A 72089-nucleotide genomic window follows, 5' to 3' on the forward strand; every position below is an offset into this window, starting at 1 on the left:
ATGGGGTGGAGCCTACATAGCAAACTCCAATCTTTCCTAAATCTTTGTCTATTGATACTCAACAATGGGGTGTACATATCGAATCGTGTTCTAACCAAAGTTGTTTCTCAAACATATTTTGAGTTGTGATAAGGTTGAAAACCGACTTGATGACATGTACACATTTTATAAATACCCATATATAGTTAGAGTGCAATTGTCAAAGAAAAGATCTGGGCCCTAAACAATAAATGAGCACATTTCATTTGAAAAGCTATAAGGTTTAAGGGTTACATATTTTATTATCCATCACACAACACTAGAATTGTGGAATTAAGAATTGACTTGATCAGTGGGAGTGATCAATCTAGGAACCTAGTTTCCGAGAAAGATCATTCATATTTTCTCAAACTTCCACCTCAAGTGTTAGATTAATTATGATTCACAACAACCCTTAAGATTAATGGTTATTGAGAATTCATAACTAATCATTAATAATATACAAGTCATTGGTAAAATTCTAATAAGTTATGTTATTTAGTAATTGCTTACAATTTCTAAAATAACATGTTATTGAACCATTTGCTCTTTTAAGAGTTTGTTGGTCCATCCTTAAGATGACTTATTAGAACAGTAAGATCAATGTTTTCTAGTGATTACATTTTGTACAATAAGAGTTCAACTACAATATTAATTTGAGATATAAATTAAATTATAGAATGATAAAGAATTGAAGTTGTAGTACAATATGTCATGAATGAAGAAATGAATATCTTAAATAGCAATAAAGTTTATCTTTAGTAAAGTTACCTAATGGGGTGGAGAACATTAATTAAGCATAGGTTTTTTCACCAATAATATTCATTAGGCAACATTGAGAAACATAAAGATATAAAAGAATATTCATTGCTAAGAAGTTCATTTTGAACTAAGAATCAATAACAAAGGAGATTTACATTCTCAATTGTTTTTATAAAAGATTCTATTATAGACCTTGGCATTTGTTGCTTGTTTTAATTCATTAATCAATTCCAAATAGTGAACTAGAAGAGAAGGTATATAGACTGCCATTAAGATTTTCCTCTAATAGTGGTGAACATATGCAAGCTTAAAGTGTCTACCTATAGATTAAAACAAACATCTCACAAATTGGTATTATATCATCTTTTCTTTAGGTTTGAAAAGAGAATTATGGAAATAATTATATACCAGAAAGTTAGTGGGAGTAATATTTGTTTTATACGTCGACAATATGTTACTTGCAAATGATGATAAAAGTTTTCTATATAAGTTGAAATCATTCATATCTTAAATTATTATTTTGAGATAAGGAATATAAATAATATATATAATTTTAATTAATTAGAGAGTAGCCACAGCATCTCTGATTAAATAAAATTATGTATTATTCATCAGATATAACTTTTATCTTTAAGTGTGATAAATTCAACTCGAACCAGCATCTGAAAAATGATCTGGAGTGAGAATAAATTAAGAACATTCATTTGCTTCTATTTTAGAAGCCTAATGTATGCCTAAGAGTCTGAATAAGACTTTGCATTACATTTGTTTCAGGATCGTTAAGTAGTATCAGAATAACTAAAGTTAAGACCACTTTATTTTTCATACAAAGTGATGAGGTATCTTTAAGATACTAAAAATTATATTCATACATATTTTAAGATGAATTGACCATCTGGAAATATAGTTAACCAATTAGATTCTAACATACTTCACTGGTTGTATTGATTCACGTAAATCAATATTTTATTACGTCCTTAAGATTACCAGTAAGTTATATTGTGGAGAATCTTGATTGTTATTTCCACTATAGAAGTCAGATTCATTTATTGTTTTGAGGATACATCTCGTATGATGTATTATAGAGTTTCATAGTAGGCCTAGAGTTCGAATTACGGTTCATTAGGCCATTAAGAAAATTTTGCGATAAATTCAGCTACAATATTTATGGCTAATAACTCTAAGAGTACTGGTCGAAGCTAGCATATCGACATTAAGTATTTAGCCATAAAAAGGCGTGATAAGTGGTCATTAATCACGCAAACTGAATTGGGTGATCGCATAGATCCTTGACTAAAGGCATGCCGCAACACAAATTCAAGGATCATAAAGTAAATATGGGATTCAGTTAACCCATATGCAGTTTTTTTTATTTGTACAACCAAAAATTATTTAATGAAACTCTAATTTCGATATTTTCTCATATTTATGTGCACCTTAATTTCATCTGAGAAAATTATCGTAAGAGGACCTGAATAAACATAAGGGTTAGGGTTTATTCACTTAAGTACATTGCCACATAAAGTACATTGTTATATAATAAATATATCGTAATACATGGAAGATAATACTCGACTTATAATGAGGACATGTCGCTATGATTCGTATGTTTATTATATAATGAGGAACGTTTGGGTTTGAATGTTTTAGTTTAAATGCTGACCAAGTGGGAGAATATTAGAATATTTCTAATTAAGGAAATAAAATAATATTATTGATTCTGATAAATGAATATTTTATATTCATTGAATCTGGACAGAATCAATTACGTAATATTCTATATATGGTCAGATTTCTATATTCATTACCTGATTTGATTTTCTGAATTAATTGTCAAAATATTCTGACAATTAATGTGGCACAGATACTGATGGAGTATCTCACCTATAAATATAGGGTCTCGGTCCCCGAGCTCCTCACTCATTCTGTTCATAACAGCAAATTCCATCTAAAGAGAGTTGAGAGAGCGAGGAAGCCCGATTACCCACATCGATCAGTTTTCTTCGCAGATCAAAGCTTGTGTGGGATTGAAGCTCAAAATCAATGGCTGGAGGTATTTCGATCATTATATTCATATAGTGTATATGTTTATTTATTCCGCATGTTATATACACATACATATATTTCAGTTTATACATATAAATGTCTAACATGTTTTACCAATGTTTCTTAATACAAATTTCCAATCTCAACTCACTATTTCTTAGATATCTCTCACTTTCTCTCTCTCCTTCTCAACTTGAGTCTTCCATTGTCTTGAAAGGAAAATTTAACTTTATATCCATTTATTAGGTCAAAATTTATCCTCTAAATATTAGTGTATCAACATTGCTAGATTAGGTTAATTTTTTATTAAACCCAAAATTACCCCGCCCATTTTTTCAACTCACTCTTGTCTCTCTTTTCCTCCATTCTCGCTCGTTCTCTTCAAGAGAAATGAACCGCCACGACCATTGCCACCATCCAAGACCACCGTCGCCATCCAAGACTACTGCCACCATCCAACATCACTGCCACCATCCAAGACCACTCGACCCACTAAAAAACAAATCGGACTGACCCTTTCAACTCCATTTAATCCTTCCGAGCCTACGCCAATCTCCTTCCTTAACCACAAAAGGAGAGACCACTACCATGAACATAGACCACAAACAAAAAACCACGAACAGATACCACAAACACAGACCACGAGCCAACACCAATATGACATTCTTTGTAATTTTTCTATTTTTTCTGAGTCGGTCCAATGATGTCCGATATAGGCCCAATATGTTCAATAGTAGGTTCCAAAATTAAGTTTTTAAGGTTGATGGAGAAGGTCCGATAGTGGTCTGATGTAGGTTCGATGCTTAATATCAGATTGGTAGGCTTTTCGTGTCTGATGGGGGTCCGATATAGGGTTGATGGTTGTCAATGCTTGGTAACAGATTGGCAACATTGTCCGATGGGATCCGAACGTACTGAGTCCAGTCCAATATCGGACTCAGTACGTCTTGACCCCATCAGACCACCATCGGACACGAAATACATCCACCAATCAGTTAGTAAGCATCAAACCATCATCGAATCTATATTGGACCACTATTGGACCTTCACCATCAACCTCAAAAAACTTAAATTTCAGAACCTCCTGTCGAACTTATATCGGACACTATCGAACCGACTCCAAAAAACAAAAAAAAATCACAATTACAAAGAATGTCTTCATTCGCATTCTCTCCGTTCGTGGTCTGCATTTTTGGTCTCTATTAGTGGCGGCGATCTCTTCGTTTGCGGTTGAGGAAAAGATTGGCGAGATTTCGGTCAAATTGAAATGTAGCCCTCTCAGTCGGTCGAATTGGCGTGGTTTCGATCAAATGGTGGCGATGGTCGTGGTCTTGGATCTTTTAGTGGGGTTTTGATGTGTATTTCAGTAAGAGGGAAAGAGAGAGAGAAAACGAGCAAGAGGGAAATAAAGAGAAGTTAGAAAGTTTTGAAATGATGGGGTATTTTGGGGTACACATAAAAGTTGGGCTATTTCACAAATATTGGGTAGTTTAAGTTTTAGTTATTAGTTTTAATTAGGGCTGTACATAAAATTTTATAAACCGCCCAACCCGAACAACCCGCCCAAATCAAACTGAGATAACCCGACGAAAAAAGTAAACTGAAAAACCCAACAAAAATATAACCCATTCAATCTTTATATTGGGTAGGTTAAAAATAATATCAACTCGCCCAATCAACTTGAACTAATCTGACCAACCCTATTAAAATGGTTTTTTTTTTTTTTTTTTTTTTTTTATATATATGTTTTTAATGTATATAATCTCTATATTATATAATTTATATACATATTTATAAAAAATAGAAAGTTTAAACTACTATATTTCTTTTATGGTGGTTGATTTGAACTTTGAATTCAATCTATATATTTGTCTCATTATCACAATTAATTAAAATATAACAATTGAATGTGAAAAAAAAATATTAGTGCTCTGTTTGGGCGGGTTAACCTGACCAAACCGACCAATTTTTATTGGACGGGTTAAAATTTTTTTGTTAATTAAGCGGGTTGCACTTAGAATTTTGTAATCCGATCTTTACATTGGGTTGAATAAATTGTAACGTAAACTGACCAAATCAACCGACGTACACCCCTAGTTTTAACCTACAATATCCATATAAAGTCAAATTTCCCATATGAAATGAGAAGAATATGTCTCTTTGGCCAATGAACATAACATGCTTGCTATTAGTTTTGACTGATTAACAAATCGAATCTTGATTAGGGATTTAAAGAATAATACAATTTCTTAAAAATATTGAAGAAAATCTATATAGTACACCTCTTAAAGTGAGTATTTTAGTACTCTCTATTTGTTCTGTCATTCAAGAAAACTTTTTAGTATATTTGTTCTTATGATCGTGTACGTTGTACTTACTTAAGACTACTTGTAAATTTTAGAAAAAATAGAATAATTTACAGTGCTAAAAATAAAGTTTAAATATTTTATTGCATGCGTAACTATTTTTCTTTATACATTTGAACTTTATTTTAAACACTATAAACTATCTGCAATTTTATAAAATTTTACAGATGGTCCAAAATAACAATAACATACATGATTGTAAAAAAATATGAAAAAAATTAAACTAAAAAGCCCTTCGTAGATGCTAAAACATATATCAATGTCTAGAAATTCATATAGCAACTAGCAAAACAACCTAAATCACAATCCAAATTCACATAATAACTCAAAAAAAACTAACATAGCAACCTAAACTGTAAAAAAGAAAATTAAAAAATAGTATATAAAATTAATTTCCTTTTATTTTTTTAAAAAGAAGTAAATACTATTTTGGACACCGTATTTTGTACAAATTACTAATTGGATGATGAACTAAGTTTTTGTCAAAATAAAATTTAATAATAATCTGATCTAAAAGTGTTATGACAAAACTGTTTATATTTTCTGTATTTGTTCGTTTGAGGAATCATTTTCAAGTTGGTCATATTAAAAAAAGTTGTCAAAAATTAAGTTCATGTCTTATTTTTATCATTTTAGAAAATATAATGTCAATTTTATCAATTAACAAAATAAAGATTCTAATTGATAACTTTTGTAAAACACAATATTTATTTATCCTTTAAAAAATGTTATAAATTATCTATTAAAATGGATATTTAGGAGGCCAATCCGGCGATTGGGCCAGAATTTAAGCAATCTGTGAAGATTGAGCTAAGTCGACGACGGTACTAATGACAGCTCACTTTGTCAAATATCTTTAATTATTAATTATTTAAATAAAAATAAAAACCAATAAATTTTGGTCCACCATATAAATACTCCAACTTGAATCATACCACTTCTATTTTTCCGCCTTTAACAACAAAATTCCCTCGCATTTTCTGTTTGGGAAGATAGAAAGAAAATGTCGGAAACTCAAAGAAACGATGAGAAAATGTCCAAACACAAGCGAGATAGAAACTTACTCGCTTTCACTGGAGGAGCTGCTCTCCTTGCTCTAGCAGTGAATCTCGGTATTGCCGCTTTCAACTCTCATAAGCAAAGGAAAAAGAAGAAAGGTTTGTCTTCTTCTCCCTGAACTATTTTTCTTTTTTAGTCTGAGAAAAATGCTCTTATGTACATCTCTTTCTTCAATTTCAGATCTTCCTGGCTCCAGTTTTCGTGTTAATTTATCGGCGTCTGAGATTCTCAAATTGGCGGATCGAATCATTGCTAAGTCAAAGGAGGTTCACGATTTCGTGGCCTCGGTTGCTCTTGAGAAGGTATTGATTTGACTTTATGTGAAGATCAGTGATTATAATGTGTATAAAGTAATGTTCTTACAGCCATGGTTTTGAATGATTTATGTTTCTTTTTATGTCTTAACTGTTCGGTTTGTTATTTTAAGATAATGTATATAAAAGTGTACAAAATGGTCTATTTTATAATATGCAAAACTTACTATAGCTCATTATAAAGTAACTATAATGACGATATAATTAAGTGGTAAAAGAAAAAAAATGGTTTAGATTAAGTTGTTCCATTTTTGCAGGTCACATATACGAATGTGATATCGCCTCTTGCAGAATTAGAAGCGCAACAGTTTCCGTTGGTCCAATCTTGTGTTCTTCCCAAGCTATTATCTTTGTCCGATGATATTTGCAAAGCTAGTGCTGAAGCAGAGCGGAGAATAGATGCCCATGTCCTCACGTGCAGGTTTCATTATTTACTATTTCTTGTTTTTGTGAATCTATGATTTTGTTGCTCTTTATTCCATCTTTTTACATGTGAAATGCTGGTGGGGTGAGTGATAATTTTGAAGAGCATTGCTAGTATGAGGTACTTAGGATGCCCAACAATATTAGGACATGGCATATCCTCAATTTAGTAGCGGCTTCCATGTATATTAAATGTAAATTTAAATATGCGGGACCGAATAATTCAACTGACTGCACCGATAGGTGAATAGGATGTTGAGCACCCTAGGGTGCTCTTTAGCATTTCTCAATTTTGAATGGTACGTAGGCAAAATGTGTTGGAGTGCGTGACCTGAAGAAGAAAAAGTTTCTTTGTTGGTAAAAACCTGGGTGGTGATAGAATCACAGAGGTTGAGCATATACCATATACATTATTTATCTTCCAGTCAGATAGTTTGTTATAGTAGAATTAGATTTTCTTAAATGTGCAATGTTCAATCTTCTGTTGCTTTTAATGTAATTCATTTGACTTTTGAGTTTACGCTTTTCACATGGATGATAAGCGAAGTGACTTGAAATTTTGCAATTACTTAGTTAAGCACTAAATAATGTGCTATTTTGTTCAATATGGTCAGAAAACGTGAAGATGTATATCGTGTAGTCAGAGCTTTTGTGTCCAAGGGAGAATGGATAAATGCTGAAGCAAAGCGCTATACCCTTTGCCTGGTAAGAAAATTCTTATCATACTTGTTTCCACTAGTATGCTTTTTTTTTTCCTGGTTAAATGATTTGGGTTGCTTAATAAATGGTACTTGTTTTTTCTTTTTAAAAAATATTACTTGTTTTCTGGGAGCCTTGAAGCTAGCTAACTACCCATGTATGATTGTTGTGATCCCACCCTTTATTAAAATAGTTAACTTCATGCTTATGAAATTTCCATTGTTTGATTATGTCTTCTTACAGTCTTCATTGTTAGGAAGATAAGAAAAACCGATGTTGATTATTTTCTAATCAGTGACAGGTGAAAGACTTTGAACGTAATGGGTTGAATCTTACTTCAACCAAAAGAGAGGAAATGCAGCGGTTGAGGACACAAATCGATGATCTTAGCTTCCAATATATTCAAAATCTGAATGATGACAATTCCTTTCTTTCCTTTAGTGAGACCGAGCTTGCTGGTTTACCACCAGAATTTCTTAAGGTACATTTATGTCTCCTTATCATTATCAACATTCCTTTCGTGTGAGTATGAAACTCTTCCAAAATTTGGAGCAAAAACTGTCTTTACTTTCCCTCTATTGCTGCGTGATTGGATTAAACATGTAGGTGTCTTTTGTCTCTTGTTTCTGATGGATATTTTCAGTCATGTTAATGTTATATATTTCATACTCTCGTTGTATATTATGAATGGATGTTTGATAGGTTGATGACAAGTTGTTACCTACTTGACTTAGGCTACATATAATTAAGCTCTAAATATTGCAACCAAAAAAAAAACTGAAGAAGAAGATTTCTGTAACTTCGGAAATTCTGCATATCCATCTTAATGGAAAGTGTGCCCAATGTCATCACCAATGTAGACCAGTTTCAAAATTTAAACGATATTGCTTGAAGCCTTATATTTAATTTTTTCAGAGGGGCTTTACAGCCTTTACCTGTACTGATGAAATTTTACTGTACAGACCTTAAACAAAGCTGGAAATGGTAAATTCAAGGTATCTCTGAGAAATCATCATGTTGCAGCTGTATTGGAACTTTGTAAGGTATTATACTCTAAATCTGTTACCTACTACCATTTTGTGTTGGGAAATTGGAAATTCCACCTATGGTTTCTTTGTACTTGGCTTCGCTGAATGTTATCTTACTGTCAACTACATTGTTTAATAAGTAAAGCAGTTATTAATGTACTTCACAATGTTTATTTCGAGTGTTTTTAAGGTGGGAAAAACAAGAAATATGATAGCAGTGGCATATGGAAAGAGGTGCGGGGACGTCAATCTTCCTGTCTTAGAAGATCTGGTAAGCCTTCTGCCTTTTCTTATTTTCCCAGAAAAGTATTCAATTAGGTTAAGTTTGAGTTCAGTATATATTTGCAGTTCTTTCTTTTATAGTATTTCACTTTTCAAATGGTTATACAAGATGTCAGTGTTTCTCAACTTCAAACAAATGAATAAGTTTAGGTTGCGAATGAATTAGTGTTCAGCATTCCAAAGATAGAAGTGTAACCAACTACTTGGAATTTGGGATTTTATAGCAGAGTTGATGTTCCTTACTTTCTGTCAAGTTTGAAATTTAAAAAGTTGTTTTGAGAAAATTGCAATATTCTAATTGGTAGGATCAGTGCTACTTTTTTTCCGAGTAAAATGGCTTCCAGGTCAATTCTATCCCTGACATATCTATGGAAAAGTTTATCGACAAGTATCATTATTTACTTTTCAATTTGACTTCATTTCCACTTTCATTTCTGGTTAATTTTAAAAATCAATAAGAATTAATTATTTCTGTCCAGGTTCAACTACGCCATAAGTTTGCTCGAATACTTGGTTATTCGAACTTTGCTGACTATGCTGTTGATCTTCGAATGGCAAAGACACCATCAAAGGTTTGTTTTGTTATGTCAAGTAGAATGGTATTCTCATAAAGTGAGATAATTCTAGAGGAAAGTCCCTCTGCTTCCTACTGTTCTCAGCCTTCTTTAGTGTCTGGGGCGAGAGGTGTATGGGTGGTTCATTGCACTGCTGATAGATTTTGTGATGTGTTTTCCTTCAGGTATTTGAATTCTTAGAGGACATTTCAAGTAGTTTGACAGATTTGGCCTCTAAAGAACTTCAGATGTTGAAGGACTTAAAGGTTCGTTTGGTTTATTTTTATGCTTTCCATATTTGATTCTGTTTTTTCTGCCATTCATTTGGATCTTATGTGACATCAGAGGAAAGAGGAAGGAGATCTTCCATTTGGGATTGAGGATTTACTTTACTATGTCAAGAAGGTCCAACAGGAAGAATTTGATTTGGATTTTGGGGCTCTTAAGCAATACTTTCCTGTTACTTTGGTTTTGCCTGGGATTTTCAAAATAGTCCAAGACCTATTTGGTAAGTTTATTTGTCTTACTCTATGATACTTGGTCGATTTTTATTGTTTTTAATGTAGCTGAAAATATGATTTCTATCTTAATATCATGCAGGTTTAAGGTTTGAGGAAATTGAAGATTCTGAAATTTGGCATCCTGATGTTCGTGTATTTTCAGTTTTTGATTCAAGCTCAAGTGAACTTATGGGTTATTTCTACCTTGATATGTACAAAAGGTTCAAGAGTATTCCTTTTGTTGTTATATGTGTGTTTTAATCAAAATTTTGGGGAGATGAGCTGATGTTGCTTATTTAAACAGGGAAGGAAAATACAATCACACTTGTGTTGTGGGTCTTCAAAATGGTGCATTATCATCCAGCAGTATACGCCAGGTTGTGTTTTCATTATGAAAAGATGATGTGTATAAGTTATAACTTTTTTACTTTATGGTTACAAAACATTTCGAGTTCGATAATAGTTTATGAACTTATGACCAGCGACCTCATCTCCCCTTATTTGTCTTTAACAACCTTTTCTGTTCATGGTCTTATTTAGTCTGTCATAGAGTTTCCTTTGCAATATCTTGTATCTTTATTTTAATTTTTGCTTTAGTCTTAGGTGATCAGTTGACATACTATGTATCATGAATTGAAGGGTACTTTATATATTTAGAGTTCTAATAAATGGATTTTATATCTAATTTGTCTATCCTGCTTCTGTAATTAGATCCCGGTGGTGTTACTAATATCTCAATTTCCAAAGGAAGTGGATGGACACCCTGGGTTGTTACGATTCTCTGAAGTGGTTAATTTTTTCCATGAGTTTGGCCATGTGGTAAGCTTTATTCTTTTCTTAGTACTGGAACTGGTTCTTTCACTGATTTTACTTAAGCACTGCAAATTGTATTCAATGATTTACCAATAAATTGAAACTATGGCATGTTCTAATGTCTTTGGTGAAATGGTTTGTAACATTGAGCATCATTTTTTATTCTTATGAATTAGGTTCAATATGTATGCAATCGTGCATCTTTTGCAAGATTTTCTGGACTGGGTTATGATCCAGACTTTGTCGAGGTGCCTGCTCAGGTTCTAGAGAACTGGTAATTGTTCCTCATGTTCTCTGTTTACTAGTTGGAATAAAATCAAATTCACCATTTAATTACTTCATGCAAAATTTAGGTGTTATGAGAGTTCTTCCCTTAAGTTGATATCTGGCTTTTATCAGGTAAGAAATGACTCTTCCCCCCTACCCCACATGAGATGGTCTAAATAAATGTCTTACATTAGCTGTATGTTTTTTCTGATTTCTGTGATTAGGACATAACAAGACCTATTGAGGATGAAATTTGTAAGACGCTTAAAAGATGGCGCTATTCATTTTCTGCGCTCAAATTAAAGCAAGAAATTCTTTATTGTAAGTTCTCTGGCCATTTATGCTCTGCAATGAAAACTTTGCTTCACCTTTGTTGGTTTTGAATGATTTTGGGGATAATCATTCATGTAATCTAGACCAGCTAGAAAATTTTAGTTTAGTCATTGTTAGTATTAATATTTTATGGAAACAAAATTAATTGTTTGGAATGATGCCTGGTTTTTTACAATTAGGTGAGTAATCAAAATTAGTGAAAATGATTGCGCATGCTTTTCCTTCTATCTGCTAAATAAATATTGTGGAACAAAAAACTGCATATGGCCATGATCTGTTTGACTGGTTCTTTAAATATTTGAAAAAGGAGATAATCAGAAGAAATGACAAGAAACAACATGACAGCAGATCGAGATGTTCTTGCGGTGTGTTTTTTACATGTTAGCTTCACATCTAAGGCACCATAAGTTGAATCAATCTGTTTCTCCATTGCCATAGTTGTTGTGTTAGCTTCATATTTAAGGCACACCAAAGGTTTGTTGGGAAAAAATCTCTTTACATAGTTTAGTCATTCTTCTTGCTGGGCGTGATCAATTTTTTCCTTTCTTTTCTTTTCTCTACTGTACAAATGAGTCATGACTCATAGTTATCTTAAATTTAGGTCTTTTTGATCAAATTATACATTCTGCGGACAATGTTGACATTGTTGAGTTATTTAAGCATCTTCATCCAAAGGTATAAGTAACTTTCTCTCTTCAGAAGTTTTGTGTGTAGATTACAACTTTATCTCTCATTTTTTTATTATATTTTCCCACTTTCTGTGTCTATTCAGATTTTGTTAGGTTTGCCAGTTTTGGAAGGGACAAATCCAGCCTCTCGTTTCCCTTGTAGTGTTATTGGTTATGAATCTGCTTGTTACAGTCATATATGGAGTGAGGTTTGACTCTTCCTCAACTAACTCAAATATTATTTTCATATACATACTTTGGACCCAACATTATCCTCTATTATCATGAACAATATAATTTCTTCCTAATAATAATGTTTATCACATTACAATCAATTGTACAGGTGTTTGCTGCTGATATCTTTTCATCAAAGTTTCACAATAATATTTCGAACCAGTACGTTGGCATGCAGTTCAGGAACAAGGTAAACATTTTGCTCTATTAAAATCAAAACCATAAAGTAATGAGCTCAACTCACTTAATTAAGAGGGGTTTGCTCCCAGAGTCTATGAGTGTTGCTATGTTGTTATGGTTTCCTAATATTATAGTTTTTGGGGTCAGTTATGCTCAAGTCACTTGAGTAACCCACAAACAATCTTTTTCCATTAAGATTAATTCTAAATTTTATTTGTGATTTTATCATTAACTTGGAAGGCACTGGCTCCTGGAGGAGCTAAGGAACCCATTGAAGTTCTGTCAGATTTTCTTGGAAGAGAACCATCAATCCGAGCTTTTGTCGACGCCAAAGCTGATTATAGTTTGTGATCACAGAGGTAGCATCGTTGGTTGTCTTCTTCCTCGGCTTCCCTAATCAGGATTCTGCAATTTTGGTTACCAACTCGAGTACATCCCCTTATTGTATAATCTCCATTCATAGTTTTTTCTATTTGAATCGATCGTTTCAGTGTCTAATTTGTCTTAATTTATTGCATATGGAGGTTTGTATTATCTTTGTAAGTTGGCTGTTTTAAGGCATTTTTCTTTTGATTGTTGAGAAAATTTACCATGGCTTTTATTTATGTATTTATTAGTTTCAAAACAACTTATTTTCTCCACTCTTTTTAGGGAATATTATCATTTGGTATGTTGTATTTATCAAATGCATCGGTGGTAATTTGTGTTTTCAATAATGTTTGTATGGTACTTAGTATTTTAAAGATGTATATATTTGTAGCTTGAATTTAAATTTTATCAATAACTTATAAATTGGAGATATTTTAATTATATTGATAAAGTCTTATTCAAAGAAGAAGATAAAGTCTTATTGATTAAATTTGAATATTTTTCATTTTCATTAGGTCCAAATTGGTCTACAACCAACCTTAATTCTAAGAAGAGTGGTCGTGTTTCATAATTCATACCAAAGAAAAGTTTAACACATTAACTTTTGTTCATTTATTTTGGTATTACGTTATTATTAATGATGGTAAATAGATAGATTTCAATACTTGATAAAGAGAAAAAAACATCAATTACAGCAAAAGGGTAAAATCTAAATTTAGTGTTCAACACCAACACTAAAAGGGTATAATAATGCTCTATTTTTATTTCCATATTCTAATTATAATATGAAAATGGAATAATGGATATACGTATTAATTGAAAACACAAATTACTAATTATGCATATAACTATTATTGAAAACCTAAATTTTTATTGTAATCCACAATAAGGAAATAGTGTAAAATCACACTATTAATGACATTTTAGTGTCCGGTTAGAGTTATCTTAATAAATATATGTCAATTAATAACAATATACATATTGATGCATCTATAAATTATATTAAATATAACTGTACCTCGTAATATTTATCTATACAAAAGTGCTTCTACAATATTATTTCTTATATAGAATTAACATTTGAATTATTGTTACATTTAGGAGACCAAAAAGTATGACTTTATCAAATTTGTCCTCACTTTGGGTGTACTTAAAGTTAGACACAATTCAATGAACTTGTAAATGAAACCAAAAAGAGGAAAAGAAAGGATAAGGTAAAAGTAAACATAAAACAGCTTCGGATTCGAATGCATATTAGAAATTAATCATATTATAATAATAATTATTCTTATTTATTAATGTTTCTTTTTTCTTTTCTTTTCATCTTACTATAACTACTTAAGTATATATTTAGACTATGTAGTGTGAAGTATTTGTCCTAACAAACTACAACAAATATTACACACGTATCTGTATAATAATCTTTTAATATAGTTTTTTTTTCATAACAATATTTTAATATAATTTATGAGTAAACATATTTTATTTAAAACTCAATTTACTAGTTGATTTATAATATGTTATCCCAACAATCATCAGCTTCGTTAAAAAGATTTGTTATTTAACCAGAAATTCTAGAAATAGAAAACGACAACTGAAATGTCATCGCTATTAGTTAAGTGACTTGTTTCAATTTTGACTTTCTACTTTGTAGTTTGCATTAAAAAATATTTTTTTTTTTTTTACGAATAATTACCAAGAATAGAGAAGGACGAAGAAAGAAATAAACAAAGCATTCTCTAAATAAATCAATAAATAAAGAAAATTGCTAAAAAGTAATATTGGTGGTATTTTGTAGGTGTTATGGTGTAATAGAATATTGTTATTTTTTTTTTGAAAGGAGAATATTGTTATTAAGTATTAGTGGAGTTCAATATTTTTTATTGGTACTTCTTCGTGATTGTTTAGTAATATTTTTTTTTTTTTTTAAAATATGCGATACTTAATTATACTAATAAAAGTATAACACTGAGTATAGTGCTAGACACCAATATCAAAAAGATAAATAAACAAAGCAACCAAAGTTTTAAGAGTCAACAAAAAAACAACAAGAAGCAGGATTGGAACAAAACAAACACTTTCCTCTGTAAGTCATATTCATTCATTACTACAATACCCATCAATAGTTTTGGCTCATTCTTCACACCCATTACTGTATTTTCTTTTTGGGGAGTTTTGATACCTTTAATTTTTATTTTTTTCGATCGAGAAGAAAGAAAGTAATAATTGATTGATTGATCTTCTTCTTTATTATTATTATTATTATTATTATTATTATTATCTTTTTCTAGTGGAGGAACTGATTGGAAGAGGGTCTTCCTTTCTCTGATTCTTCATAAGATTTCTGCTTTTTTTTTGGTTAAGATTGATCCTTTTTAGTTGGAGTTTTTCAATTCAACTCAAATGTTCAAAATTTTAATCTGGGTATAGGGTGAAAGAAGCTGAGAGTTTGAGAAGTGAATAAAAAAAGGTTCTTGGAGTATGAGATTGAACAAAGCACACGGTTTGGTCTGAGTTTCAGCTGTAAAAAAGGTTGGGCTTGATTTTAGTTTCCAGATGAGAAGTGGGGTTTTTGTGTACCCTTTAATTGGCTTATTCAAATATTAGGTTTAGGAAAAAAAAAATTAATAATAAAAATTCTTGTTTTTCTTTAGCTCTTCAGTATTTATTCATTCAAATATTGGGGTTTAAGCATTTGAGCTTTTTATGCCTTTGATTTGGTCTTGATGGAGTTTTTAGTGGCTTTATATGCGGTCTATTGTTGATAGTTTAGTGAAATTTTAGAAGGTGGAAACTTTTGTTTTGTTTATATTTTTAGTATGTTAAAACAGATTCTGAGTAAGCTTCCCCGGAAGTCTTCTAAGAGCAATGAAAGACATGAAAATGGTGGAAACTATGCTACTTATTTTAATAATGCTTCTTCTACTAATTCAAGAAGTAGTGAGTTAGAAGAGAGTAACAAGTCTAGAACTTCAGTTATTTCTTTACCTACTGGTACCAATTATGCTTCAGAAGTGGAGCAAAATCATCATGGTAACAAAAATGGTGGATTTGCGAATTCGAAGCAGAATGGTATTGCAGTGTCTTCTTCTTATGAAGCATTGCCTGCATTTAGGGATGTTCCAAGTTCTGAGAAGCAAAGCTTAATGATAAAGAAGTTGAATTTGTGTTGTGTTGTGTTTGATTTCACTGATCCAACAAAGCACCTTAAAGAGAAAGAGATCAAACAGTTGACATTGTTGGAGTTAGTGGATTACTTGACTTCTGCAAATGATAAGTTTTCTGAAACTGTTATGCAAGAGGGTATTAAAATGGTGTCCATAAACTTATTTAGAACCTTCAATCCACAACCGCGCGAGAACAAAGTTGGAGAAGGGTTTGATTTGGATGAGGAGGAACCTTCCATGGATCCAGCATGGTCTCACTTACAAATTGTGTATGAGTTTTTTGTAAGATTTGTTGCATCATCTTATATCGATGCGAAACTAGCTAAAAGATATGTTGATCACTCTTTTATTCTTCAGTTGCTTGAGCTTTTTGACTCTGAAGATTTTAGAGAAAGGGAGTATCTGAAAACCATTTTGCACCGAATTTATGGGAAGTTTATGGTTCATCGTCCATTCATTAGGAAGGCGATTAACAACATTTTTTATCGTTTTATCTTTGAGACAGAGAAGCATAATGGTATCACTGAACTTCTAGAAATTTTGGGCAGCATTGTAAATGGATTTGCTATACCATTGAAAGAAGAACACAAGTTGTTTCTTGTCCGGGCACTTATTCCTCTGCACAAACCGAAATCCTTGGTAATGTACCACCAACAACTATCTTACTGCATCACACAATTTGTGGAAAAGGATTGTAAGCTTGCTGATATAGTCATAAGAGGCTTATTGAAGTACTGGCCAATAACCAATACTTCCAAGGAAGTGATGTTCTTAGCTGAATTAGAGGAAGTTTTAGAAGCAACTCATCCGCCAGAGTTCCAGCGATGTATGGTGCCTTTGTTTCGCCAGATTGCTCGTTGTTTAAACAGTTCTCACTTTCAGGTAGTGACACACTCTTCATTTTGTGTATAAAGCTTTTTAAGACAGGGAAATTATGTATGTGGAATGTTAAACTAGTGCTCCTGTGAATCTTTAAGACACTCAATTGTTTATAATGTTTATAGCTCTGCATTCACAATGTTTCTAATGGCCGAGTTAAGTGAATTTTATTAAACTGATTCTTCGTAGTTATGTTGGTTGGAAGTTAGTTAAAGTTGATATTGTGTTCCTTCAACTACTTGTTACTGTTAAATACTATTATTTTAGTTAGTCTATGAGCTTAGCTTGTTGGAAGTCAGGGGACATTTCAAACAATTTTCTAATAATTTTGACCAAATTTAAAAACCCAAAAGCCAATTCAAGGAACCTTCTTGCCAGTTTTCTTAAACATGATGCATTTTCTTAACATTGTAGCTTGGTGACATGCCAACCTCCCAAACTGCATATATTGATTCGAACAGATCTGGTTAAGATATGTTCTCAGATAGTGCTCGTTGTTATTGTTTTTTCAGGTCGCGGAGAGAGCATTGTTTTTGTGGAACAACGATCACATTGAGAACTTGATCAAACAAAATATCAATGTCATTCTACCAATAATCTTCCCTGCCTTGGAAAATAATGCTAGAAATCATTGGAACCAAGCTGTTCATAGCTTGACCTTAAATGTTCGTAAGATTTTCCACGATCTTGATCCCGAGCTGTTTGAAGAGTGCTTACACAAGTTTAATGAAGACGAGTCAAAAAAAGAAGAGATTAAAGCAAGGCGAGAAGCCACGTGGAAACGCTTAGAAGAGCTCGCCGTGAAGAACTTCACAAGTAACGAGCTAGTGCTCGTTTCACGGGAAGCTCCTCATCATGCTACAACCTAGTTTAGCAGAAAATGGACAATTTGAATGGCCTACAATTCTTTTTTCAGTTGAGATGAGATTGGTAAAGAAAAACTGGTGAGTAGTGAATGGTTTGAATAGTTGAATGTTTTGTTCATTTATCTATTCTCACATGCTTCAAAGAAAAGTTATCTATTCTATTGGGAAGCACTTTGATTTGTTTAGCCTTTTTTTCTTCCTTCAGAAATAAGTTAAATCATTATTTTTTCGACCGAAGAAGTTTGTTATAATGGGGTGCAAAACAGCACCTGAAGAAAGAAAACCATATATTCAATTATTATCTGCATGTTAGCCAGTTTGTTATAATTGAATTAGACTATAGTTAAGAATTTTGCAATCTTATCAATGCAGACTCATTTGTTAAACAGTAGTTATTAGCATATCTATACAATCATAATCTCAAAGTATTATGATGCAGTAGCATGATGGAAGTGATTTTAGAAGGAATGTAGCTTTTGTCTTATGTTGCATTTATCAAAGACAACTAATATGATGGTTTTTCTTTCTAGAATAATGGTTGAGATTTTCTCAAGTCTGCAGTTTTCAACTTTCCATTTACTTTTGGAGTTTTATGCTGTTCATATGAAATATTGTTGGATATGATTAGAACATGATGATATATATATATATATATATATATATCATGTAGTCAGATGTTTTGTGTCAATGGGGCAATGGATTATTGCTGAAGCAAATCTCTGACTCTATACCCTTTGCATGGTTAACTATTATGCTTTTTTCTTCTGGTTAAATGAGTAGGGGCCTATTATTAGTTACTTGTTTTTTCTTTTCTTAAAAGAATGTTACTTGTGCATATTCTTACCTATATGAGCAGGGATGGCAAGTGGAATTCCTATGAGCCCGGTGCCTGAGAAGCGAACTGCAGAAACTCGGGATCCTCTTCAAATCAAGCCATGTCTTTTTCCTCTAAGTTGATCCATGCCTCGACTCCATCCCCACTACTGTTGCTCATCAATATTATAACATCTTTAATAGTTATGTTAGTAATACATGTCTGGATCGGTTTTCCTCAGCCTAGATCGGTTTCATAGAGTGGGAACCCAAAGCCAACTGCTGAATCTGTAGAATGGTACCACTCCTTCAGACACCAATTTACTTGCTTCCATTAGAGAATCATAATCTTTTCTTCAGTTCTGATTTTGGCCACATAATCTTTTGTTTATTTTCCTTATTACTTTCTTCATCTGAACCACCAAATCATGCAACTCAAGCTTATTGCTTTCTTCTTCTCCTTATTCCATGATGATCGCGACCGCTCAGTAGTCTCTTGCAATGGTAGATCCATTCTTCCCCTCAAATTCACCACATGGGATATCACCATGGAAGGCCTAGAGATCTTCTCATTGGATGATATTTTGTCACAACTTCTATCCTAGTAGGGTAAAATCATCACTATGGGTATCCATTACTTTGGAATTGAGTTTTGCTAAACTTGGAACAGAAATTTCTTTGTCGCAACCCTCCCTGACTCAAAGGATGTTACGCCATTGTATGTTCCTTGTTGACCGTCAACAAACTCGCTGAAAAACAAAATGGACTAAGACAAAGCAAGTACAACTATGTTAGTCATACAACGATGGTATTAGGATCGGGAGCTACTAGGGGGATGAACCTGCATCTCTCTATTAGGAAAAACCACAAGCCGAGTCGAAAGAGGGTGTGATTCTCTTGTCATTGCCATTGCCATGGGAGGGAGATGAAGCACTAACACTTGCAACCCACACAACAAGGAATGTGGAAAATGTGGTTCCATGGACAACTTTGTGTGAGATGCAAATGCCAATCCCAATGCCACCACAGTAAAAAACGCTTAACTGAACCACCAAGACCGGAATACCATACCACCCTCATCTTCATAATCCTTTTTTTACATTGTAAGGATTAATTGAAATGAGTTGTTGTGTTGAACCCATCTTTGGATTTTCAAGTATCTCAGAAAGTTTAACATTAGCTAGCTTTAGCTTTCATGTAACTGATACTCTGTCGCCTTTGAGTAGTTCCACCGATACCACATTTCGAATCCTTCCAGGAAAAGGAGAGAATTCACATAAACAATGTTTCAGCCTATTAACACTGTGGCTAGTTTCATTGTTGTATAAAGAAAAGAAGAACAGGGACATAAAAATGAGGACTAGGTGATGGAGAAAGGTAAAAAAAAAAAAATTGAATGAAAATATTTTTTTTGTTCTATAGATTTGGCAAACCACAATAGAGTCAGTGAACACCCATTAAGAACTAAAAGATAGTAAGAATAAAGAACTAAACATAAATTTGGGATATTTGCGGCGAAACTCTCTTAATATTTATAATTGTTACACATATGATCTCAATAAAAACAAAAACAGTGGCAAAATTTCCATTTGTTACGATTTTGTTGCACCTAATCTTTTTTCGCGGTTAAATGTCACCTACATCCGTTAAGTGCCAACTAAGAGACACATGTTGATATTTTATTGGGTCACATGTCAAATAAATAATTGATTTTTAAAAAAAAGTAATTTTAAAAATTTTAATTAATTAAATTTTTATACTATTCCTTTTCGCTTTTGAAGAAAATTTCTAAACTCTATCCTAAAGAGCAAAAGCTCTCAAAAAAGAGGAAGAGGGGGATGTCATTAAAGATTCATGGCATCAGCCATGAGAAATTGTTGAATACAATTTGGATAATCTGACAACTAAACTTTATTAGTAGCCACAGACAAAGCATACTTAGCAAGGTTGTGGGTAACAACGTTAACTGTCCTAGAACAATGAGAAAGATTCACATTATGAAAGAGAGCCAAAATACAATGAATGTCTCGGAGAACTAAGCCTAGAGACGAGTCTAGAGAAATATTGTTGTTAATCTTAATAACTACATTCAGACAATCAAATTCAAATTGGATATTATCCAGACCAAAAAGATGACTTAGATTCCTGCATGACGAAAAGCAAGAGCTTTAGCTACTTCAACTTGAAAAAAAACCAATCACGTGCCAAACAACCGAGGCATAAACAACTCCATGAACGTCACAGATAACCATGTCCATGCCACAGAAACTACCTTCCAAGTCTAAAGACGCATCAATATTGATCTTTAAACAACTCGTAAAAGGAGGTGCCCAACAATGCTCAATAGGAGGAGAGGAAATAGGCATGACATCCCAAGAGATCTCTGACAACTAATCTCATTGGAACCCAAAAAAGGTTTTTGGTAATCACTCAGGAAAGCACGAGCCCAATTAACCACCAACTCAGGAGACATCAAATAGTTATTATGTACCATTTTATTTCTCTTATACCAGAATCTTCACATGATAACAAGGGCTAACTCCACTTGAGAATTAGGCATAGGATCCAAAAATAGATAAATAAAACTAATAAAATTAGTACAAGTGACAAAAGAATCTCCAAGGTTAAACTCACAAAGTTTCCAACATTGAGAAAGAGAAGAACATCCCCACAAAGTATGATGAGTAGTCTCCTCCTAGGAGTCACATAAAAGACAAAGGCCATCAGTAAGCATACCATGCATATTCAAATTAAACTTGGATGGAATCCAATTATTTGAAATCTACCAAACGAACATTTTTACTTTGGGGCCACTAAATTTACTTTGAAATCTGCCATGCTATTTCATATTTTTTTAACTAATTAAATATATTTTAAAATAGTTTTTGAATACTTCAGTAATTAAATAACATGCAGCCCATTAAAATATAGTCATGTGTCTCTTAGTTGGTACTTAACGAACCTAAGTGACATTTAACAGCGAAAAGGAATTGGGTGCAATGAAATCATCACGGATGGGAGTTTTGCCGCCACTTTTTCTGATTGGGGTCATTGTTGGTTTTATGGTACTAAATTAGGTACACAACGGAAGAATTTTGTATTACTGATTATCATTGTATCATAACCCAATAGATCTCCAAATGTGTGTACATTAAATCAAAACATAAAAATACAAGTTTAGAACATATACCTCTTGAAGACTATCAGAGTATCCTTGAAACTTCTCGTATGTTGTATCCTTAATCCAAATGATGGGGATGATGCAATTGAACTCACACTAGTGTCTTCCAAATCGGTTGACCACACACAAGAACTAGTGTGGGCTATTTGGATAAAGTATATAATGTTGTTCTTGTTGAGTTCTCAACACATGGGCAAGAACAATTGAGAGAAAAACAATTTTCTCTCTCTCTCTCTCTCTCTCTCTCTCTCTCTCAAAAATAGGCATGTCAAAGTGTGTATCTAATTTATCAAATCAGGCTTCTATTTATAGTAGTTAAAACACTTTAATTAAATTATATTTAATTATTTAAATAAATAAATATCTATAGCTGAATTCGATTACTGATATTTATGAGAGAATCTCTCAAAAAATGGGTGTAAGTTCGTGCGTGCTGTGCTGGCCCGATCCGTATTTATCCGTACTTTTCAAAAAAATGGGTCGTTCCATGCCACAGAAAAATGTAGGTTGTGTCGTGTCCAGTCCTGGTCGTGTCGTGCCATCATTTTTAAAGGGTAGGCCCGGTATTTTCGTGTCGTGCTTGGACGTGCCGTGCCTTACTTGTGCCGACCCGTATTTCTTAAATAGGCCAACCCATTTTCATATCCAGGCTTAAATTCGTGCTTTACTTTTTTATATTTTTTTACCAGTACTAAATTATATGTATATTTCAAAGTTGTAGTTATATTTATATAACTTTTGAATAATATTTTACAGATAATCATATAAAAAATTATTAACATCATTAGAATTTGAATATTTACCTATAAATACTCAAATTTTTATATCACACCCTATAAATAAATTAGTATATAATATTAGTTTTTCATGTTTTAATAATTTTAATTATAGAATTATAATATTCAGTATTATATTTAAGTTTTTTTTTTATTATTTTAACTTATCTATAATTGATAAATTCATATCTTATTATTATTATTATTATTATTAATAAATTATAAGATTTTATAATATGTCGTGTCGTGTTTTTTGGGCTTGTCGTGTGTCGGGCTTTTCGGGCTAGTGTATTCATGCTTAAGTGTCGTGCCTTTTGTGCTTCTCGTGCTTAAGGACATATTTTTTGTATCGTGTCGTACCGATTTGTAGCATCGTGCCGTGTCATGCCCAAGCTCGTATTCTCCGTGCCTAGTTATGCTCGTGCCAATTTCGTGTCGTGTACAAAAGTCTGACCTGTATTTACAGCACTACCGACCGACGACAAGCCCCAACCTAGTACCCGAAAATCCAGAGAACCCCGAGACCTTGGAGCGACGAAGCCCCAACCTAGAACCTCAAAACCTTAAATTCGAGATCCCCAACCCTTGAAACCACCAAAATTACATTGTTGATGCCTTCTTTTGATTGTTTTGACAGGGAAGATGTAGATGGTTCTTCAATTGGGGCTCACTGGTTTTCACTTTCTCTCGCCATCACCGCCTTCTTTCGATTTCCCTTTCGCTTTCTCTCGCCATCTCTCCAAAGTCATTTGGACTTTCAAATATTTTTTTTTGTTTTGGACGAAAAGAATGTGTGTTTGCTCTAATTTGTTTTACTTGTTTGTTTAATTTAGGGGAAATGGCAGTAGTGGTGGTTATGGTGTGACGGTGGTGGTGATAATGGTGGGAGTTGTGCTGTGACGGTGATGGTGATAATGGCAGTGATTGTGGTGTGACAGTGGTAGTGCTAAAGGTGGTCGGTTGTGGTGCGAATAATAACAATGGTGTGGTGTGGTGGTTATAGTATGATAGTGGTGGTGATAATGGAGATGGTGTGGTGGTTATGGTGATAATAGTGGTGGGTATGATAATGGTGGTGGTTGTGGAGTGAGAGTGGTGATTGGTATGGCCATCAAAGGAAGAAGAAGAAAAAATAAGAAGAAAAGAAAATAACTTTATTTTTATATGTTTGGCTTCTAAATAATTTTAATTTAATTTTTGTTATATTACCCTACATACTAATTACTATATTTATTAATAATAGGGATAGAAACTCACGTAACAACGAATGTAGCAACATAAATTACAACTAAAATTTGTATAACAACCCACATAGAAATCATATCACATTAGCAACTAGTAGAAGAACCCAAACTATAAATTTTTAAAAAAAAAAATTAAAAAATGATACATGAGGGTAATAATATTTTGTAAATTTAAAATAATTTAAATTATAAAAAATAATTGTAAAATAATTTATTCTACACACACATAAAATAAAACAAATTTATATTAAATTTTATTGGAAAATTCTACAATGCACCCCTTAAAATGGATGCACTGATGCATCCCTAACTGTTTTGGTATTCAAATAGTGTATTCCATGCGTGACTATTTTATTTTATACACATGTGAAATAGATTGTTTGGTATTTGAAATAATTCAACAATGCACCTCCTTAAAATAGATGCACCGATGCATTCCTAACTGTTTTGGTATTCAAAATAATTTATTTTTCACACTTCAAATTATTTAAAAATTTTCAATATATTTATAATACACACCATCCGATACAAAATTAAAAGTAAATTATTTAGATACCAAAAAATATAAAAAGCTTGTATTACAAGGGAAATTTGATTTTCTATACTTAAAAGTTTTAAATTTTTTTTTTTTAAACCAATACATTTTACACTATAAAAAATATGACACTTTTTTCAAAACTCCAAAAATACCCCCTCTATCAACTTTTTCTCTCTCTCGGACCGAAAAAAAAAAATGCACATGGTCCGATGGTCGGACCACATGGTCCGATGGGGTCCGACCAATCGGACCCATCGGACCATGGGTCCGACCATTGGACCGATGTGCCTCTCTCTCTCTTCGTTTTCCTCAAATTGAAACAAAAAAAAAAAAAAAAAAAAAAAAAAACATTAATGGAAAATCCTGGCACACCTGTAGAGTACTTGATTAAAAATCCTGGCACACCCTTGTGCAGTGGAATTCAGAGGCTTCTGCACCTAGCAGTAGTAGGAAAATTAATGGAAAAAAAAAAAGAAATTGTTGTTTTTGGGTTGAAGATGTGGGAAATAGAGAAAACATGACACAGTCCATAGATGGACTCTTTCCAAAGCCTTTTCTTTTATTTTCTTTTCTGAACAAGATAAAGAAACGAGAGAGAAAAAAAAAAAAAAAATCCCCACAATCCTCTATCTCCATTGAGGGACAAAACTGCCACCGCCAATAATGCTTGGGTCCTTGTAAACCAAACAAATCTAGTTTTGCTTTGCTCTCTTTCTTCTATATCTCTCTCTATTTCTTTCTCACCAACCTCAGCCTATAAGGAGAACAACCCAGATAATCCGAGAACGAACGGAAAAAAAAAAAAAAAAAAAAAAAAAAGCATAAGGTCCGATGGTCGGACCACATGGTCCGATGGGTCGGACCCCATCGGACTATGTGGTCCGACCATCGGACCTTATGCATTTTTTTTTTTTTTTTTTTTAGGAAAACGAAGAGAGAGATACATTGGTCGATGGTCGGACCCATGGTCCGATGGGTCCGATTGGTCGGACCCCATCGGACCATGTGGTCCGACCATCGGACCATGTGTATTTTTTTTTTTTCGGTCCGAGAGAGAGACAAAGTAGATAGAGAGGGTATTTTTGGGGTTTTGAAAAAAGTGTCATATTTTTTATAGTGTAAAATGTAATAGTCTAAAAAACAAATTTTTAAAACTTTTAAGTATAGAAAATCAAATTTCCCTATTACAAACTCCAAAAAAGAAAAAAGGAGCAAGAATAAAACAGAGGCACCTTGATGTTGATGGCTATGGCAATGGTGAAGATCATTTTCGCCAGCTGTTTTCATCACTTCTTCACTCTCAATTTTCTATTACTATATTTCTACTATTTTATTTATTTTACTATACCACAGTCCACGCAACCAATCTTCACACACTCTCTCTCTCTACCACTTTCACTCCCCCTTTTCCCGTCATTTCTTTTCAATCCCAACAACGTCATGTAAATGCTAAACCAGGTGAATTTTTCATTTTTCTTATGTTTTCTTCTGGATTTTGTCGTTTCTGTTGGATCCCATGATTCTTATTTCGTTTTTATGATCTGGGTTTGTCTTGATTCGTAGAATATGTTAAAAAGATTTTAACTTTATGTTTCTTTCAATCTTATCTTGTTTCAGAAACATTGATAGAGATATTGGGTTTGAAATTTGAATCTGGGTCAGTTTGAATTCTTTGGTTGGCCATGGAGAATCGTAGTGATCCGGAATCTAGTCAGTTTTTGAGGTTAGTTAATTTAAATTATATGTTTTTGCTTCTTAACTCAATTAAGTTTCGTTTATCAATACTAATGAATTATTTACTTTGTGATTTTTCATAGTTTGTTTGCTGCTTTGTCATATGGGGTTGCTTCCATGGCCATGGTCTTTATCAACAAAGCCATTCTTATGCAATATTCATATTCAATGACACTTCTCACTGTGCAGGTACTTACTTATGAAACAGACAGTAATCTTTCAATTTTGAAAAACTGTACTTATTTATTGAAAATTCAAAGTTTAAGAGTCATTAATTTCTGTCTTTCTCTCTATTTTTTTGGGGTAGCAATTGGCCACTGCGGCTCTTATATACTCTGGTCGAAGATCAGGGTATACAAAAGCTAAAGGATTAGAGATGTCAACTGCCAAGAAGCTTCTTCCAGTGTCATTATTCTATAATGCTAATGTGGCATTTGCCTTGGCAAGCTTGAAGGGAGTTAATATTCCTATGTACATTGCTATAAAGAGACTCACACCACTCGCGGTTTTGATTGCCGGGTTCTTCTCAGGAAAGGGAAGACCTACAACACAAGTATGTTATGATGCTTGGACCCTTATCAAGTTGTAGTGTATTTTCAATTCTGTTTAGGTTGTTTGTACAGGTGTATCTAAGAAAATTTATATTCTCACTTTGTGTAAATATGGAATGTTGTCAATTGTGAAATATGTCATGGGATTACAATGACTAGATTGGAGAAAGTAGGACTAAGGAGTTACTCATATCATATGTGGAAGGTGGTGATTGTTCGAAACATTAAAAGGAAGAAAAGGAGTGTGCCTCTTTTCTCCTGTAAATGCAATTTCAAACCTCTTAAGGCTTTTTGTATATTTATTATTTACTGTTCCTTTAGTTTGTAAGCAGCATAAACCCAATGTTTATTTTTAGCGGCATAAGTGCCCAATGTTTGTAAAACTGTAATTTTCTTCAAATTTTGTATGTATAGACTTTGTTTTAAATTTATTAGAAGAACATTTGGAAGTAACTGTGATACTACATATTTCTATCTAGACCCAATAATCAAGAATTTAGGCCTTATATGTATCATGTTTAAGACAATAACAGAGTGTGTATTGAAAAAATTAGAAAAAAATTACAGTTTTACAAACATTGAGTACTTATGACGCTAAAAATAAACATTGGGTTTATGCCGCTTACAAACATAAAACTTTGGGTACTTATGCCACTATTTACCCTTTGTTTTAATATAAAAGATATACATTAATGTCAGGATGGATTGACACAACTCTTTTTCTTTTAGATATAATTTGCTTCTCAATCAAATTTTCTTGTAAAGTCTTGGGTTAGTAAATGATAAATCAGATGATTTTAACATGTACCCATACAAATTCTGCTCAGGCATGAAAATGCTTGCAGGATTTAATTAGTTTTGTCATGGGAAATGGGCCAATTATATGAGAGCCTATGCAAATGGCTTCCCTTTAATTTTAATTTTAGCATCACCAATTTTTATTGTTGACAGTATAGATGTTCTCAGAATACAATAGGCATAATCCTGACATGTTTGGCAAGTTGCAATGTAATTAAAGCTTTTGGCTGTGTTCAAATTCAGGTCATCCTTTCAGTACTTCTTACTGCGGCTGGGGTTGTCATAGCTGCATTGGGAGACTTTTCCTTTGACCTTTTCGGATATAGCATGGCCTTTATATCTGTGTTTTTTCAGGTTTGGTCTCGATCTCTCGTGTTTTTTTTTTCCTGACCGTGAATTTATACGATATTTTCGTACACCTAAATTGTGCACCTAGAACCAATACTGAATTTATTTTTAACTGCAGACTATGTACCTTGTGTTGGTGGAGAAGTCTGGTGCAGAAGATGGGCTATCATCAGTTGAGATCATGTTTTATAACAGCTTTTTGTCTATTCCATTCTTGTTGTTCCTCATCATAGCTACAGGAGAATTCCCGAATTCTATATCGATACTACTTGCAAAGGTCAGAATCATTACTGATTTTGTTTATTATTTACATTTCCTTACTCACTGTGTGGGAAGTGAATACTGCTTGAGCCTAGAGCACAACGGATTAAGGAACTCAATTTGCACTCGATTTTCTAGTTGATAAATCACAATAGGCTTCTGGGTTTTCTATTTTGTTTATTATAATTTAATATATATGATTAGAAACTCGCTCAAAGCCGAACTGTGGTAGTTAGAAACGATACGTTTATGTATAAGATTTTGAATATTGCTTGCAATTCCTTAAACATAGAGAGCATAATTTGTGAACAAAGTTGGATAATGTAAGTGAATTCTTGGAGAAAATGGATGTTTCCATCTTTTATGTCATTAGAATTTTAATAAATTAACCTTCTGTAACATTTATACATGAAGCTGATAATACTTCTTTCTTTTTCTTTTTGGCAGAGTAATTCATTTTATTTTTTGGTGATACTTATTCTTTCATTGGTGATGGGCATTGCTCTCAACTTCACCATGTTTCTATGTACCATAGTCAACTCAGCTCTAACGACAACCATTGTAGGAGTCCTCAAAGGGGTCGGGTCCACGGTATGTACTCTTGACTATGCTACTTCAATAATGTTGTGGTTTCAATTTCAAACATTTAAATAAAAGAAGAATTAAACACCACTTGAAGACCAGATCCTTGTGACCATTAAAGTTCTTGCTTGCTTTTATATTTCAGGGAACATATCATGTGATTGTGTTTAGTTCATATAAAATATTTATGACCACAATTAAATTTAATTCATGCTTTCATGTTCTTTGTAGACCCTTGGCTTTGTCCTACTTGGAGGGGTTCAAGTGCATGGCTTGAATGTGACTGGTTTAGTCATCAACACCGCTGGCGGGGTATGGTATTCATATGCCAAATATCAGCAAAAGAAGAACAAACCACCGAAGCCGCTGTCAGATCTCGAGGCTCATCGCAAATAAGTGATACTGAAATGATCCCTATTGTCCTCTCTATTGTTACTTATACAGATTTTCTTTTTTGTCAGTCATATTTATGCCGTTGAAAATGAAAATTCTGTTATGATTCAGCCTAATCTACAACATTTTTGAAACATTTTGTAGTGGCAATGTAAGTTTTGACAATGATTCAGTCATACATTGTTATCTCTCACCAAAACTTTGTCACAAAAGATTCAAAGATTGTTGAAAGAACTGTTTATTGTATCAGTTATATGCAGATAATGGAAGACATGGAAGAAGTGCCGCCATTTCGTAGAATACTCGTTCGATACAGTTCCAACCTTAATATTATTTACCTTGTATGTTTCATGTTTCTAACCTTTCATCTTTCTTTGCTTGAGCAGACATCATGAATCTTCTAAATGTCTTAGCTGAGCAATCCAACCAACCCAGAAGGCGCTCGAAGAGGAAGAACACATTCAACCCGACGAGGGTAAAGTCGAGCGATACAGCTCGTACAACGAGCATTCTTACTCAAAGCTCTTGAAGAACATATGTCCACTTATTGTTGCTCTATCTAAGCTCATTTATCACATTCACATCTTCAAACACAAAACTCAAAGCTATCAAAATTAAAATGAGAATTGGGATAATTATCGAAATGAAAATGTTACTCCACTGCACTTAGAAATTAGAATCAATTTATTATAATTTTACCTTTTAAACAAAATAGTTTAGTTTTAGGTTGGGTTTCTCCTTCCAAATTGTAATATGCATGAAGTAAATCAATTGGAGGGTGCCTATGTGGAGTAGCTGAGATCGAATCCCATATCGTACAATTAAAAATTTAAACAAAAGAAGTGAATATTAAATTATAACTCATAAAAATTGAAAATAATTAATTTTTTTCGAAAATTGAAAATACATATAACTTTTTTAAAATATTGTAATAATAAAGAGAAATTATACTGCATTAATAATAACGAATGAACCAAACTCCAAACAACAAAAGATTGAAATGGAAATGTTTACTTTGACTTTGGTTGTTGTGGTTTAGTGTGGAAAATAGAAGGATGAAATTTAGGGCAATGAGGTGGAAGTTGAGACTGATTATAAAGCTCTCTTACTTTGTAAAATAGAATTTTGTTAAGTTGAACTTGATTTGGTGCTTCATCATATTTTATCCTTGGTTAAGTTTATGTTTTGTGATCGTTCTTCGAATCATATTGCTCATAATTTTGCTAAACTTGCATTATCACATGATGAGATAAGAGTTTAATTGTTGGGGTTAACGAACTTTATGTAAATCTTTAGATTTTTGATTGACATTCTAACGTTAATAAAATATTCATGAATATTTTATTAAAAAAAATAGGATTAATTGTGGTAAAACCTTTAATTCTTTTACTTTTCTAGCAATTAACTTTCAAAATTCATTTTTTGGCGATAAAACCCACAAAACTCGTGCTCTGTTAGTAATTGAGCTTTTCCATCCAATTTCATCCGTTAAGTGACATGTTAGATTGTCCACGTGTACATAATTTACACGTAATTTTATTGGTCTATATAATTATTTATTAAAAAATATAAAAATAAATTAATTTAAAACTAAAAATAAATCATTCAAAAAAAATAAAAAAAACCAAAAAATTAATTAATAAAAATAAAATAATATCAACATAAAAAAAACCTAATTTCCTAAACCATCTTTCACTCTCATTCCCCCCAACCTTTACAACTTCTCTTCCCCTTTGTCGGCAACCTCTCTCTCTCTCTCTCTCGTCTCTTCTCACGCCGGTAACACACACTAGCGGACTTAGATGACACCTCCACCCTCACAAGCCCTACCTAACACGAGATGCTAAGGAGGAGATCTGCCCAGTCAAAATCGCGGTTGTGAAATCCTTCAATCAATTTTTCAACATTATTGTGGCACTATTTTTAACGGTAAGCAATATGGTTGAGCTCAGGAGCTCTTGGAGAACAAAACCCCTCTAAAGGTCGAGCTTGAAGATCATTAAAATCGAATTTTGATGTTCACCGAAATCCATGGAGTCCGAGATATTCGACTCTGATTTAGTGGCTTCTCAACCTCCTCTTGATAAATAGGGTTTAGATGCGTGTCCTCCTTGGAATGGGCTTCTTGATCCCACGGTTCACTATTCATTTTATCACTGTCAAACCTAGGCAGCACCGCGCATGGTGGTTCGACAGTGGTTCTCCGACGATGGCCTCGGCGTTGAGTAAAATCTCTCTTTCTCACCTTCCATATCTCTAGATTTTCTCTTCTTTTTTTTCTTTGGATTTGAGATTTTTTATTATGGATTTGATTTGGGTTTGTTTGTTTTGGTGAAATTTAGATCTTAGATTGTGACAAGTATTTAGTGTTTGGGTTTCTTTGATTGTGTTTGGATTTGAAAAAAAATGTTGAGGTGGTGGTGGTGGGCAGTTGTGGTTTTGTTGAGGTTGGTGGTGGTGGTGCTAGTGGTGGTAATATGTTTGAAGAATGAAGGAAACAAAATTTGGAAAAAGAAATATGAAGACAAGATAGTGGAAGAAAAGAAAAAAAAATGTTTTTGTGTTTTGTGATTTTTTTAATTTTAAATTAATATATTTTTTAATAATTAATTATATGGACCAATAAAATTATGTTACGTGTAAATTGTGTACACGTGGATAATCCAGCATCTCAGCAGACAAAATTGGATGGAATAACTCAATTGCTAACTGACCACGAGTTTTGGAGATTTTGCCGCCAAAAATAAATTTTGGAGTTTAATTGCTAGAAAAATAAAAGTATTAAGGGTTTTAACACAATTAACCCCAAAAAATAATAATAATTGTAATTTATAATAACTATTAGATTTTGTATATTTATTTTGCAAAATAATTACACAAAATTGTAAAAGTAATTAAGATTTACTAATTACACCCTCAAATATTTAGTGCAATTAACCTTAACCACCAAGCATACATATTTTATAAATATCCAAAAAATAATAAAATTTTTACAAAAACATCTACAATTTTCTTAATATTTGTTCGAATTTAAACTTTTTATTTTTATTTTTTTATATAAAAATATAATTGGTGCTATGTTCTTGCAATAAAAAGATTAACATTGTTTTGTAAAAATCTAACTAAAAAACAAAAATAGTAGACATGTATAAAAACAAAAAATTATATATATTTGACAAATACTAAAAATATATCATATTACTATTGATGCGGCGCTATTCTTATATAATTTAATTTAGAGAAAGGTTGTTTTGTAAAGATCTAAAGAATGCAAAGGGAGAAAAACGAAAGCAGAGAAAGAAATGAATTCTGTGTATTGCTTTGAGAAGCTAAAGACTTCTGGTTTATATACACGAGTTCACTAAAGGAAAACAAATCAAGAGTAATAACAGAAAGTTTGTTACAGCAATATAACAGAACATAACCACAAGTTAGTTTAGACAGCTAACTAACTCTTCTTCCCTTGACAGCCCCCCTCAAACGAAGTGTCCTCTGATGAAGAGACACTGAGTTTGCTCCTTAAGTAAGGAAACCTATTGCTTGATATAGGCTTTGTAAGACAGTCGACAATTTGATGCTCAGTAGGTACATGTTGGACTTGAATTTCTTTGTTAAGGACTTTGTCACGAACAAAATATAGATCAATTTCTATGTGTTTTGTTCGTGCATGAAAAATGGGATTGGCAGCTAACATGACCGAACTAATATTATCACACCAAATCATAGGAGGAACATGAAGTTCAGATAGTAAGGATCGTAACCAAGAGATTTCTGATACCACAGCAGCAAGACTCCTAAACTCTGCTTCTGTGGAGGACCTGGAAATCGTAGGCTGCTTTTTGGACTGCCAAGAGATCAAATTTTCACCAAAGAAAACACAAAAACCTGTTGTGGATTGTCTATCATCAGGATCAGCTGCCCAGTCAGCATCACAATAGGCTTCTAGGTGAAAATTGGAAACTTTGTGCAAATGGAGACCATAGTCAAGAGTTCCTGCTAAGTACCTGAGAATCCTTTTAACAGCAACCCAATGAGATTGAAGAGGATTATGCATGAACTGACATACCTTGTTGACACTAAAGGCAATGTCAGGTCTTGTAATAGTTGCATATTGTAAGGCTCCCACTGTAGACCTGTATTGAGTAGGATCAAGCACAGGATCACTGCCAAAGTTAGACAGTTTTAATCCACTATTCATGGGTGTGCTATGCGTTTTGGCTCCTTGCATCTCAGCTTTACACAAGAGATCTTGAATATACTTCTTTTGAGACAGAATGAGACCGGTCTCTGTTGACAAAGCCTTGATACCAAGGAAGTAATTTAGTGTGCCAAGATCCTTAAGTGCAAAGGATTGATGTAACCTGGTTATCAAGGAGGAAACTTTGGTGGGATTCGAACCTGTGATCAAGATATCATCAATATACACAAGCACATACAAGCAACAAGAAGAATCAAACTTGACAAAAAGGGAATGATCAGTTTTTGCAGAAGCAAATCCGAGAGCAAGTAAAACAGAGGACAATTTTTCAAACCATGCTCTTGGTGCTTGCTTCAATCCATAGAGAGCTTTTTGGAGTTTGCACACTTTGTGAGGAGCAGTAGGATCAACAAAACCAGGTGGCTGCACCATATAAATTTCTTCATGCAAGTCACCATTTAGAAAATCATTATTGACATCTAGCTGCCTAACTGTCCAACCTTTGGTGAGAGCAATAGTTAACACAATTCTAATGGTGACTGGCTTAATAACAGGACTGAAAGTTTCATTAAAATCATACCCTTCTTGTTGATGATAACCTTTGGCCACAAGTCTTGCTTTGTATTGAACAACATTGCCTTCTTCATCCTCTTTAATTCTATAGACCCACTTGCAACCTATAGGTTCTCTACCTTCAGGAAGATTAACAAGAATCCAAGTTCTATTTTTGATTAATGCAACTCGTTCCACATTCATGGCTTGAAGCCATTTCTCATTTTGCATAGCTTCAGTAATAGTCTTGGGATATAATGAAGCCATTAATACTCTTGGTTTTCGAATCCCAGACTTACTCCTAGTGCACATAGGATGCTGATTGTTGGTAATAGGAGTGGGGCTTGGTCCAGACAAAGTGTCTGATGTTAAACCAGTAGGTACAGTAGGCTGTGCTGTAGTTGGCTGAGTGTTGTCAGCAGTAACGGGTGGAGGAATGGCTTGCTGAAGTGATACAGTAATGTCAGGCTGTAAAGTATGTTGTGGAGCAGATGCAACAGTTGGTACACAAGAAAGAGGATTAACACTGATATGAGATGACTGAACATGAGAAGTGGGACACGGGTTAGGTGTAGCTTGTACTGTAGGTGGTCCATGAGAAGTATTTTGAGGAAAAGGTGTTATGCCAGTAGGTAAAGTAGAAGAGTGAGAAGGTGTTTTAGTGGAAAAGACAGTATGTGCAAATGGGAAGATGTGCTCATCAAAAAGTACATCACGTGAAACATAGAGTCTACCCTCCTTAGACAAACATTTGTACCCTTTATGAGATAAGCTATACCCAAGAAAAACACATGGAGTTGACCTATAATTGAGTTTAACCCTATTATAAGGCTTAAGATTAGGATAGCACAAGCATCCAAAGACCCTTGACATATTGTAATCGGGTTTAACTTGAAAAAGTGTTTCCAAAGGTGTACTAAGATTTAATTTGGGTGTAGGCATTTTATTAATAAGAAAAATAGCAGAACGATAAGCCTCATCCCAATATTTGAGAGGTAAGGATGCTTGAGCTAACAAGGTTAAACCACTTTCCACTATGTGCCTATGTTTAAGTTCAACTACACCATTTTGCTCATGTGTGTGAGGACATGACAGCTTGTGAATAATCCCATGTTCATTTAAAAGTTTAGTAAAAGCTTGATACTCCCCACCCCAATCAGATTGAAGTTTTTTTATTTTGTATCCAAGTTGTAACTCAACTTGGGCTTTAAAAGTGATAAAGGTTGGTAAAGCCTCACATTTTGTTCTTAACATGTGTATCCACGTGTGTCTAGAGTAGGCATCAATAAAACTAATGTAATATTTATAGCCACTAGATGAGACAATAGGGGCAGGACCCCACAGATCTGAATGCAATAGCTGTAAAGGTTCATTATATTCAGTGGTGGAATTTGGAAAAGGAGATTTGTGGTGTTTCCCTAGACAGCAAGCAGCACAAAGATCAGAAAAGTTTGCATCAGTTTTATTACTTAATATGATATTACAAGAAGACAATGCACTTTGTACAATTTTGGCACTAGGATGTCCTAGTCTATTGTGCCATAGAGAAAATAGAGAGTTTCTTGGGGGTATTGTAATACTGTTACATTGATCTTTGTGACTTTGAACAGATTGTAGTGAGGACTCAGATTGGGACATGGTGCTCCTTTTGGTATGTGCAAGACTTTGGAGTTGGACAGAATCAAATTTGTAGAGACCTTAATCAAGCTTCCCAACCAACAAGGTCTTCAGAGTGACCTGATCTTTGACACAGCAGTGAGAAGGATGAAACTCAAAATAGACTTTGTTGTCTTTGGAAAATTGAGACACACTAAGAAGGTTTTTGGTTATATGAGGAACATGTAAAAGATTACTCAAGACAAGTTGTTGAGAATGGAAAGGAGAAAGAATAAAGGTCTTACCAATGCTTTGGATATTAAGGCCAGAGCCATCACCCATGTGAATTTGTTGATCTCCAGTATATTCAGTTGAGTAGATCAGATTTTGGGCATTAGGTGTGAGATGATGGGTAGCACCTGAGTCAGGATACCAACTGTTGTCTTGAACCACTTCAGGAGAGGCATATAGGTGAGAACATTCAGCAAGATTGGCACTGCCATTGAAGCTTTGAAAAGTCTCGGGGCCCGTAAATGACTTATCGAACCTATAGAAGCATTTTTGAGCAGTGTGACCCCGCTTGTGACACAATTGGCACTGAATCTTTTGTCCCCAAGCTGAGTACTGGCCACGACCCTGCACACTACCACCTCTATTCTGTTGCATTTGTCCACGGCCAAGAGGAGGTCCTCTAGTCTGAACATGGTGTTGATGAGTTCCAAAGCCAGGGGGAGGGTGATTGGTAGAATAAAAACCAGGAGAACCCCTGAACATGGAAGATTGAGATGGAGTGTTATAAGATGGATAATAGTGAGTAGAGAATGTACCTCTGCCACCTGAGAAGGGTTTAGTAAGAGCCAAATTTGCTTCTGGTTTGGCAATATCAAGATCCTCCGAATCTTTATCCAATCTGACTTCTTGAGCCATGAGAAGTGCTTCAATTTCTGCAACTGTGTATTCGTCCAGACGAGTGTTGACTGATGTAACAAATACATTGTATTCACTGGAAAGGCCATTGAAAATAGCCTCTATGTGATCTTGAGCTGACATAGAATGCCCAATGGAGGCAAGAAGATCCACTAGAGTTTTGATTTTCAGCAAGAAATCATTGAGAGAGCCCTTCATCTTTGAATTTCTGAGTTGATTTTGTACTTGCCAACATTGGCTCGGTTTAGTGCAGTGTAGTAGGTGCGCAATGTGTCCCAGATTTGAGCAGCCGATTCACACCCAACCATTCTTGTGAGGATTTTCTCAGACATAGAAGAGAGTAACCAAGAAACTAGAATGCTGTCCTGTTGATCCCAAGTTTCATATTCAGGTGAAGGACGATTTTGCTGGCGATCTTCATTAAAGCGAAATTGGGGAGGAGTTCTGGTGGAATCAAGATGATGCTGAAGTCGACTTCCTTTAATTGCAGCAAACACCTGATGCCGCCAGGGGAGGTAGTTATGTTCATCAAGTCGAACCGAGAGAGAATGTGAGAAAGTGACAGGTGAAGATCGAGGAAGAGTAGAGCCATTGTTTTGAGACGAACCTCCATTGACAGCCATGAACGAAAGCTCAAGAAAGCAGAAAATAAACGAAGAAACAGAGAGAAGAAAGAAACAGCTCTGATACCATGTAAAGATCTAAAGAATGCAAAGGGAGAAAAACGAAAGCAGAGAAAGAAATGAATTCTGTGTATTGCTTTGAGAAGCCAAAGACTTCTGGTTTATATACATGAGTTCAGTAAAGGAAAACAAATCAAGAGTAATAACAGAAAGTTTGTTACAGCAATATAACAGAACATAACCACAAGTTAGTTTAGACAGCTAACTAACTCTTCTTCCGTTGACATGTTTAAGATTTTAATGGTTACTGAATTATTGATGGTGTTGTAAAATGAATTTTTTGTGCAGGTGACAAATGAAATAATAACGTGATTGTTTAAATAATTGTCATATTAGCAACACCATGTGAATAATTTAAAATTAAAAAAAAATAAATAAAATTTAGAGTTTCAAAATATTGTTAAATTAAAATAATTAATGATTAAAAAAATTATGTAAAACTAAATTAAAAATAATATCTCATTGTATTCTTATTAGTTGAATTAAATATCAAGTTATGAACTAGGTGAAAAATTATCCTAAATACATTGATTAGTTAAGTAAATGTTTATTTTTAAAAAAAATTAGCAGGTCAAATTTAATAAATTAATTAATTAAAATTATGAAAATACATTTATTACACATCATTTTTTAAAAATATATAATAATAAAATTAAATTATATAAATTTACTAATATTAAATATTAATATTTTAACTACAACGAATAAATATATTATATTATTAAATATATACAACAGTTGTTGATATATAGAAGCAATAAAAATCAATATATCATATTAATAAAATTATATACCACAAATAAATTATAATAAAGCTAAAATTAGTATGTTAATACTCAAAAAAATATATATAATATTAGTGTTGTAAATACAAGTTAGGTTTTTTGACACGATACAAAATTGGCACGAGTCTGGAAGGCACGAGCACGACTAAGCACGAATAAATACGGGTTTGGACACGACACGTCACGATACTACAAATTGGCACGACACGACACAAGAAGTACAAAAGGCACAACACGAGCACAAATAGACTAGTCCAAAAAACACGACACACAATAAGCCCAAAAAATACGACACGATATATTAAAAAAATCTTATAATTTATTAATAATAATAATATATGAATTTATTAATTATAAATAAATTAAAATAATAATAAAACTTAAATATAATACTGAATATTATAATTGTATAATTAAAATTATTAAAAACATACAAAAATTAGATTATATTAATTTATTTATAGAGTGTGATATAAAAATTTGAATATTTATAACTCATTTTAATGATTTTAATTTTTTTTTATATGATTATCTGTAAAATATAGTTCAAAAGATATATAAATATAGCTAAAACTTTGAAATATACATACAATTTAGTAATTGTAAAAAGAATGAAAAAGAAAAGCATGAATTTTAGCCTGGATATGAAAACAGGCTGGCTTGTTTAAGAAATACGGGCCAACACGAGCAAAGCACAGCACGAATCCGAGCACGACACGAAAATACCAGGCCTACAGGCCTTGTCGGGCCTACCCTTTAAAAATATTGGCACAACCTATATTATATGTGGCACAGCACGACACAACCCATTTTTTGAAAAGTACGGATAAATAAGGGTCGAGCCAGCACAACACGCACGAAATTACATCACTGTATAATGCTAATAAAATTATATATACCACTATTAAAATATATATACCATGCCAAAAAAAATTATATATAATAAAATAGAAACTAAATATCATCTTAAATAAATGATATATATACAATAAAATATATATCATACAACAAAATATATATATCTACAATAAAAAAATATATATCTACAATAATTAAAAATAAAATAAAATAATAGTATTAAAAAGTATATACCATACTAACAAAATTAGAGTAATTTGCGGCATAAATACTTAAGTTTAACTTCTAATTGTAAATAAATACCTAAATTTAATTTTTGGCGGTAATAATACTTAAGTTATATTTTCAGAACTCTGTAGGTACATGACCGTTACATTTCAAGCCATTATTCACGTTGGTATATTTAAATTAGTTTTTTTGAAAAAAAATGAAAATTTGTGACCTGGACCAATTAGGAATTATCACATGGCAATTTACTTAACATTTAACAACTTTGTACCTACAGAGTTCTACAAATATAATTTAAGTATTATTGCTGCCAAAAATTAAATTTAGATATTTACTTGCAATCAAGAGTTAAACTTAAGTATTTATGCCGCAAATTACTCAACAAAATTATATACAACCATTAAAATAATTATACCATAAATATAAAATTATATACCACATTTATGTATAATAAAATAAAAACTAAACTTGATCTAAAATAAAATAATATACTAAACAATAAAACCTATACACCATACAATAAAAAATATATACATCAATAAAAATATATATATAATAACGACAAATAAAAATAAAAAATATGTATAGCATGCTAATAAAATTATATGTTATGCTAACAAAAATATAATAAAAAATAGAATCTAATATCATTTTAAGAAGATGATATATCGTACAACAAAAAATACATGTACCATTTACCAAAATATATATACCAATAATAATAAATAAATCATATTACTAACAAATATCTATACCGTGCTAACTAAATTATATACTATAATTAAAATATATATACCATACAATTTACAATAAAATTATATACTACTTGTATATAATAAAATAAAAACAAATTAAATATTATTTAAAAGATAAATAATAGTCATACAATTAAAATATATAAAAACAATAATTAAATATATGTAACATGTCAATAAAATTATATATATTTATATTAAAATGTATGTATAATAAAATTATATACCACTATTATATATAGTAAAATAAAAAATAAATATCATCTAAGAATAATAATATATCGGAGAATAAAAAAGAAATATACTGCATAATAAAACTTATATACTAACAACCTAGAACAACCCATAAAAAATTTAAAAAATTGACATAACTTTAAAATAAAAAATATTTTAACAAAACTAATATAGATATACAAACAACCCACAACAACCCATGAAATATTTAAAAAATTGACATAACTAATATTTTAAGTGATATGTTTCTAATTCTAAAAAAAATTAAAAAAATATATATAATTTTTGTATGTAGCAAAAGACAATTAAATAATAAATAGTGTAAAAAATTATACCAGGATTTGGTTTTGCATATATTGAATGCAATATTACAAATACCTTTTCTCTCCGTACATACTGGCTTCGTACTATGCAGGTGTGGGTGCGTAGGTCATGTACGGTGGGTCGATGGCCATGGGTAGTGGCCTGCTACCCACATGCACTGTACTAGGTGTCTTAGGGTATTATATCCCTTTTGTCCTTGATTGGAAGGAAAAATTCCCTTGTTTAGGTCTTGATATATGGATTTCGTATTCTCAAGCTTTTTTCTATTTTCGTAAGATTTTGTTATTCTCAAATTCCATGTCTTTTTGTCTTCTGTGTGGCCCGTCTGCTGGGGGTGGTGGGTATGGAGTCAGTGCATAACAACGTGGTGGCGGAGATGATAGCTAAAACAGAGAACTGTTGTTTGGAGGACTTTTCTATTCAGGTGGCGCCGGACTTGGTGACGCCCCAAGAGACTATCGCAAAGATGGTGGTGGGTTAATTCTTCTCAAAAAAAGAAGTGACTCATGGTACTCTGAGGAAAGTTTTGACAAGAATGTGGAAGCTCCGTCCGGGTTGGAGATTACAAGCTCTGGAGCCTAAAATCTTTGTTTTTGGCCTGAACCACCTGTGCAAAGTGAAATACGTCCTCAAAAATGGCCCTTGGAATCCTTGCAGTGGGTTTTTGTTAGTCTCAAAATTCTCTGAGGATGGCCATTGGGAGTCGGCAGATCTCTCGAAACTGGATATTTGGCTAAGGCAAAAGGTCTCCTGATGCCTTATCTCACTGATGAGTGTCTCACCCAGATGGCCAAAAGAATGGGTACCCTCCTAAATGCAAATAAGGTGAGGAAAAATGGGGTTATAGCGAACGACTTTCTTCGCTTCCAAGTTAGGTTGAACCTAAATATGCCTTTACTCGTGGGAGTCTCCCTCCCGATTTTGGGTAACAAGAAATCTGGAGCCATTTTAAGTATGAACGATTACCGACTTTTTGCTATAAGTGTGTGATTATAAAGAATAATAAAGAAGATTATTCTACCTTGAAGCGAATGGTGTCCGTGCATGATGGTCGTTCAGTACCATTGTTCGGACCATGGCTTAAGGATGGTTCTCGACTTGATAATGGTTTTGCCTTGTTGGAAGTTGAGGATCTTCAGGATATCAAAAGGATGGACAAGGAAGATAAAACTACTGAGAGGGTGAACAATGTTGCGGCGGACACGACAGGCCAATTAGGATGTCGGGTGGGTTCGACCTCTGATTAGAACCAAGTTGGCCATGGTGGCCCAAGCAGTTGTGAGGTGGCAGCGAGTCCAGCTGGCCAAACTAGAGCAGAACATGTGCGAATGGAAGGGGTAGTCTCACAACAGAGGGATAATGCCTATGATGTTGCATACAAGGATTATGTGGACACGTCACATTTCCCCTCTAAGCACGTGGTCCATGTGGCCAATTTAATTTGGAGCTTCGCATGAGGATGTGGGCTCTGGTGGATCCAACTTTGGCCCAATACAAAAATTAAAGAAGCCTAAACTTGATGAACCGAGAGGTGTTCCCAAACCTTCCATTTTTTGGGAGAAAATCTACCACTGGCGGCCCAAAATCTAGTGCTAAAAGGAAAAATATTTTTGGTAATTCAAACAAGCACAACTCCTTCGTGGCGGAGAGTGATGGCCTGAGCTGCTTGGTTGGGGTTGATAAAACGAAAATCAAGGATGTCTTTGTTGATGAAAGCGGAGTGAATATTTTGGAGACCTCAAAGAGCGATGATGAACTGCTGGATCCTAGTAAAAAATATCGATTGCTTATTAATTCTCTGAGGTCAGTTGAGAGTTCTTTTGGATCTAAAAATGAGGAAGTGAATGTCAATGGAGGAGGGGATGAGTTTCCTGGAGTTATTGCTACTAACCCCATCTCTGTTAGGCTAAAATTAGTCTAAGTTTCGGGTCGTATTTTCAGTTAGTTTTCACTCTTTGTTTCTAGTTTTAGGGCTATTTTACGCTTGATTCTTTTGTTTCAGGTCCTTGGGTGTTTAAAGAAAGTATGTACAAGAATTGAGGAAAAGTGGTGAAAGAATCGAGAAGAAAAACCAAAGTTTGTGTCGCTGCCTGTTCCAGTCGCGGCGGGAACATGCCGCCGCGGATCGGGAACATGCCGCCGCGACGGGAACTGGCAGAGAGGATCTCGAAGTTTCAAAGTTTAACCCCGTCGCGACGGGGGCTTTGCCAGTCGCGACGGGGACCCCAGTGACGGGATTTTTGGGCAGTTTCGTAATTTCACGAATTTTAAAGATGAGAATTGGTTTAAATAGTGAGGGTTCGTGAAAATTAGGGATGATTCAGAATTGGAACCCTAGAAACAAAGGAGGAGGCTAGAAGAGCGGCTTGTGGCGACTCGGATCGATTGCTTCAACTAGTTCTTTCTCTTCTCTTTAATTTTTCTATGTTCTTTTCTATTTCAATGTTAATTATGGATTTGATTATGGATGTTTTGAACTAAACTCCTATTTAGGGAGAATGATGAATGTTGTTTAAGTTTTTCCTAGTTAATGATTAATTGTCATTCCTCCATCTTGATTGTGAATACTATTCATATTTGTGTTTAATTTCCATGTGCAAGATTGATCACCTTTTACATGTTTTATGATCTCAATTCGAAATCTGAAAAGTGAGAATTGAGAATGCTAAAATTGGATAGTCTAGGTTTTGATGTGAAACGAAAGTATTTACATAGCCTTTGTGACATATAGATTATTGCTTAATGCTGATTTCATGTTAGTTTAATTAAGAGATTAATTAGAGAGCATGAGATTTAGAACCTAGAAGATCTGAAAAGAGCTAGGTTAATTCATAATCTGTCATTCACTTCAAGAGAAGGATAGCATTTAAATTAACATTGGTAACTTAACAACAGGATTCGTCTCCCTATTTTCTTATCTTGATTAATCTTCCTTTTGTTGGTTTTAATTTTCTGCATTGTTTTATTTAATTCATAAAAAGTATTCTTTTACCAGATAGAATTAATAGTATAATTTAGTAGTAATTAGTCCAATTCCCTGTGGTTCGACCTCACCTGTGTGAGTTTACTACTTGATTGCGTATACTTGCGTAGTGATTATAATTAACGTAACAATCTCCGGACCTGATGGCGGAGATATCGTGAGCGAGGGAAGGAACTCCTCTATTTTGTCAGATGTTAGAATTGCAGGTAAGATGGGTATTACGATTGATACAATACGTGATGGGGCTCATGATTTTTATGGCCGAGGAGGCGGGCCGATACATGCCCCCCAAGGACCCATGAAAGTGCTTTCGTGGAATTTCCACAAACTCGGTAGTTCATCAGCAAAGAAAGCTCTCAGAGCCTTGGTTTTGAGAGAAGATCCTAATGTGATGTTCTTAATGAAAACGAAGCTGAATAGTAGAGGTATGAATGGTATTTGGCGGAGTTTGGATTTTGGCAGTGCTTCAATAGTGGATGCCTCAGGTAGCGCAAGTGGGCTATGCCTTTGTTGGAAATTGGGCGTGGACGCCCAAGTCACTTCGGCAAAGGTGGGAGTGATTACATCAGTTTGGACGGGTATCTTTGTCTATGGCTCTCCGGTTAGAAGTGAAAGGAATTTGTTTAGGGAAGCTAGGTCTTTGGAAATATTGACCATAGCTCACCCTTGGGTTCTTGTTGGTGACCTTAATATTGTTCTTTGTCAGGATGAAAAGTTTGGGGGTAGATTTGTGGATGAGGGTGATGGTCAAAATCTCAGTGAGCTGTTGAATATCACTGGAGGTGTGGATCTGGGGTGTACTGGCAATTTTTTCACCTGGTCAAACGGTCGGTGTCTCGCCGAGCTGATCAAGGAGAGGTTGGATCGTGCCATCTGTGACCCTGATTAGCTTGTTAATTACCCTAAGGCCCATGTCTGTGTTGGGATTTTATGCCCTAAATAAAATCCATTTCAATCTAATCTGATTTGTTATCAATAAAAGATTAGAAGTCATTTATGTTTACATATAGTTTTCATGTTTATGGTTTACTATATACAAAATCTGTTAAGTTCAGAACATATAGTCATTTACAATTACAGTGATGTCAACACAGTGGAATGTGATTGTGATTATATGCTTCAAAAGACAAAGTCCCTGTTTCATCGGTGCATTGGATTTACACTAATGTGATAATCAGCGATGAAGTGTACTTACACTTTGAATAAGTGTTATGTTCTTTCCAGAACATTGGCAAAGTATGATAGTTTCGAATGTATGGAGTATACATTGGAATGGGACCGATATTGATCTTGGTTAAGATATTATAATCTTACCGTTGTATCTTTCTAAGTCAATATCACTGGTTAATCTTAGATCAAAAGATCTTAATCCTGATATGCTTAGGTTCAATCTCAGGGGTACTATTCACGTTCTTTGATTTGTTAGTTAAGCCTACTTTCTGGTCAGGGTGATACGTACATTTTGGGAACATGGTAGTGTGATTGAGTGGGAGCGCTAAACATAGATATGGAATCTATAGCTTCTTTCAGGACATAGAAGTGAAGTGATGATTTCCTTTGAGCTTGGCTTAATAGAGGTAAATGGAAGAGCTCTTATTTCAGCGATTATATTTCACTGAAATATCATTTACAGAAAGCTAAGTGTTTAAAGGATAAAATAAATTGAGGAGTGAAACGGTAAATTTATTCCTACTCAGTATAAATCATCTATAGAGGATCTTTGATTATTGAGATTAGAACAATGGTCAAATGTTGATAGCATATCTATATCGTGGAACATATAGAGCGTTCAATATGACTGAGAGTGCAATTCCAAGTTCTATGAGTGGATGCAACAAGGAATTAATAAGTTAAGGAATTTACTTGGTAAATTCTAGTTCGGCTTATTGGAAGCTCGGTTGTATAGGCCCATGGTCCCCATACTAGTTGAGACCATACTGCTTGTAAGACTCAGATAATTGATTTTAATTAATCAATTATAATTCTAAAATTAGACTATGTCTAGTTTATGAATTTTCACTAAGCAAGAGCTAAATTGTGAAGAAAAGAGATTCTAGGTTTTATTTATTAATTGAAAGACTTTATTAAGTCTAATTAATAAATATATTAAATAGCAATTTTATTTGATAATTAATTTTAATTATTAAATAATTAGTTTTGGCATTTAAATGGTTAGAATTGGAAAAGTGGCATTTTTGAAAAAATAAGGGAAAATTGTCAAAATTGGAAAAATACCCAAGTGAGGCACACTAACCATGGCCAACCACTTAAAGGGATTTTCCACTTAATATTTTCATTATTTTAATGCCTAATAATTCCTAACCTAAACTTAGTGGTTACCTATAAATAGATAGTGATGGCTCACACTTAAAAGATGATGAAATTTCTTGCCTTCAGGAAAAATTGAGCCATCTTTTCTACACCTATAGCCGAACCACATTTCCTCTCTTTTCTTCTTATAATTTTCATTCCCTTGAGTGATAGAGTGAGTGCCCACACACATCAAGTGGAATCTCAATCATAGTGTGGAAGACTGTGAAGAATCCAGAATCAAGAGAAGGACATTCGGGCTCAGATCTTGGTGATACTCTGCGACAGACAGAATACAAGGGTTAGAGATCTGAGCGGAAGGAGATATAATATTCCGCTGCACCCAATGTAAAGTTTTCTGAAACTTTATATGTGTTTAATTTCATTGTTTTAGAAATTCATATTAGGATGTTAATGAAACATACTTGTTAGTAAATCTAGATCTTAGTAAAACATAATCCAACAGTCTGTTCCCTGGCTATTAAAGATTCGGACCATGCCCCGATTATCCTTGATCTTTGGTTGAGAAGGAGAGGTTCAGAACCCCATTCCGGCACTTAGACGCTTGGTCAAGGGATGAGGGCTGCAAGGCTGTTATCAAGGAAGCTTGGGCTATTGGTGTTCACAGTATCAAGAGCTTCTAGCAGGTGACTAGATTGAAGAATACCTGAAGATGTCTGATTAAGTGGAATAAGACACACTTTGGGATGTGTAAGAAAAAACTACAGGTGCTTAACCGTCCTCTTATTGAAGTCCAGAGACGCACCCCTTCGGAAGAAACTCTCAAGCTTGAGGCGGATATCATGTTAGAAATTGAGGAAGTGGAAATTCGTCAGGCTGAGATTTAGAAACAGAAATCCCGCAAACTATGGTATAAGGATGGGGATAGAAGCAATAGATTCTTTCACACTGTGACGATGATTAAGAGAAAATGTAGTTTTATCAATTCGAACCTGGCAGATGGTGTGGAGTGGATCGAAGGCAGACAGTTGGTTGGTGAGTATGTTCGCTCTAACTTTATCTCTTTGCTTTCATCCTCCTCCCCACCCAGAGCCCCCTTGACAATATGATTCATCTTATAATCTCGAGTGAGATTAATGTGGAGCTTGCCTACATCCCCACAACTGCAGAAATTAAGGAAGTTGTGTGGTCCATGCCCCCTCTCAAAGCCCCGAGTCCAGATGGTATGCCGAGAAATTTTTTTAAAGACCACTGGGAGATTGTTGGTAATGATGTTGTTTCTACGGTTGTCAAGTTCTTTGAAACGGGTGAGATGGTTAAGGAGCTGAATCAAACGTTTGTGGTGCCAAGAAGATGGGAGCTAACTGTTTTGATGATTACAGGCCTATAAGTCTATGCAATTTCACCTATAAAATTATTTCTAAGCTACTGGCAAATAGATTAAAGCCCCTGCTGTCTGATTTAATCTCTCCAACACAATCGGCATTTGTCCCTGGTAGATGGATTGTAAAAAATTCCATCATGACCCACGAAATTCTAGATTCTTTTGAGAAGCGTAAAGGTCAGGAGAGTTTTGTGGGTCTAAAGCTGGATATGTCCAAGGCCTACGACCGTTTGGAATGGGCCTTCTTGGAGCAAACTCTGCGTGCCTATGGCTGTGGGTCACACTTTATACGATTGGTCTTAACCTGTGTTAGGACTATTTCTTTTTCGATCCTTCTAAATGGTGGCCCCCTCAGACAGTTCTCTTCTATGAGAGGAATCTGACAAGGTGATCCTATCTCGTCGTATCTGTTCATTCTATGTAACGAGGTCCTTTTAAGGCTCTTAATGCAGAAGAAGCTCAGGGCTGGATTACGGGTTTTAAGGTACACCGACTTAGCCCCTCCATCTCCCATTTGATGTATGTTGATGACACATTTATATTTTGTAAGGCGAACAAGGAGGAAATTGCAGCAGTCCAAGAGTGCATTGATACTTACTGTTTGTGGTCTGGACAGAGGCTAAATGTCAGGAAGTCGGCCTATGTTTTCTCCAATAATGCTTGCCATCAGAAGAAGGTCGAGATTGTGAATATCCTTGGCTTTCACAGCATGAATAGTGAGGATAAATTCCTGGGAAACCCGATCCTGTAGTCAAAGAGCAAGGTGATGGATTTTACGTTTATCAAGGATCGTCTTTGTGCTAAAATTGAGGGTTGGTGTTGTAAGCTTCTCTTCCAAGCTGGTTGTGTTGGAATTATTTTACCAGGATCTAGATTTACTACTAAGTATGTTTGATTAACATCCTAATATGAATTCTAAAACAATAAAAATAAACACATATAAAGTTAAAGAAAACCTTACATTGGGTGCAGCAAAATAATACGACTCCTTCCATTCAGATGTCTAGCCCTTGATTCCAATCTGTAGCAGAGCATTATCAAGATCTGAATCTGGATCTTTTTCTCTCCTTCTTGTTGGTTGATTTTCCATAGTCTTACATACTATGATTGAGATACCACTTGATGTGTGTGGGCACTACTCATTCACTCAAGTGTTTCGGAATTTAGAGAGAGAGAGAGAGAGAGAGAGAGAGAGAGAGAGAGAGAGAGAGAGAGAGAGAGAGAGGGGCGTGTAGCTTTTTAGAAAGAAATTAATGTTCAAAGTTGTGTGTTTCCTGAAGCCAACACTTTCTATTTATAGAATACCCTCTAGGTTTAGGTTAGAATTGTATGGCATTAAAATAATGGAAACTATAAATGGTAATTTCTTGTGCATGTGGCCGGCCATACAAAGGGAATTTGGCCTCACTTTGCAACTTTCCCGTTTTGTTATTTCTCATTCCCATTTTCTCAAAAATGCCAATTTTCTAATTTAACCTTTTCAAATGCCAATTCTAATTATTTAATAACTTAAAAATAATTATTAAATAATATTGTCATTTAATATTTTATTAATTTAGACATATAAAGTCTCTTAATCAATAAATAAACCTAGAATCTCTTTTCTTTACAATTTCACCCTTGCTTAGTGAAAATTCATAAAGTAGACATAGTCTAACTTTAGAATTATAATTGATTAATTAAAATCAATTAACTGAGTCTTACAAGCAGTATGGTCTCAACTAGTATGGGGACCATGGGTCTATATAACCGAGCTTCCAATAAGTCGAACCGAATTTACCAAGTAAATTCCCTAACTTATTAATTCCTTATTGAATCCACACTTAGAACTTGGAATTGCACTCTCAGTCATATAGAACACTCTATATGTTCCATGATATAGACACGTCATTAGTTATCCATTGTTATAACCCTAATGTGATCAATGACCCTCTAATAGATGATCTACATTGAAAAGGCACTAAGTTACCGTTACACCTTCAATGTATTTTATCCTTAAAACACTTAGCTCCGTATAAATGATATTTCAGCAAAGTGAAATGAGATCTCCACCATTTATCTCTGTTTAGCCAAACTCGAAGGATATTATCGTTTCACTTCTAAATTCCTATAGAAGTTATAGATTCCATATTTATGGTAGCGCTCCCACTCAATTATACTATCATGTTCCCAAAATGTACGTATCACCCTGATCCAAAAGTAGGCTTAACTAACAAATCAAAGAACATGTATAGTACTCTTGAGATCGAACCTAACCATATCAGGATTAAGGTCATTTGATCTAGGATCAACAGGTGATATTGAATTGAATAGATATTACGGTAAGTTTTAATATATCTAATCAAAGTTCAATATCGATCCCTTCCGATGTATACTCCATACATCCGATACTGGTAAACTTTGCCAATGTCCTGGAAAGGACATAACACTTTTCCAAGGTGTAAGAATACCTATCACTGATTATACCATGTCAGTCTAAATCCAGTGTTCTGACAAATCAGGGAATGAAATTTTGAACATATAATTAAGATTATATTCCACTGTGCTGACAACACTATAATCTTTAACAAATTCATATGTTCTGGAGTTAAAAAGAATTCATACATTATATACATATAATCATGAAATAAATCATGTGAACCATGCAACATAAAATGTTATTTCTGATCTTTATTAATAAGTAAATCTGATTATATTGAAATGAGTTTTATTTAGGGCACAAAACCCAACAGGTTGGTCTACCCTTATTCAGGCAGTGGCGACTAGTATCTCGGTGTATTTGATGTCCACATTTCTCCTCCCTAAGACCTTGTGTCAAGAGATGGATCAACCCATCATGAAATTTTGGTGGACAGGTAGCCCCGATAAGGAGCGATATTTGTCCCTTACTAATTGGAATTCTCTTTGCTTACCGTTGGATGGGAGTGGGCTCAACTTTAAAAAGTTTGAAGATGTTAAATTGGCTCTTGTGGTCAAGCTTGGTTGGATGATGGCGAAGGGTGAGGATTCGTTATGGATTAGTGTCTTTAAGGCCAAGTATTGGGGAAATGACACCAGCTTGTTTTGGTCTATGGATACTCCTAAATCGTTATCTTTTGGTGCTAGAAGTATCTTTGCTACTCGGGATTTCATACGCAAGGAGTCGTGCTTCCTCATTGTTAATGGTCGAAACATTGATCTCTAGCATGCCCCGTGGATTCTCTGGTTGGATTGGAACCAATTTAGCGCTGCCTTCAATCCTATGGTGGTCCCTAAATCAGTCCCTGTTTTCTTGTTATTGAATGATGATATGAGTTGGGATTCCCAACAAACCAGTACCTGGTTAGTACCGAGTGTGGCAAGTTCCCTCCATATGATCTCTTTGCTCCCTCATACTCAGGAAGATCGTTTGATTTGGAAGGACGCGACTAATGGTGAGTTTTCCCCTCGTGTGGCTTATAAGTCTATTATCAAGAGTAGATTGGGGGATAATGATCCAATTCGGGAAAGAATTTAGAAGCTTAATATCCCACAGCAGATGAAACTTTTCCTCTGGAAACTTGGGAGGGAAATCCTCCCTTTTGAGGAACGACTTCAAAGGATATTTGGCAATGATGTTAGTTGTTCAATATGTGGTAATTTAGAGGATTCAGTTGAACATTTGTTCTGAAAATGCCCGCTTGCCAAATCGCTTTGGTTAGCTAGCCAATGGAGAATAAGAAGTGAAGCTCTGTGTTTTAACAGCCCCCTGCAGCTGGTCAAATGGATGTTGGAGCCTAATTTTTGGAGGCCAGAAACTGGAATGATTTGGAGGCTTTCAGGCGAGTTGGTATCTGTCTTTGTTTTGTCCTCTGGTCCTAGGGGTGAGCATAAAATCCAGAAAACCAAAAAAAGTCGTTCAAGTTGACCTACCGAACACCGTTAGAACCGAAACCGACGAAATCAAAAACCAAAAAACCGCTAACAGTTAAAACTGCCATTAAACGATCGGTGTTTTTGGGTAATAAACAGACCGTTATACATATATATATTAATTAATTAAGTTTTTTTTTTTTTGCATGTATTATAGTTACTAATAATATAAAAAAATATTATATTATTTTTTTATTAATATTAAAGTGAAAAGAATAAAATAATTAGTTTTTGAACAATTAATTTGTATGTTTATAGTTGTAAAATATAGAATAATATATTTATAGAATAAAATGGATTATTTTTTTTTTTTTAAAAAAAAAAAGTTCGGTTTGGGCAGTTTAAACCGAACAAACCGTAAAACGGTCGGTTTTAAGATAGGTTCTGGATCGGTCGGTCAGTTTTCGGATTGCACCAATCCAAACTGAAAACCAAATTTTTGATTTTTATATAGAAAAAAACCGAGCAAACCGACCGATGCTCACCCTTATCTGGTCCACAAGAAACTAGTCCTACCACGACCACATTTAGCCATCTTCGGCGGTGGTTCTTGATCAAATTAAGTCTATGGTCGCTGATCTTGCTGTAGCATGGGATTCTCAGTCAGGTGTTGACCTTAGCTCTAATGTCTCTAATGATTTTCTGCTACATGGTGATCATGTGGTGTTTATCGATGCGACTAGTAAAGGGCTTGAGTTCTGCTGCTGGTATTGTGATCACCAATTCAGAAGGTAAGGTTGTGGAGGCTTTCTCGGTGTGCCTCGAGGCTAAGTCCCCCTGGAAGCTGAGACATGGGCTCTCCTCCATGCGGTGCAACGCTGCATATTGCACGACTTGTCTAATGTAAATTTTGCTTCCGATTGTCAAACCTTGGTGCTTGGAATCAACTCTCAAAAGGCTCCTGACTGGAAGTTAGCTTCTGTTTTCGATCATGTTTTGGCGGGGCTGGCTCTTCTTCCTGAGTTGTCGGTTACCTGGATCCCTCGGTCGAGAAATGAGATGGCTCACCGACTGCCGAAACTTGCTTTTAATTTTTTACTGTTTGGTTTTTTTAATGTTGAGGAGTTGGCACCTCTTGTTTCCAACTAGAACATTTTTTAGTTTGGCCTAGTTTGAGTATTTAATGAAGTTTGATGTTTAGCAAAAAAAAATAGTATAAAAAGCTATTTCTCTCCAAATTTTAAAATGAAGACATTTACTTAAATAGTAATATTATTTGAAATATTTATAATAATTTCTCTAATTTAATTTAATAACTATTATTAGGTATTAAAGAAGTATTGAGTTAGATTGCAACTCATTCGTGGGATAGAATCATGTTAGAAACAAATAGCTTGGTGTGTGTCCAAGCGATTCAGAGCGGTAGTTTATGTCTTCACAATTTGTGTTTTGTAAAACGATCTGCAAATAAATTGGTTCATTGCTTGGCAAGAGACTCTTGAATCTCTAGAGGTCGTGTGCTTCAGTTGGAGAATTGTTCCTCTGAAGTGCGTTCTATTATTTTGAACGAATTTATTAATTAATAAATCTTATAATTTTTTATTCAAAAAATTTAATAACTATTATTAAATATTGCCGGATTATTTTTCCACTTGAGTAAATGATTAATTTTTTTTAATAATTATAATTTGAATTATTTCATATACTATATTTTATTTTATTTTTTGAAATTTACCAAATTGCTTCTTTGTTACTTGGATTTCCGTAAAAAAAAAAAAAAAAAAAAAAAAAAAAAAAAAAAAAAAAACCTGACTTGAAGGTTAATGTTCATTGCTGTAGGCAGCCATTGAAACACTAATTAAGAGAGCTTTCTAAAATGTGGGCAAAGCTCAATCAATCCTTATCAGGTGACGAATACGATCGAGGAGCAGGAGGAGACGCCTTCTTCGACGATGAACAATCTGATGGCTTGTGTTCTCTCTCTCCCACTCAGGTTTGTATGCTTTTAACTTCTCTCCAAAACCCAAAAATTCAAACTCACACATTTTCCTTTTCATTCAATTCAATTCAATTCTGAGCATTTAGAACGCTTTTGCTTTTCTGGGTTTTGATCTTATCAGAGAATGTACGGATTCGCGGCCTGTTTGATCGCTGGATTGGCCCTTATGTTCCTGGTATGATGCCCATCTACTAGTCAACTTTCCTTTTCTTTTCTCCAGAAATTGGACAAGTGTGTTTAGTAATCAATTTCCATCTTAACAATCTGAAAATTGTAGCTTCTTATGTAAATTGAAATCTTTGACTTTATGTTTGTAATTGTATGAATTTAAAAAAATTTACTTGCTTTTGATGTAGTTTGCAGAATTTCCTTTTTTCAAATGATTTATGTCAGTTGATTCAGTTAACCATATGAATAACCCTTTAAGTTGTAACAAAGTGTACTGTTGGTATAAATTTCTATATGAGAAATTCTTGTATGGCGTTAAGCTGTGATGAATCAAGAGAAAAAAAAAAGAACTACTTTACATCAAATTTTCGGATTTGAATTAGAGTGGTAAGATATAGGGTGCTATTCAAGGAAGAAAACAGACTTTAGAAAAGTGGTTCAAGTAGCTCAGTTGGTTTGAGCAAAACCAGGCTTCAAAGTTTAGCATAAAAGTAGGAACAAGGGTTATAAAACTTAATTTCGTATAATTTTATTGTTAATCCTTTGGAATGTAATGCTATGATTGATTGGTGGTGTTGCTACATTTCCTTAATAAGTTACTTTTTGTTTTCTGCAGTCGCTGATCGTCTTTGCAAAACCAATCAAGTTTGCATTGTTATTCACTATTGGCAATGTGTCTGCTGTTGGAAGGTAGGTCTGCATAATGTCTCAAGCACTTGATTGCTTAGTTGGTCCTGTATTTGCAGTCAGTGAGAGAGATTTAGAATTGTGTGTGAAGTATTTTAGGTTTCGATATTTCAGTTCGAATATAAGGCCATGTTTATTTCACCCCATTTGGTCAATATATTAGTTCTAATTTTTAGTCCTTGTTGGAAAACTACATGCTTACCTGCTCTAACTAATGAAATATACAGGAATACATTTCCATAGGATCAAATAATATAATTTTAGTTTTCACTCAAGACAACACACCGCCACAAACATTAACATTCTTCCTTCCTTTGTTGTTCCCTGGACTGGCAGCACAGCCTTCCTTCTTGGCCCTGTGCAACAATTGGGAATGATGTTTGATTCTGTCCGAGTTTTCGCAACAGCTATTTATCTTGGGTGTGTTGTTTTGGCACTCATTTGTGCTCTCCTGGTGAGTAAGCAATCTATATTCTTTAACAAAATGGATAAAGTCAAGTACATTACATAACTTTTTACATCTCTTTTTTATCTTACAGATACATAGCAAGATTTTAACAATACTTGCAATCATAATTGAGATCTTAGCCCTTTTTTGGTGAGTTTCTCCCCTCACATTAAAAGCATATCACTTCTTCACTACTATAATGGAGATGAGAAGGAGATGATAAAGACTGGCCTGCATCTGTATCTTGTTTATTTAGGAAACTTTTTCTATAACTTGTGATAAAAAATGTACATCAAATCGAAACTGATTTTAAAGCTTTGTAACTTGTCATCTGTTTCAGGTATAGTATAAGCTATATTCCTTTTGCTCGGAGAATGGTGTCTGAACTGATGGTCCGTTTATGCGACACCGAGCTTTAGATGATAACACCCTTCAAAGATGTGTCTTTCACTGCTGAAAGTCCAGAGATTTTTTCAAACCGGTTTACACTTTTCTTTTTTCCACACAATTATGATTATTTGATATATATTTGTGTGTAATGGGACTTGTATATAAGTCTTCATGTAGTGGTATCTGCTTTTTCTGTGATTGGTAAAGGAATTCAAGTAACATTTTGTTCCCAGAATATGCAGACTTTTCTCTGTTTCTCTTGTAGAATTCATTTGGGGACTTTAATTGTACAATTTACTTTTGTCTATATGGTTATCATTTTGGAATATCAAACCATCTAACATGATTTATCAAATCATAACTTGGTTTTATCAACGTCATTGTGAGATATCAATATGGTATATTGATTTTTAAATTAAAGCTAATTAGGATTTTTGTCTCCCGAATTTTGACATGTATCAAATGATGCCCCTTCAACTTTTAAGGTCGTTAAAAATCTCTCTGAACTATTGAGATTGTGGACTTTTGTTCAATTTTAATAAGAAAAGTTTAACATGAATGAAAGTTTAAAGGGCATGATTTAGTACATGTCAAAGTTCGAGAGATATGATTTGGTAGACATCAAAGTCTGGGAAGTATGATTTAGTACATAAACAATTACTGAATTAGTAAAATTGAATAAAATTGGACAAAAGTCTTTAAATATAACTATCTCAATAGTTCACCGAGAATTTTTAACGACCAAAAAAGTTCAGTAAGCATGATTTGGTATATGTTAAAATTTGAGGGGAAAAAATCTTAATTAACCTTAAATTAAATTCTGTAATTCTCTTACAAAAATACATTGTTTTGGAATACCATTTGGTCCCTTTTGAGAGAGTAGGATAATATTGGATTGAACTAGATAATCTTTTGGTTTTCATATACTTATGTTACAAAATTATAGAACGTATTAAACACTAAAATGAATGAAAACAAAAATCTATAATAATGTTTAAGTCGAACTCAAAGTCTAAATCGTATCAAACAAAAACTCATTTTAGGCCCATAGATATATATGGGCCATTGGGCCTTCATCAAAATTATGCTTAAGCCCATGGAACAAAATGGGCCTTTATTGAAAACTAACTAAACCAATTTTTTGAGACTATTTAATGTATCTGACAACTTACAAACGTATGTTACTGTCACCAAATTTTTACACTCAGATGACCAATTATTTAAGGTAAATCTTAGAAAGAAGTTTGGTGTTGGTAGAATAGAATAGGCAACAGAATTCAGAAAGAACAGAATAGAAAGTACAAAGCACTTAAAAAGAGGCAATAACATTCATAGCCACCTCTCACACAAACCAATTGAAAAGAATCAAAACAAAACACAAAACCCAATACATAACATAACTACCAACAAACACTACTCTCAATCACAACAACAACCAACTACCAAACCAAACCACCTCTGTATATACATACATACATATATATGTCTTTCTTTATAACTACTTCAAATCAAATTATTACTATACTTTGTTTGACAAGTTGATCATCACTCAAATAAAAACCAAACACCTTTTGTCTCCATATCACCATCTACCAATCATTTGTTATATTATATTGTTATAATATAAGATAGATTAAAATATTAAAATGAGACATATTATATATTAATATGAGATTAATGTATATAATATGATTGAGAGTTACATACATATAATAATATTCACATAAATTGTAACATTAGAAGTGGAGTTACTCATATTTTGTAACTTCCACATGATCACTAATTAAGTGTGTAAAGAGTGGTTACACAACTTAATTGTTTTGAAATTCAAAACCATAATTCAAATATAGTTGTTGGAGATTAAATTTTGTCATTTATAAAGTGTATAAGTGATATAAAATAAAGTGGCAATGGTTTGGAATGGTTTGAAGTGTTGTTTGCAAAAGCTGAAAAATTTGGTAACTAGTAACTAGTTACTGTTTTTTTCAGCTTTAATTGTTGAACGTTTTTTGCCTATAAGGATGGTTTTTAACAACTCTCATAACCTCCAAATTACCCATTTAATCTCATTTACACCCCATTAAGAAATGGTAACAACCCTTGGGTGTAGGTTATTTGAATTTCAAAATATGTGATCTTCTAACACTATAAATAGAGGTTTTTCTTTCACTTGAAAGTGACAATATTTTTTGTGAGTTTCTATCAAAGAGAGCACCTATAAATTTCCAACAATCAAAAGCTTAACCATCCTACCTAGCTTCAATGGAAGGTGAGACCATCAAAATGATGAATCAAGACCTAGTGAGGTTGGATAGGTTTGATGGATCCAACTTTACTAGGTGGCAAGATAAAGTGAGGTTTCTCTTGACCACACTCAAGATAGCATATATTCTTGAGTCTACTTTGGAGCCTCTACCCGCTCAATCCGAGAAAGACACTCCCGAGATGGTGGAGAAGAGAAGGAAGAGAGAGGAGGACAATCTCCTATGTAGAGGTCATATTCTAAATGCCTTGTCTGATAGGCTATATGATCTCTACACTAATACTAATTCCGCGAAGGAGATTTGGAATGCTTTGGAAGCAAAATACAAGGCGGAAGAAGAAGGTACAAGAAAATTTTTAATTTCACAATATTTTGAATTTTCTTTTAGTGATGCTAAAGATCTTCTTCCTCAAATCCATGAGTTACAAATCATTGTGAACAAGTTAAAGGTTCTCAAGATTGAGCTTCCCGAGGCATTCCAAGTTGGTGCAATTGTGGCAAAGTTGCCACCAACTTGGAAGGGCTATAGGAAAAGAATCCTCCATAAAAATGAGGATTATTCATTGGAAGAGATCCAAAAACATATCCGAATCGAAGAGGAATCGAGATTGAGAGATAAGGGAAATGTGAAAGAACCTAAAGATGAGGTTTCTAAGGCCAATGCGGTCTCAAACAAGCATCACAAAGGCAACAACAATAATAAAAGTGGTGGAAAATATTTGGGTCCAAGAAAAGACAATAGCCAATTCAAAGAAGTGAGAGGCCATTGTTTTGTGTGTGGAAAATTTGGGCACTACGCAAGAGATTGTAGGCATCGTAAGGATCTAATGAAAAATGAGATTAATACCATAGATGATGAGGAAGTGATTATGGCATAGTCATGCTTATATTATTTTGTGAGATGATTGTCTATGTATTGACAATATTTTTTGTGAGTTTCTATCAAAGAGAGCACCTTGCTAGAAACTATAAGCTTGATAATTCCAGAAAGCTATTTCCATTTTCTTTCTTCCCTAAGTGCTTGTGGTAGGGGGAAATAAGCTTTTGGACAAAGGTGTAAAACCTTGTTCAAGTTTTGTGATTCCCCTACTTGACACTTGGTGTTAGTGTTGTTGAGATTGTTCTCACATCTATATATATACTACTATTTATATTGTATTTTATAATCTTCTCTTCATCTTATTTTTCTATAGTACTTATGTGTGTTTTTTGTCTAGAGTTGTAACATTATTTTATCAATATTATTGTTCTTGTACTTTTCAATTTGAGTTGTATTTTGACTTTGGTCTTTCTATTGAAGCACCTATAAATTTCCAACATCATTTACTCTCAACTCAACCCCATTTGAAATTGAGTGAGTGAGATGATACCATGATGTGCATTTTCTATGGACCACGCCTTCATAACTCATTCCACTACTTTTTTTTTTACAGTGTTTTATTTTGATTTTGATTAAAAAAGATATCACTATGCATGCATGTGAATCAAGATTCTTATGTAGTATAGTAAAATTTATTAATCATGTGAAATGTATTGCAATAGAATTTTGGTGTAGATCCATGTATAGTCAGTCAGTCTAAAAAGGGCGATCGAATCAATTAAAAAGTGTTTAAAAAAGATGCAGTTGGTTGGTGGAGACAAATATGATTATTATACCTGTTAATTTATAAATAAAATAAAATGTTAGTGCCACGAAAATCCAACCCCATTAGGTCATTGAAACATCAACAATGATTAATATAATATATATATATATACTAGGTGATTGTTACGTGGCCAAGCCACGTAGTGTTAGTTTTATTTAATATTTTAGTTATTTATTTTAATTAATAATTAAAATAGTATAATTATTTGAACGATTTGTTTTATAAAAATAAAATATGTGTCAGTATATTTAGTAAGTAAAACATAGTTGTGTTATAATAATATATGTTATTAATAGTAAAATGTACATTAATCTTCTAATTGAAAAAAGTTCTATTATCTCATTTCATATTTAATAATATCTACACAACTATGTATTTATAGACTTTCACATTCTTTGCAAATTACTAATAAGCACCAATAATATTTTCATATTCTAATATTTTTCAACCTTCTCCTCTTGGTGGTAAAATTAAAAATAAGCACAAACATATAAGGTAAATACTAATTACAGCCCATTTCATCTTCTTTTTATTTTATCTATATTTTTCTTTTTTAAAAATAAATAAAAAAATTATTAAAATTCTCCCAAGATAAGTTTGTTAGAGAGATATGTGGCTAAGATGATTTTTTTAATTTAAAAAGAGATTATTAATATTTAAAAGATTGTTTAATTTTTTGGGTTTAATTATTGGTTTATTTGTTAACGGGAGATTAAACCTAATCGTTAAATTTAACAGAATATTATTTTATTTTTAAGTATATTCTGTTAAACCAATAAATGCCGTTAGATAGGCACTTTTAATATATAAAGATATATATAAATAAAATCTATATATAATATAATATATGTACACCTATTACCCTCGAAATTAATCCAATTCTCTCCTTTTAAAGATATTTAGATTCACCCACAAGGAATATAAAATAAGAGTTTTTTTGCTTTTTGTTAAGTTGCACTTAATTGATCTAAGCTTAAATTTTGAGAATTAAATCTTCTAAACTACTAAATTAGTAAAATTCAGGTGTGATCCAGTTTACTGTCAATATGACCTGCTTATGTGTACACTTTTGTACATGTGACACGTTTATATTGGTATACATAATATTATTATTTAAAATTATTTCGAAATTTATTTTAAAATTAAATAAAATTATAAAAATAAAAAATATAATATTTAAAAAATAAAAAAATTATAATTTTTAAATATTAATATTAGGTGTATTAATATAAAATAAATATGAGTGTACATATAAGTCATTTAAGTTAGTAATTAACTATAAAAAATAGATTACACCTTAAATTTATTAATGAATGTGTAGTTTAAAGGATTTTGCTACCATAATTTATGGATTAAGTAAAATAAAATAATAATTGAGAGAATTTAACCGAAAAAAATAGACTTCATAAAGCAAAATTTGATAGTTTATTGACTAATTAAAGTAAGGTGAAACTTCATGGTAAGTTAAACAATAATAGAATTAGTATTAACTCCTACAAAAATTAAAAAGTTGGTGGAAAAGGGATTATAATAATATTTCAACTACCACCTTTATTTATTTTATTATTATTATTTTTTGCTAAAAATTTCAGCTACCCACTTGGTCTTAGAGTCTTATTATTAGTGGATGGTCCATCAAGTACTACTAATAAGAACCTACCACCATATGAATTTGAGCCACAAATTCATTAATTTGCTTTTAAGTCTAAAATAAAATAAAATTAATGCCTATAAAAGTGCTCTCTTTTTTGAAAGAAACCCTATGATACTCATTATTATAAGCAATTTTATAACAAGCATTTTTTCTTTTTTTTCATATTAACTAAGGCATGTGGGGCAAAGCAAAAGAAATTTGGAATTATGGAGCTAAATTAAGAAAACGTTAATTAAAAAATTGTAATAATACCGGATATCACAAAAATTAACTTTTATATATATAAATATATATTTTTTGATAAATTACCACGAGAATCATATGAGAAAATTAATTATAATTAAATTCATTGTAATTATTTTAGTTTATCTCTCTTCAATTTATTTTGGAGGATTCTCCTTTTTCTTGTATATTGGATAATATTTGTGTCATAATTCATCATCTATTTCATCTTTTATCCTCTTCTAAACTTCTACATTTGCTTGGTTTTAATTTTTAAAATTCCCAATACATAAATCTCCAATCTAATAACAACTCACTATATATATGATACATTTTAATTGTACGTAATTTTAAAGTAAAAGTGAGTCGAAACATGAGGGTGTCAAATATTCCACCAATATTTGAAGCACTAAACAATTCTAGAGGTATAATATACACATATACACAATACACTGTAACATGCATATACATGTAATATTGCTATTGGTATAATTAATATTAGATTTAATATAATTTATTATAATAATTTATATGGAATATCGTGTGAACATTGTTTACATATATTATATATAAATTTGACTCAATTATATAGTATTTTATAAACGGTGATATTTTATAACAGTTATTAAATTATGTAAAATTTAGTATTTGATTAGTAATAACGATATAATATATTTTAGAGCATTAATTGCTATTGAGCACTGTCTAACACTTAAAGAAGTGGTGCCTAGGGGCAAATCCAAATAGAAGCTAGGCAGGACAGTTGCTTCTGAAAAAAAAAATTGAAAAAAATATATATGTATTTTACTCAATTACAGTATATATTTGTAATAAAAAGATAATATTTATAGACATATTAATAGTTTTATAGTATAATGGTTAAGCTAGTATTTTTTTTTTCTTTTTAAGTTTACTTTTACTCCTGCATTATTGAAAAAAAATAACGTCTCCTTACTTTAAATTTTGGACTCACTATTAGTTAGCAATATTTTTCAAAGTTATTATACTAAATTGTATAAAATTTAATGTTTAATTGTACCAATAACAATATAATACTAAGAAAAATATTAAGCACCACTAATAAATTCATATTCTAGTGGTACTATTAGGAGAAATAAATATACTTGATTTATTTATTTTGTGTAAATTGTATACACACTAGGGGTGTTCACAAAGTATCCGATCCAATCCAATCCGCACGATCCAATCCAATCCAATCTGCAAAATGCGGATATCCGCACTTGTGCGGATTGGATTGGATTGAAAAATCTAAAATCCGCACTTGTGCGGATTGGATGTTGTTTGACCTCAAAAAGTAACCGATCCAATCCAATCCGCACTTAATTATATATATTTTTAAAAAATTATAATATGTAATATATATTAATTAAAAAAAGACACAAACTTCTAATTTCTTAATTTTTTTTGTAATATATTGAGTTGGTACATTTTATTTATTTTGTAATAAAAAACACAAGAAAAATAATTCTTATTCACATAGACACATACACATAAAGTTTAAATATATATATACTAACTTATTTATTTTAGTAATTAGATACATATATATTTTAGTATAAATCTAAAGATAAGTATATATACATTGATATATATGTATATTGGTTTAATTTGTATATAAATAGAGATAGAAATAGATTAGTATTGGAGATTAAGAAACAATAATCTTTTTTTAATTTTTTTTCTATGAAATATTAAATAATTTATTATTAAAAAAGTAACTGATCCAAAATAACCGATCCAATCCGCACTATTGCGGATTAGATTGGATTGGATTTAAACTCTTATGCAGATCGGATTGGATCCAAAATATGAAATCCGCACTTAGTGCGGATTGGATGTTGTTTGACCAAAAAAGTGCGGATTTGATCGGATGAACACCCCTAATACACACCATAACACTTCATTGGTATTTTTTTTTTTTTAAAAAAAAAAAAAAAACTATATTTTGTTTGGTTTTATGTTTGTCATAATGGTGTTAGTGTTTATCTCTAAATATATAAATACATATATTTTATATATGACAAGAGGAATTCACAATGACATGAGAAAACACACCTTAGTACAAAATATATATAGTTATTATCCAAAACTTTACCATATATATACTTTTTATTTCTAGTTGAGTCAAAGCACATAGATATATGTTATATAACTAAAATCAACATGTTGTTGTTGTGATTGTAATAGCATTAAATAGCTACGTCATCATCATGATCTTTTTATTTAAGGCCAAATGCAAAAAACCAAAACTCTCTTATCTTATTATTATTACTACCTACGTCATTTTGTGTTGGACTTATACAATACAATGTCAATCAACACACGTAAAATTATTAATAATCAAATCAAATAAAGTTCACACAACATATTGAGTATAGTAGTGTTTAATAAGATCATGGTCAGCCTTAAATTAAAGTGATTATTTCGCAAATACACACCAACAAAACAAAAATTACAAAAATACAATTTTATAAAATTTTAAATATTTTTACGGTTTTTTTAATTTTATTTATAAAAAATACAATTTTTTTATGTTATACTCTTGTTAATTTATTGTTGATTTTTTTTATCGATATGTTATTTTTTAGTATTGTTTTGATGTTATTTAAATGTGATTTTCATGTTACTTTTAGTAGTTTTCTTGTTGTTTTCGTATTGTTTATATGGAAAACGTAAAAATGTAAAAAAAAAAAAAATTCTTTAAACGTAAAAATGTAATTTTTTTTACAAAAAATAGTACCTTGTGTAATTATCCCTAAATTAAAGTAAGTTAGGCCTACGCTTAAGATTTACTTTTATAAGAAGCCCAAATAAAAATAAACTTTTAATAAATATATATATTAATAATTGTTAAAAATATTATTTATTTTATAAAAAGGTTCTAAAAAAGTTGTTTTTTTTAGGGCCCAAATTAACTTAGGTCAGCCTTAGTTTTTAGTACTATCTAAATGTGTCTCTTTACAATTAGTTTGTGATACTTCTTAAAATTTATTACACTATACGAGACTTGATACTTAAAGTGCATTAATAACAATATTAACATGTAAAAAGATTGTAGATATCCCACTAGTATCTTTTTAACAAATTTCTATTGGTAAGTTTACTCTATATACTATACTATAATATTATACAGTGTAAAATATCAGAAAAAGGGGGTGTGATTGTGTTGATAACTATTTGATAGGACCACTTTATTATTTCTTCTTAAATAATAATCAAGTTACCTTATTTGATAAGAGCCCTTTTGTCTTTACCATTTATTATTAACTCTCACTTGCACAAGTTTTCTAGTTAAATGGGCCCCAACTCTCCTAGTTGGGCCAACAGTGGGCCCCTTCAAAAACATGTTAATTTTCAGAACTCGTCCTCCAATTATTGGTGTGTGGACACCACATCTCTTCTTCTTATTTCTAGTCCCAACATTTTTATTTTCTTTTTTCAAGTAATAACAGAAGAAACTAAATAAGGTACCCATGCCATGACTGAATAGAAAAACAATATCATAGAGTAGACATGGTGAATGAATGGCCCTTTGAGAGACCTGACCTTTTGAGTCCATGAAAGGAGTATATAAATATATATAAATATTTATATATGTATATATATTATTACACTAGGTCTCATCAACCAATCAAACGGCCAAATCTACTTTTCAAGCTTTCGGTGTCGAGTTTGACCAAAACTAGGTATAGCTACTTACAATTTCCCAAAACCTGTATGTATATAAATACTCCATTATATATTGTAGCCAAGTGTAGTTGAGTAACATGATTGTTGGTTAAGTAATCAAGTATAAGATTTGACCATGCAAATTAAAATACTATAGTTTTCGTTTTTTGGACCTTATTAAATTTTTTAGCATTACTATTTTTTTTAATAATTTCTTTACCATTACTATTAGCTAAACAATTTAAATTTGATGTGAATAAAAATATTAAACTTAAATTTAATTGTAATGATCATAGAATTTGTGTTTTCAAGTGAATACTATTTTTTAAATTAAAATAGTAGTAATGTTAATTTTCTAACACTTGAATTTTATATTTCACTTCAAGTCTACTCCCTCCGATTTTATTCTCTTCAATTCAAACTCATATAATAAATATCCTATTAGGTGTCGTTGGTTGGAAGGAATAAAACATAGCTAGAATAAGAATGACATTCCAATCTATTTCATTTTATTACCTTCAACCAAATACCACCTAAAGTAAGTATCAGTATCTTGTTCATGACGGTCTAACAACAATATGAGATATCATAATTAATTATTACTAAAAAAATTGTCAACCATTCGCAAGACAATAAGATCATCTTCAATGGGAGATGTAAAAGTTTAGCTATATTTTGCACAAAAAGTAGTTTTGTAATATTTTTACATAAACTTTTACTGTTGTGCTCTAATACATAATTATAAATCTTGATGTAAATTTATTATGTTATTTAATGCTTACTTAATAATTTATTAAAAAATATAAAATAATAATAATAATAATAATAATACAAAGTTAACTGTAAAATTTAATAGTAAAATAATAATAATAATGCAATTCATTTAACATTGTAAAGGAGTATATTAGCTAAAATTTAATAATAAAATATTAAAATTGACATAATGGTAAATATAAAAGTAGTATTTATTGTGATGTAAAATTTTGTATCATGCTATATTGTGATGCAAATTTGAATCACTTTTAGTTATGTGAGAATTTTACATCATAATTTAGCATACCATTAGAATAAATTTTTTTAACAAAATGAGCTATATTTTGTATTTGTACCACTTATTAAAGATGCTCTAATATTACTAGTAATTAACAACAATATAACCATATAAGTACTACTTTTATAGTATTCAATATCACTATAAATGATTTATTATTTTTTATAATAATTATTAAATTAAAATATATAATTCCATATTAATTTTCTTGATACAATTAACCTTTCTTAAAAAAAATTTGGCCGACCTCCTCTCAAAAAAAAAAAAGAAAGAAAGAAAATTGGCCGACCATAGCTGACTTATAGTATACGCCGCAACTCCATGGGATCATGACCACAAAACCCCAGACACACCACACTCTAAACCAAATCCAATCCAATGTAATTCTAACCTTTTTATCATATAATTATTATTAGTAACACTCCATCTCTTCCTTAATTACAATTATCATTTATTTATTATTTTCAAATAGACTTTATTAATATTTTATTTATTTATTTATTTATTTATTTATGTCATGTATATAACTGCTTCGAAAAGCCGCATTAATTGTATAGACTCGTCATGCTATACGTTTGTATGTATTTTATACGCATGCATAAACACATGAGTTGATGACATGGGGTTTGGTTCAATAATACAACTCATATACATATTCTACATTATATTATAATAAACAAACTTGCCTATATATGTGATTTTTTTTTGGAGCTTTTTGACAATTTTTTATAATTAATTAGTTAAGATTCCATTGAGAGAGTGTGTGAGAGGTGAGGTGAGTAATAATAATTAGTAAAGAGTTGAGTTGAGAGTGACCTAACCTAACCTATGGCATGGTCTTATGTATATTTTATTATGGTAAAGTGCTAATAAAGACACCATATACTATACCCTACATTAAGGGTAGTAGCCCTACATATTTGTATTATTAGTTTTTGCTTCTTTTGGAGGTTACAATAATTCCAATATGTATCTCTGATTTTTTAATTTTTTTTTATATATATTATATTCACAAAGTAACCAATTAAATATATATAGGACTCCTTTTCCCTACCAATTATAAAAAAAGTCTTTCATGTTCTAAATTAAAGTTCTTTGTAGAAATACTTTGTGAAAATAAAATTTTTACAAAAATTTACTTAAAAATTTACATAGTAACAACCAGAATAACTTAAATTGCAATTAAAATTTATATAACAATCCACATAAAAATTATCAAAGTAATCCAAACTCTAAATTTAAAAGAAAAAAAATTACCCTCATTCATTTTAAAGTTTACTTAATACATATTATATAGAAGCCTAAAGCAAATGATTAATTTATACCAGTCATTAATAAAAAAGAAAAAAAAAATAAAGCAAATCATAAAAGATCTCAACTCTCATTGACATCTGTCCCACTTGTAATTATTTATTTTATTTTATATATTAAAAAAACTTCTGATTTTGTGCTGCACGAGAGGCTCAATTCAATAATATAGCCTTTTTTAATTTTATTTTTTATTTTGATCTCAACTCTCATTGTTAATTTATATTTTTTATTCTTTTATATTATAATGAACAAAAAGCAACTGCTAATTCCAACTAATAAAATTTGTTCCCATGTGTTTTCAACTATTATTTTAGTCAACTTTGTTTCCATAATTATTTTCTTTATTTTCTTGTCCCATAAACTACATTCATGAGTACCTCAACTACCACTTCATCAACTAATTGGTCCAGCTAATAATATTTTATTTTATTTGAAGGATTTAACAATGTCATATATGAACTTCTTTAATTCATAAACTATATTTATAGTTATTAATTATTTCATTCTTGGCCTTAAAACAATGATTGTTATACCCCATTATAATTTTTATATTACAACAACCACTAATTTTTTCATTAATTAATTATATGATTCTTAATTTATAGTTATTATTATGGCACTTTGATTATATCATCATTAATTGTTGCACAAGTACTTGGTCCAAAAGAAAACGATCGAACATTTAATAGGTGGTTTTTTTATTTTTTGTCTTGTAAAAAAAATTTACTATTTTTATCATCTATGTATAATTTATTTTTTAGATTTATTATTTTTTTTTTAAAAAAAAAACATTAATCTTATTGTCCATTTAAGCTAGTTTTACTTCCCTAATGTTTCTCTTAACTACATCCCAAGAGGGGCAAATAATATTGTCCATTGTTTAGCTAAGACAGCTTTAAGCTTAGAGCAGGAAGCTTTATGGATGATCTCATCGGTCCAATCTTAATTGTATCTTGTATTTTGTTCTTGATGATTTTCATAATGGATACGGGTTCTTTATCAAAAAAAAAAAAGTCCAACAAAAATAAATGCCTTGTCCTAATAGCTACAAAGTTAAAATAGACTTGAAAATTTTTAAAAGGACATTTTCAATAAATAACTTATAATACTTTAAAAATTTTCATCATTATTTTTTGTTGTTTTCTTTTCTTTCATTCACATTATCTATATTATTAATAAATATATAAAATAAAATATAGAGAAATTATTTTATATATATTTTTTTAATTTTTTTTTTTAAATTTACGGTTTAGAATGCTTTGTAGGTTACACTATGAATTTTTATTACAATTTATTAAGTTGTTCTGTTAGTTGTTATGTAAAAATGAAAAAATTGTTAAAATATATTAAAAAAAAATATAATAGTTAAATTATTAGAGAAAAAATAGAGTACTGAGATATGATATTATGTAAAAATTTGATGTAATATGGAAAAAAAATAAAATTTTAATAAAGTATTTTAAAAGACAAAGTAGAATAATTGATAAGAATGTAAAGTATTTGTTATTTATTTATTTATTTATTTTGAATTAGATGAATGAGTAATTAATTAAAAAGCGGAGTTTACAAAAAATGCTGAGAGAGAATCAGAAGAAAACTCTTTATTTTATTTATTTATGGTTTGTTATTATTATACATAAATAAATAAATAAAACATAAACAAAATCCTTCATCTCTCCTTGTCTTTATCGTCAATGAAAGATCACATTTTTTCTTCTATTTAAATAATCATATTGTTTTTTTAATAAATAATTTTACTATTGAAGGAAGTGGTTTTGGTTCGGATTCAGGTTTGGACTGTATTTTTTTTATTATTATTATTAATTCAGGGGTGTACTTAAAATTAATTACAAATAATAATACATTATTATAAGATTAATGGATCCCTCAGTCTTAAATAAAGAAAATTAAAATTAATTTACTGTTAGAAAATAAAGATTCCAGGAAAATAAAAAATTAACGTACGCTTTAGAACCTCAACTTGGACTTAGAATCTAATAATTGTGATTAATTAATTTATTTAAATTATATGATTATGTTGGCTTTTTATCAAGTTTTTATAATACAAGTGTGCTAATAATAATCATATATAATAATAATAATAACATAAAATTCCTTTTCAAAAAATATATAAATTTATTATAAAAATTCTGTACCAACCAAAATAGGTAAAACATCTTCCTCATTATCATTTTGATAAACGTTTTTATGTGTATAATTTGTTATAATAATATATATTTTTCATGAGAAGTCTAAATAAGATCTTTTGACGATCCAATACCAACAATTAATATATGAAACAGTTTTTTTTTTTAATAAAATATTCTTCGATCGGAAGAAATAAATTTACCATATAAATTTATTTGTGAGGACACCACGTGACATCTCAGTATGAAATAACATACTGAAGAAGATTTATACTAAGAAAGCTTATTTATTTATATATATATTGAGGGGTTATTTAGTTATATTAATATATATATATAATATTATATAAGATTATATAGAAAGGTTCATATCAATTTATAAAAATTCCCCCCTCATCATATAAGAAATTTTCATGAGTAGTAAATTATTGTGTGATTAAAATTGTAAACTAATAGAATATTAACAATGTAAATATCTAAATTTTATGTATGTGTTTGTATTTAAATACTTAATTTTTATTTAATTATAACCGTTGTAAAAAATTAGAAGTTGCGAATTGCAACAAATTAATTAGAATTAGATAAAAAAAAAAAAAAATTATTCATATTTAATAATATGGAAACTCAGTACTTATTATATGTTTTTATTATATATTTGGTATTGTTGTAGTATTTGATAAAATAATAAACTGTAATTTGGTATTATTATTAAAATCAAAATTTAAAGTAAATTAAGCAAAGCAAACGTTTGAATCTTTATAATGTAGGACAAATTTTCAAATGATTCTGTTGGAATATTAATTCTTTTCCTTCGATTGTGGAAATAATCCTTATTATTATTATTATTATTATTATTATTATTGGCTTGGCTTACTAACCACGCTTCTATATAATTATGATACCACAACATATCATTCCAATGTATTATTATCTAGTATTATTTTATTATGAGATAATTAAATGAGATATTATTTTTTTAAAAAAAATTATATTTTTATATATATTTAAAGAATATTTTTATATTTTTACAATTTTTTATGAAAACAACATAAAAGTAAAGAATATATAACATCAAAATAATATACATATAACAAAAAATTAACAATAAATTAATAAGAGTATAACATTAAAAAATCGTATTTTTTTAAATAAATCATACAAATATTTAAAATTTTGTGCAAGCATATTTTTGTAATTTTTTTTTTATTATTTTTATGTATTTGTGAAATAATTCTTTATTTTATCCTCTCACTTTTGATTATTTTACAACTTGATGTTTGATAATTAATTTACCTTTTGATTTTTGACATATTATTATTTTACCCTTATGTAGTAAAATAAGTATTATTTTACACTCTAATTTTTGACATAGTATTATTTTGCCCATATAGTAAAATAAGTATTATTTTACACCTGACTTTTGACATAGTATTGTATTATAATCAAACTAATTAAAATTATAATTAACAATAAATTTTAAATATTATTATGTTTTCTTTGTATAAATAACACTTAAATTACATATTTTTAATTAAAAATGATGTTGTTTATTGAATAACATCTACAAAAATTAATTATACAACTAAACAATACATATAATCTAAATAATAATGAAGAATATAACTAAGTATACGTGTATTGCACGTAATACTAACCTAGTATACACTATTACAAAATATTATTTTTGCATCGGTCAACACGTCAGTCAATGCTGAAAATTAATGTAAGAAAATAAGATTTGTCGGTTCGGAACTAACGTTACTTTGTGTCGGTTTAAAAATGACATTTTAATTTTTGTGTCGGTTATAAACTGACGCTACAATTAAAAATTGACATAATAACAAATTGAAAAATAAAATAAAAAAAAAAAAACCCAAAACATAAGGCCCATTTACACTAAAACCCTAATATATATTAAAGGCTAATTAGGATTTTTTTCTCCCTAAACTTTAACATGTACCAAATCATGCCCCTAGAATTTTTCTAGCCGTTAAAAATTCTCCCTGAACTATTGAGATTGTTAGATTTAAGGCCCATTTACTATTTCTTTGATTGTTTATGTACTAAACCATGCTCCTCATACTTTGATATCTACCAAATCACGCTCCTCGAACTTTGACATGTACTAAATCATGCCCCCTCGAACTATAAACTTTTTTTACTAAAATTGGACAAAAGTCCTTAAATCCAACAATCTCATTAGTTCATGGGGTATTTTTAACGACCTTAAAAGTTTAGGGGGCATGATTTGATACATGTCAAAATTTGGGAGGTAAAAATCATAATTAGCCTATATTAAAATTACACACCCTAACCCTAGCACACACAAACCGCCCACTCCCATTTTATTACCCATACATTAATTGAAATTTTCAACCTATTAAAAATAGTCCTCGAACTATAATCAAAGTATAGTAAAGTGATCATTTTATCATGTTTTGTCACATGTGACAAACATAATGATCACATGACTTTTTAGATTATTGTCATATTATTGCTTACATCATCGCTACTTGTGTAATTAATTTAAAAATAATAATTTAAAAGTTTTTAATTAACTTCTTTTATTCATTAATGGATTTTTATTTTTTTTAAAATAATTTTTTTATTTAAATTACACATGTGCTACTGATGTGATAATAATATAAATATTCACATCATTATTCTATTTTTCAAGTGTGAAAAATCTTGACAGAAGGATATATAATCACTTTACAATACTGTGAATAGTTCAATAATTTTTTAATTAAGTAAAAAATTCAAAAAAAAAAATACAATAATACATTAATCATAGTCATGGACAAAATACTATATATCCTCAGACCATCTCTAATGGGAGATGTAAAAATTGTGCTATATTTAAAATTTTGATGTAAAATTTAACATCTAATTAATGTTTTATTAAAAAAAAAAATCTAATAACTTTATAATCAATTTTATTATTATTTTAATATGTAAGACAATAAAAAATAATATAAATATTTCATAACTTAATGTGATAATTAAATATACTAATAAAATAATAGAATTAACATAATGTAATGAAAAAGTAGTGCATTTATTGTGGTATAAATTTTATATCATCGTAAATATTGTGCTAAATTTAGTACAAAATTTAGTATGTGCCAAATTTAGTATGTGCCAAATTTACATTACTTTTTAACCATTAGAGGACACTTTTTTTTGTTAATTATACCAAACCAAAAGTTCAATCTGGCCATGAATGATGAAGTTTCACGAGTAGAGAATCAAGTCTTTTTTTAATTTCTTTTTCTAAAGGTAATCAAGTTCCTCTGAAAACTTCTTAAGTATTAACTTTTAGAGTTGACACGTACATTGAATATAAAGATTCATAATTTTAGAGAATTAAATTCTTTTTCTTTATCGAGGAAAAATCAGAGAATTAAATTCTTGATCAGAGTCTTCAAAACGAGGGCAAAAATTAAGGTACCGTTTGGTAACACTTTTGTTTTTTAATTTTTTAATCACAAAATGAAAGTAAAATTTTTGTTTTTAAAAAATTTATTTTTGAAAAACAAAAATGCGTTATGTAACCACTTTTATTTTTCAATTTTAAAAACAGAAAACAAAAATGTGTTCTGTAAAATTCATTTTTATTTTTATTTTTTGATTTTATTTAAGTCGGGTCTATGTCCGGGGTCGGATTCGGGTTCAAGTCAAAAGTCGGGTTCAGCGCCAGGGCCGTGGAGAGGGGATTTGGGTCCGGGTCTGGTCGTAATCCAAAAGATTGATTAAGA

General features: G+C 31.7%; 4 protein-coding genes across 5 annotated transcripts; all 4 read left to right on the forward strand.

The window, feature by feature from the left end:
* The first annotated feature begins 6090 nt into the window (after positions 1-6090).
* Positions 6091-13257, forward strand: LOC115717346 (probable thimet oligopeptidase). Its single transcript, XM_030646316.2, has 20 exons — positions 6091-6349; positions 6432-6553; positions 6823-6986; positions 7603-7693; positions 7989-8168; positions 8650-8730; positions 8906-8986; positions 9477-9569; positions 9737-9817; positions 9897-10059; positions 10152-10272; positions 10356-10428; positions 10763-10870; positions 11041-11138; positions 11218-11263; positions 11356-11452; positions 12066-12139; positions 12237-12341; positions 12476-12556; positions 12787-13257. Exons 1-20 carry the CDS (start codon positions 6196-6198, stop codon positions 12895-12897), a joined length of 2124 nt encoding a protein of 707 aa, XP_030502176.1. The 5' UTR covers positions 6091-6195; the 3' UTR covers positions 12898-13257.
* A 1698-nt stretch (positions 13258-14955) lies between these two features.
* LOC115716375 (serine/threonine protein phosphatase 2A 57 kDa regulatory subunit B' theta isoform) lies at positions 14956-19845 on the forward strand. 2 transcript variants are annotated; one of them, XR_004011574.2, is made up of 3 exons: positions 14972-16964; positions 17474-17905; positions 18684-19845. XR_004011574.2 is itself a non-coding variant. In XM_030645159.2 (2 exons), the coding sequence occupies exons 1-2, from the start codon at positions 15735-15737 to the stop codon at positions 17828-17830; spliced, it is 1587 nt and encodes a 528-aa protein (XP_030501019.1). In that variant the 5' UTR covers positions 14956-15734; the 3' UTR covers positions 17831-18265. The 2 variants fall into 2 exon arrangements, 1 of the variants encoding a protein (XP_030501019.1); XM_030645159.2 differs by lacking the exon at positions 18684-19845 and having other exon boundaries at positions 14956-16964; positions 17474-18265.
* A 5764-nt stretch (positions 19846-25609) lies between these two features.
* On the forward strand, positions 25610-29343 carry LOC115717300 (UDP-galactose/UDP-glucose transporter 7). Its single transcript, XM_030646270.2, has 8 exons — positions 25610-25837; positions 25997-26102; positions 26197-26302; positions 26421-26666; positions 27706-27816; positions 27929-28087; positions 28519-28662; positions 28885-29343. The coding sequence occupies exons 2-8, from the start codon at positions 26062-26064 to the stop codon at positions 29047-29049; spliced, it is 972 nt and encodes a 323-aa protein (XP_030502130.1). The 5' UTR covers positions 25610-25837; positions 25997-26061; the 3' UTR covers positions 29050-29343.
* Positions 29344-52445: 23102 nt separating this feature from the next.
* On the forward strand, positions 52446-54703 carry LOC115715812 (uncharacterized). The gene is made up of 6 exons (XM_030644483.2): positions 52446-52648; positions 52776-52829; positions 53439-53512; positions 53846-53963; positions 54049-54107; positions 54298-54703. Exons 1-6 carry the CDS (start codon positions 52532-52534, stop codon positions 54374-54376), a joined length of 501 nt encoding a protein of 166 aa, XP_030500343.1. The 5' UTR covers positions 52446-52531; the 3' UTR covers positions 54377-54703.
* Positions 54704-72089: the final 17386 nt, after the last annotated feature.

This window comes from Cannabis sativa, chromosome 5 (assembly GCF_029168945.1).
Source record: "Cannabis sativa cultivar Pink pepper isolate KNU-18-1 chromosome 5, ASM2916894v1, whole genome shotgun sequence".
Taxonomy (NCBI): Eukaryota; Viridiplantae; Streptophyta; class Magnoliopsida; order Rosales; family Cannabaceae; genus Cannabis; species Cannabis sativa.

Excerpts from the sequence above, each read along its gene's own strand:
- LOC115717346 (XM_030646316.2), top strand. The coding sequence starts at position 6,196 with ATGTCGGAAACTCAAAGAAACGATGAGAAAATGTCCAAACACAAGCGA. Across the intron at positions 8,169-8,649 it reads TACCACCAGAATTTCTTAAG|ACCTTAAACAAAGCTGGAAA; the intron begins GTACATTTATGT and ends TTTACTGTACAG. Across the intron at positions 8,987-9,476 it reads TTCCTGTCTTAGAAGATCTG|GTTCAACTACGCCATAAGTT; the intron begins GTAAGCCTTCTG and ends ATTTCTGTCCAG.
- LOC115715812 (XM_030644483.2), top strand. The coding sequence starts at position 52,532 with ATGTGGGCAAAGCTCAATCAATCCTTATCAGGTGACGAATACGATCGA. Across the intron at positions 52,649-52,775 it reads GTTCTCTCTCTCCCACTCAG|AGAATGTACGGATTCGCGGC; the intron begins GTTTGTATGCTT and ends TGATCTTATCAG. Across the intron at positions 53,513-53,845 it reads AATGTGTCTGCTGTTGGAAG|CACAGCCTTCCTTCTTGGCC; the intron begins GTAGGTCTGCAT and ends CTGGACTGGCAG.
- LOC115717300 (XM_030646270.2), top strand. The coding sequence starts at position 26,062 with ATGGAGAATCGTAGTGATCCGGAATCTAGTCAGTTTTTGAG. Across the intron at positions 27,817-27,928 it reads TTATATCTGTGTTTTTTCAG|ACTATGTACCTTGTGTTGGT; the intron begins GTTTGGTCTCGA and ends TTTTAACTGCAG. Across the intron at positions 28,088-28,518 it reads TATCGATACTACTTGCAAAG|AGTAATTCATTTTATTTTTT; the intron begins GTCAGAATCATT and ends TCTTTTTGGCAG.
- LOC115716375 (XM_030645159.2), top strand. The coding sequence starts at position 15,735 with ATGTTAAAACAGATTCTGAGTAAGCTTCCCCGGAAGTCTTCTAAGAGC. Across the intron at positions 16,965-17,473 it reads TAAACAGTTCTCACTTTCAG|GTCGCGGAGAGAGCATTGTT; the intron begins GTAGTGACACAC and ends TTGTTTTTTCAG.